The sequence below is a fragment of the Calidris pugnax genome, unplaced genomic scaffold, assembly GCF_001431845.1.
Source record: "Calidris pugnax isolate Ruff unplaced genomic scaffold, ASM143184v1 scaffold8, whole genome shotgun sequence".
In the NCBI taxonomy this organism is placed as follows: domain Eukaryota; kingdom Metazoa; phylum Chordata; class Aves; order Charadriiformes; family Scolopacidae; genus Calidris; species Calidris pugnax.
In genome coordinates this window covers 23,090,978-23,163,066 of record NW_015090830.1, presented here as the reverse complement: position 1 = coordinate 23,163,066, position 72,089 = coordinate 23,090,978, and the positions used below count along the sequence as shown (strand labels likewise).

The window sequence follows — 72,089 nt, the reverse complement described above, 5'->3', positions numbered from 1 at the left end:
AGGGATGGTGCCTCAACCACCTCCCTGGGCAGCCCATTCCAAGTGATAATAGGTGTTTTGAGGTTTTCACCCTTGATTTATGTGTCCCATCAGCTGTGAGTCAAGCGTGGCTCTGGTCCCCCGAGGTATTTACCCAGGCAGCTGTGGTGCAGGGGCTGTGGTGCAGGTCTGCCCTGCTCTTCAGCTCTGGTGTCACTGCTGGGCTGTGCTCAGCTCTGCTCCCAGCTCCCTCCCGGGGAGAAGACTCCGCGAGGCAGGCACCAGCAGACTTTTGGCTCCTTTGCAGAGCTTCCCCACAGCTTTTCATGCCTTCAGCTTTTTGCTTCCCTGCTCTCAGCCTCGGCGTTGCTCTAATACAGCTTCTGGACTGATTAGTTTTCAATCGGGTAAAGGAGATTCAAACAGCACTCTCACCCCACGTGGAACATGCATTCAGTCCAATTTTGCAAAAATGTACCTATGGGAAGTTTATTGATTTCATCTTCAGAATCACACGGAGCAGACACGTTGCCCTCCTAATGATGAAGATAAAAATCATCCATCACGTAAACTTTCTCAAGTAATCTATTTTTGTCTTTCCATTTCCTTACCCCAGAAATATAACACTATTGTAACTGCTATAAATGGAAGAAGCTCTGCTGTTCTTACATAGATATATGCTGATGTATTTTGTAACCTTATGGACTTCACGTCTATATTCAGTAACCGAGATTTCAAATTGCTTGCTGCTGTACATCCTGGTGTTAAACGGGCTCGAAGCTGCTTCTCAGAAAAGCTCAGCATCCAACGCCAAAATTATTGCAAACTAGGGGAGCAGAAGTGCTGTCTGACTGCTCCTTGGATCGCTCACAGCTTTCTAAGCAAATCCAGCCATGAAAGGATATCTGACACCCAACTATCTCTCAGCCGTGGTGAGCCTCAACTCAGACATTTGATTGTATTTACAATTTTTTTTGCCTGCAATTGTTCTTCTTTTGGAACGCAGGGCAACAGCAGTAGATTAAGCACGCACTGACAGGAGCAGTGGAATCTGTTATTTAATGAGGACGGTAATATTGCATGCATACATAAACCGGCTGCGCGTGACGTGCCATTCCTTAACCAAGAGACACACAGCTGCCACTTACTGCCGTTTGTAACAAGGACAAATCACAGCACAGGTACTTTTTCAGCAAGATGGTAGAGCAGTTTTCCAGGTTTAGTTAATATAGTTCAGGGTAGTACCTAGCCAGATTAAAAAAAAATAAATAAAAATCAAACCACCATATTCGGAGAGTTCCATATTTACCATTCTGACTTTTAAATTCTTCGAATTGACTTGCGAGTAATGCTGTCCAGTTGCCCATTTGGAAAGTCTACCCAGGGCTGGAGATCCTTCAGACGCCTCTCAGGCAGCACCACGCTCACTTGCATCTTCCCAGGATGGAGTAGGAGGACCTGGATGGAGCAGGACGACCTGGATTTCAGGCTGGATATTAGGAAAAAATTTTTCACTGAAAGGGTTATCAGGCATTGGAATGGGCTGCCCAGGGAGGTGGTTGAGGCACCATCCCTGGAGGTGTTCAAAAGACGGGTTGATGTAGTGCTGGGAGGTATGGTTTAGTGATGGTGTTGCTTTTTGTTTGTTGTGTGGGGGTCTATTTTTGTCAAAGTTAGGTTGATGGTTGGACAAGATGATCTTTAAGGTCCCTTCCAACCTAGAAGATTCTGTGATTCTGTGACCTCCTGCTGGTTCAGGGAGCAGTACCCACTGTCCTGCACCTGGAAACACCAGCCACTTGTCCACCGCCTCACAGCACTGCCTTGCCACAGAAGAGCAGGTGCTCATCAGGGGCTTCCCAGCCCCTCGGTCAAAACCAGGTTTTCTGCCCCAGGAGGGGGACTCAGCTGCCCTCCCCGGGGAGATGCCAGCCCCACAGCGATGTGGGGAGGGGGACAGCAGCTCTGGGGGGGGAGAAGGGGTGCAGCTGCTGCCTTTGGAGGGCTGGGGCACCAGGAGTTCTGCATGCCTTGGTCTGTGTGACAGCCCCACACCACTCTCCACACCCCCCCTCTGCTTCCCAGCCACTTGATGCCCGCTCATGAGTGGGCAAAGCCACATCTGAACACTGTGCATGAGATGAGCCTCCTCTTTTTGTGTGTGTGTGGTTTTTCTAGCCTAAAAATAAGGGGAACTGTTACTCAGGAGCTGTTGGCGACTCCCTCGAGGGGAAAAAAGTGGCTGCTGTAGCTGCTGCTGCTAACTTATATCGTATTTTTGTTCAAAACCATAGAAAGTCTTGCAAGGCCTTTGCAGTCCTGAAGACGATTTCATTACAGAGTGTTTTTCCTCTCTCTCTGCATCTGAAACATACCCATTTAGATGACTTGTTCTATCCACACTGGTGAGGCAGCGTCTCATTTTTCAACTTAATCCTCCTCCCTTTCAGAGCAGGAAAACACCGGGGCAAACTTTGCACAAACTAGAAAAAACAAATCCGCTGCATACAAGTTTTCCCTTATTATTTCCTCTATAATTTACCCAAGGCAAAAAAAACCCCTAACCCACCAGCAACAGTTACTCTGCATTTATCACAGTGACTAGTAGAAAGCATGTGATTCTTATGGTAAGCAGCAATTTACAGATGGCCAGGTGCAATCAACATATCTAATCTTATCACGCATTTGTTTTATTCGCAGCTGCAACAGTTGGTGTCAGTTAATAGGTTACCAACCATGAAGTATATTTATTTCCTTTTATCCTGCTTCGGGGCTACAGAAGTGATTTGTAAGCTGTCCTAGCTGTTGAATTTACATTTAATTTTTGTGTGCGTGGCTTTTTTTGTTATTTAGCTTGTGCCACTTAGAAAGAAAATGAAAATGTCTCTCAGAGAATCCATTTTGTTTTCACTTGATCCATTTATTTTCCTAGGGATTTAGAAACTTTAAAACCATGAGTTTGCTCTCTGGGTTTCTAATCTAAAGTAGAATACAAGTTATTTGTCAAGTATAAATTTTTGTGGTTATTTTTTTTTTTTTTTTAACGAATGATCTGTCATTGATGAGGGCTCAGTTTTGCCTCTTTGGTTCCATCAAGTCGTGTGGTGGATTCACTATCAGCCCTTCCAAATAATCGAACACAATCTGTATAAGCTGAATTTTAAATAGCAGCCATGCAAAAATTAGTATTAAATTATCCTCTTAGCTTTACAGCTCACAGTGTGGACACTGGGATGTGTAGACGTATACGCAGCAGTAAACCAACCACATAACCTCCAGAGCTCTCCATATTCTGATGCAAAATTTAAAAGCCTGTTTAAAATAAATGTATTTAATCCTTACCAATGAGTCTTTTCCAATTTTTGTAATGGAGTGACAGTCTCGGTTGTGTAATTTTTTTGCTTTTGCTTACATCAAGACAATTGCGTTAGGTAAAGAGTGATACAGTAATAAATCCTCTAAAACTTAAATGCTTATATATATTTTGCTGACACATATCTTCAAATCTGCTTCCTAACAAAAGGAGTTTTAGCAGTAAAGGGTACAGCTATTAGCACATCAGTGTGTCAAAGTCAGTTATTCTCAAAAGTAATGAAGCTGCACATATGAGTTTAAGAAAAAAGAGAAATAAAGAGAAAAGAATCTCAGATTTTGATCCTGATTATGGTTTTAAAATGCATGACCAGCAGTGTCTTATCATTGGCATAGAGCAGCCTATACGCATAGTAATTGGCAACCCTTAAATGTATGAATTTAATGGACCTGAACAAATAATTGCAGGGAATACTTTGCCTATTCAGATTAGCCCCTTTCTCTGCACACATTGTTTTGAAGTGGGTTGGCATTCCATCTGACTTTTTATTCTGAATTACATTTTCACTTTTTAACACAATTTTGTTGCTCTGATACTTAACCCTAGCACTATATTTGCACTACTGTATAAAACACTGAAAATAAGATCTTTGTTTAAAAAGCCTCTTATTAGTTCTTCAGAGATTAGAAAAATAAGATCTTTGTTTAAAAAGCCTCTTAGTAGTTCTTCATAGATTAAGGAATCTAAGATGAAGGCTTTAAAACATTTTGTAATTTGACACAAATAATGACTGGATGTATGTCAATATTTTGCACAAACTGGCCTTTTTTCTCCACTGGCCTGACTTTGAAGGCTTTGGAGTAAATCCTCCTTCTTATTGCTCATCATATTCTTGTAGGTGGGAAGACTTCTCCTGGTAAGGCTAAAATCTTTCCAGGTATATCTACATCAGCTACGCTGTCACTGGGGCTGGAGACAGGATTATCCAGCTGGAGTAATACATTGTAAAAATGTATGAACTTACAGTTAGGCAAATAAGGCCATAATTCTCCAGCATTGGAATGGGCTGCCCAGGGAAGTAGTTGAGGCACCATCCCTGGTGTTATTCAAAAGACGGGTTGACATGGTCCTCAAGAATATGGTTTAGTGATTTATTTTTTTTTTATTGCTTATTTCTTATTTATTTTTTGTCAGAGTTAGGTTGATGGTTGGACCAGATGATCTTTAAGGTCCCTTCCAACCTAGATGATTCTATGATTCTATGATTCTATAATAGGAATTTTTAAGCTTCCAGCTTAAGGAGCATTTGTTGTTGGAAGGTGAAGCTGCTGCCTCACCTGATTTACTTGCTGAATCTGAGCTGAACCTTCAGAGACTGAATCTTTGAATAGTTGACTGCTGGTGCTCGGTTACACACGCTTATTCCAGTCTAAAGCAGAAGAAGCTAATGCATGTAATGCACATCTACCCGTTGTAATGCTTCGTACTGCACAACAAGTGTGGGGACGGGGCTGCGTGTGGCCTCATGCCGCTGGCGTGGGGCTTGATGCCTGGGTAGCCTGCCAGGGTGTAGTCCTGATGGTTTTAAGGAAAACTCTGAAAAACTGGGGGGAAAAAACCCTGAATCTTCCCTTTAGCAAAGCCTGCTCTTATCAGCAGCGAGGGCTAGAACGCACTGTTCTTATCTCCAGCTCTATCTCCAGTGCCCATCGGTGTGATTTCAGTGTTGATACTAATAATGGTTTTACTGCTGAGCAAAGCAAAGAAGAAGGAAGCACGGGAGCAGCCTCCCACTTTGGTGCTGTGGCAGGAGGACCTTGAGGCACATGCTGCCGTTCTCTGCCCCAGGTCAGTCTGTGGAGCAGCACATCCCAGGGAGAAGCTGAGGGCACCAGAGGTTTCCATCACCCACGCACCAAAGGGAAACCAGGTGCAAGAGTGCAGGAGCACTACAACTCCCAGCCAGGCTGGTCCCAACTGGAGATCCACCCTTCTCTTGGGGCCGGGGTGAGATGTTGGGGTCTCCCAATTCTCATGACACCTGCTGCTGACTGAGGCACACATCTCACCATCTTTAACACTCAGGTCATTTCACCTTTTTTTTTTCTTTTTCTCACAAAGCAAGGAGAGCAAGAATCTCTTGGCAGTTTGTTAAGCAAATGCTGAGCTTCAGGTGCCATCACAGGTTTCTGGGAACTGGGATTCTACGCTCTTGCTTATTATATTACTATTTTTGACCTCAGTGGTCCGAAGACAAGGAAGGAAGAAGGGAGGGAAGGAAGGAAGGAAGGAAAAAGGGAGGGAGAGAGGAAGGAAAGGAAGGAAGGATGGATTTAGTCTTAGGAAGTGCAGAATTCCTACAATTTTCTTAAGAAACATAGGTGAGTGCACAGCTGAAATGGGCACAACGTTGGAGAGAAGTGCTGCTCTCTCTCTCCCCGTGCTCATTCTGAGGGCAGAACAAACCACCAGGTACTAAAGTGTTTATCTTCCCCTTCGTGTCTATCAACTCGACTACTACTCGAACGCGGGCAGTTCTCTAATGTGAGACAATACTTCATAAGAGTGCCTAATCTGATGTATTCTCTAGGGAGTGTTACATTTTCTTTCCCTTTCGTAGTGCTGACTCCTAGTATCACCCAGTCAATCCTCAAAGCCTGTACTCCATTGTAATGGTAGCAGTGACCTTGAGCTCACCTTGTTTTCCTGTGCCATGAGACGTTGGTCTTTTGCCCTTTTACCATAGGTACACAGGTGTTTTGTTACCCAAAACTTGAAATGGAACTGGATTAATGTGTCTTTTAAATGACTAAGCACACTATTATTTTAATAGAATCATAGAATCGTCTAGGTTGGAAGGGACCTTAAAGATCATCTAGTCCAACCATCAACCTAACTCTGACAAAAAAACCAAACCAAAACAAAAAAAAAACCCACACACACCATTAAATCATATTCCTGAGGACCAATAATGACAGTTCAGGCACCCAAGTAGTGATTTTTCCTGACAGTCCACAGGTGGGCATACCCAGCTCAGAACACATTACTAAACACATGTTCTGGCAAACGTCAGAACAAGCAAACACAGACTTTTTTTCACACTCACAGAATATTATTTTTTACTACGGACTAAGAGATGATCTTCTGTCTTTTGACTTGGTGGGGAGGTTTATGAGGAGGGGTAAGTAAAGATCTTTCCTTCCTTAATCTATTAAGAGGCATTTAGATTTTGAGCCTTAAGAAGAATGTTACCAGTCTCAGGTGCTGCCTCTCAACCAAATGGCCATGAACTTAGGCACGTAAGAGAAAATGTGGCTCTCACTGTCCTATAAAACATAACACCTATCCCGCAGCAGGGACTATTCTGTTTGTGCTCCAGATTTCAGATTCCATATTGTCAGCAAAAGTCCTCTGCTGGAAATAGGCTCAGGCAGGGAAAGACAAGATGAGCCACTGGAGCCAGGAAACAACCTTCAGTTTTGGCACTGAACAGGTCTAAACTCGTGACACACTGAAGGGACTGATGATACCATCGGTACCTTTGTCACTGTTAACAATAACAGAGTTTTCTGAACAAAATTAGATTAGAGTAGTAAAAAGAAATGTCTTTGATCCTCATCAGTTCAGGCAGCGTAATGCACAGATGGAGGTAAATGGTAGATGAGACTAATACACTCTTGGCTTTACAAAAGGTGCATTGTGACCGAGTAACTCAAATGCTGGATTAGATAAGATAAAAAATTGTCTAGAAAAACAAGAAGTATTTAGAGGTCAGCTAAGTATTTGATTTAGTGCTGCACAGGAAATCATTAATTTACTGGAATAGATGGGAACTTTACAGTGTTGGTGAGGTTAGTGAGGCACAGGGTCAGGGAGATCAGTTCTGGGGGCTGCTGGAAAGGGGAGGTTTGGGCCAGAGGGAAGCTCATAGTGAAGTCATGCAAGGATTTGTCTTGGTCTTGTTTTTATTTAGTATTTTCATTAATGATTTGGAAGCACATTAAGGAAATCTGCTCATAACACAAAGAGGCACTGCTAATAAAGAGGAGGATTGGGATAACATACAAGGAGAACTGGATTACCGCATGAATGGGGCAGCAGAAATGGGATAAGGAAGTGCAAAGTGCAAGTCCAAGCTGGTACAAATTAGCAGTAATCACAGTTACCGTGGGATAAGTGTGCAGTGCTTATAAACAGTAAAGGCAGATGGAGCAGTCTGGCTATACAAGTCTGTCACAACAAGATTATCATCTATCAAGGTGCTGCAGCCTCAGAAAGCCATAAATCATAGTGATTCTAAGAACAATTTAGGTTTTTATTCAACAGAGATTGTGGAAACCATTATGCAAGGACCTGTGAAAAACATGGGATATTAGCAATCCATTTTTCCAGAAAGATCATAGAATTGCCTAGGTTGGAAGGAATCTTTAAGATCATCTAGTCCAACCATCAACCTAACTCTGATAAAAAAAAGAAACCAACCATCACTAAACCATGTCACTGATGAATTCAGACTAGTATAGGTCTGCAGAACAGCTACTCTCCAAGGGAGTGGAGAAATCTGATGTATGTATGGAGGCTAAAAAAGATTGGCTTCTTTATTTTGGCAGACTAAAGGTGGCGAGGGGATTGGACTTCTGCCTAATTAAAATAAACAGCAATTAGGGAAAACAGCTCTAAAACAGCTAAGCTAGGAATAAAGTTATCAAAAGATTAAATGGCTATAAACCAGCTATGAGCAAATTGAGAAGTAATAAATCCAAAGTTCCATACGATGAAATTATGTGGAGAGAACAGGATTATTTAAAACATAATTTAAAATATAGGCCCAGCAGTCTTTAGATTATATTAGTAAAGCATTTTTTTTTTTATTTTAACCTTAAGCTTGGCATTCTTTAAAAACACTTTTTGCACACGTTTACTTAAAATATACTTTTTAAATATATAAGGAAAAAGATTTTTCCTTGCCACATAGTATGACGCTGTTCTCGGTATGGCAGCAGCCTTCAATGGTCAAGAAGTGCAAGTACAGGGAAACGCTGTAGCCCCAGGCTAGATGGTGCTTCCTTGGCACGTCGTGAGCGTTGGCCATCCACGTACCCAAACCTGCAAGAGAACAAAACACCATCAGCCACTCTGGAGGTGGAACAGGCAGAGCCTGGTGGGCAGCTCCTAATTTTCCAAAACATTGAACGCCAGGCCTTCAACCCCAAACACATATGAACTTCAATACTTCAGAAATTAATAACTTGGTCATGTTACAGCAAATTTTCAGATTTCCAGTCCGTGCCTCAACAAATCAGCTTCCCAGTGGAGCTGCTTGTAAAACATGGTGGTGCTGCTAACGTGGACAAGGCATGTTCTTCCTTGGTCACGATATCAAAACAGACTTAAGCAAACCTTTTCACTAAAATGCCAGCCTTAGCTAGTTTCATGTGTGCCATGAAACATTTCAGCCTAAGTAGTTCTAGGTTTTGCAACATTACATTCAGAAAAACAGTATCTCACAGTAGGAAAGGACTTGTTCATTCATAAGTTTTAGAATCACTCATTTTTACACAGATTAAGATTAATTTCATAATATCATTTGGAGGCATTGGTATCACATTTTGATAAGGATTACGATTAATGTCATAGTATGGTAAATATACACAGTTTTGTTCATACTTTCACAGATGCACATCAAACTAGAAAACAACAACAAAAAAACCTGTTCCATTTTCAAATGTACAAAGTCTCACATCAGCAACCCCTGCCTCTCTGGGACCCCCGGTCTCTGCGGACGTGCCAGCCCGCATGGGGCTGGGGACACAGTTGTAACTGTCGTGTTTCAGCCATTGGGGAATGAGGCCATTGATGGCAGAAACTAGATCATATGGTTTATGAATAATAAGATGGAGAAACGCAAGAAGACTTTCAGGAAAAGGGTTAACAGAGATCAGGGAAACCTCTTTCCAGAAAAGTGTTTTAAAACACATTTTAAGCATAGGTTTGAACTTGTTAAAAGGATTTTTAAAAAAAAAAAAACATTGTGAATTGAGGCTTCTGTTACTTTTGAAGCCATTTAGTTCAGTTTTTAAATTATTCCAGAAAAGAAAAGGGGATAAATTCAAGATGAATGTTAATTGCATCTAACAGCTCAACTAGAAGAACTGGTTGAGCTTCATTTGCTGATTTTTTAAAAAAATCATTCATTATATTGTTGTTTAGCATAACAGCACTTTATAGTTTCAGATAAGATCAGAGATACACTGCATTTTCTGTTGTGTCAAAGACACACAGAAACACAATTCCCATCCTCTGATTGTAGAGCAAAGGAAATATTGCACATAAAATCCTGGCCCTGTTAACTCAATGGGAAAAGATATCATTCTATTTAGGTTTCCAAACAAAACAGCGCATTTTTATTTCCCCTAAAAAGAGATTTAAATTCTGTTTTCTTTTGGATGGAACTAGACTTGATTTACAGATAGAAGGAGAAACAAGTAATTTTCAAGGGCAGTATAAAACTACAGAAATCAAATCGAAAGATATTCAAAATTTAAAGCAAAGAAGTCCACAGGCTGTGTGTCACTGTGGAGCACTTTCACACGGCCCGTGAAAGAGCAGTGGATTTAAATGCACATCTGTTAAGTGATATGTGCTTGCTGTGTACTTTATATAATTGTGTTAGAGTTCCTCTGAGTGGGTGAGAGTCCATCAGGCAGGGTTTCCTATTTCCCAACAGCAGATGCCCATGAAAAACAAGAAACTGGGTAAGTCTGGGGTGGTATTTCCACAGACGTACCCACCCCAGCATTGAGGGGGGTGCGTTGCTGACAGAAATGTCAATGTGGCTAACTCCCACCAAAAAAAAGGTGGAAGGTTCCTGGGTGAAGAATGAAGTAGAGACTGAAGGTCATTGTGTGTGTGTACCTACACAACAGCCTGAACTTGTTTGCACGTGTACAGTTACCCATGCATGGGACGGGCCTATCAAAAGTCCACATACACCTCTGGAAGATGGTCCTCCAGACATTACCTTCTGGTGCACTTGCACAAAAGACCTTTAAGGTTTATAACAGTTTGATTGTGCTCTTCTTCTAAGCTACTGCATTGATAGATATAACCATTACACAAAAGACAACAGTTAAATTGTCACTACGCAGCACTGAATATTTATATTAGCAATTGATTGACCTCTCTTCAAAGCAGGTTTGCCTGAGCGTTGGGAAAATGTTTATTCCTTTATACAGGATCTTATGCATACCACCTTCTCTGAAGCATAGGCAATTAGAAAACTAAATCATAGTGGTTGCCTTCAGCAGCTATATTGAAACCAGTTTTCATGATCTTATTAATTCTGAGCAATAATACTTTATTCTACAGGTAACTCCACAGCTTCAGAAGAGTGAAATACGCTGTAGGTCGCATAAAAGTGGTATACAAGTGTAAGTGCTCCTACAGTTCAACAGTAAACCAAGTTACAAATCTGAATGTAAAATGGTTTCCATTAAGATAGTGAACAAACTGATGAGTTGGTTAATTCTAACTAAGTGACTGCATTGCCACAGCTTCACAGATCCCAGCAGACCAAACGTGAAACCCACATTACATTGTGATTTATTGCCCTACTTATTCCAGAATGTCAGAAAGATTATTTGCAGAGAAAGCTTGCTAGAGCTCATTAAAAATACATGTTTTAGTGTTAGGAAAGCTAACCTGACATCCAGAGTATGGGAAGCCTTGTGTCTGGAGAGGAGGATTGTGCAGGAGGCTCTAATAGGTTCGCCTGAAGCCAAGCCTAGCTCTCAGGACATTTTCCTTAGACTCTTCGGTCTGTTCCTCAGAGGAGATGTGGATTAGCTCCTGCCTCGCAGGTAGGTGCTTCTTTTGATGCTCTGCAAGGCAGGGTATTTAGACCTTGCACTGCATACATGTAGACGAACTTCAAGCTGGGACTTGCCAAATCAACACACCTGGATGGGTGGGACACGAAGCTGAGCTCTTGCCCCTCCAGGTAGGAGAGGTCAGACCAAGTTGCCGTTGCACCTGAGAACAAGAAAGTGAAACAGGCCATGTGGGTGCTGGAGTTGTGGCACAAGGAGGGGAAAAGTAAGAAATATGCAAGTTAAAATGAGAAGAAATACAATCACTTCTTAAGTGCATATTTAATAACTGAATGGGAACAGAAAGAAATTAAGTAACTGGGTTAATTGATTATTTAGTTGTGTTACGCTAACCCATGCAATATTATCCAAATATTCTTATGCAATTTTTTTAAAAATTAATTTAATACCAAACCCCAGATGCTGATATTATTTTGGGTATTGGATCCAACATTAAGCAGTTTTGTATCGCACAGGGCCTGATTGTGGGCACACTGCTGATGAGGGCTGGCATGGGAGTAGAGGTCAGAGCAGCAGTGGCTGTTTCATCGAAATAGTTCGGTTTTACAACTGACCATAAGATGGGAGGAGAGTCTTTTTCCATACCATAGTGCTCTACTATCACTTCAGCTTGGATCAAGAGGGTACTTTTGAAGCACGTCTTTCAGTGGTTTCCATTTACACTGTTGACGTTCACACCGAGGAGCCTTTCTGCAGCACACACGCTGGCTTTCATCTCAATCCAGCAGTGTGCCCAGGTGGCCAAGAAAGCTAATGGCATCCTGGCTTGTATTAGAAATACCGTGACCAGCAGAAGTAGGGAGGTGATTGTGCCCCTGTACTCAGCACTGGTGAGGCCACACCTCGAGTATTGCGTCCAGTTTTGGGCACCTCAATACAAGAGAGATATGGAGGGGCTGGAGCGAGTGCAGAGGAGGGCAACGAAGCTGGTGAAGGGCCTGGAGAATAAATCTTATGAACAATTGAAGGAGCTGGGACTGTTTAGCTTGACGAAGAGGAGGCTGAGGGGAGACCTCATTACTCTCTACAACTACTTAAAAGGACACTGTAGAGAGGTTGGTGCTGGTCTCTTCTCACAGGTCATTAGTGATAGAACAAGAGGGAACAGCTTCAAGCTGCAACAGGGTAGGTTTAGACCGCACATCAGGAAAAAATTCTTCACAGAAAGAGTGGTCAGACACTGGAATAGGCTGCCCAGGGAGGTGGTTGAGTCACCATCCCTGGATGTGTTTAAGAGTCCTTTAGATGTGGTGTTGAGGGATATGGTGCAGGGGAGAACTTTGTAGAGTGGGGTTGATGGTTGGACTCGATGACCCCAAGGGTCTTTTCCAACCTGAATGATTCTATGATTCAATTACACTGACCTGGAAGACATTCTCCAAAGGCACACCTAACATCCACCTACTCCCGTGGGGCCAGACCAGTCCTAGTATCAAGTAAAGCCCCATAAATTTATACAGGGCCAATACCGGGTGCTTGGCATCAAGTGTTTTGCTCTGTCACCCAGCTGCTGGTGGGCTGGTTCACTCCCTAATGCCTGAGAGCCCAGCCTTTGCTCAGCACAGCCCGTGTGTCGTACGCTGCCCCCATAAGCCTAGCAAATTCCATCCTGAGGGATAATAGGCGTTTTTTTAGCCCAAGTTGTTCTGACTGCGAGCCTCTTCCAGACTCCCTCTGCTCCACTGATTAGGAACACTCCACCACCATTTCAGGAGCCTGCTTCCTTAGGGATAGATTTTGAAACTTAGTGCAGAGCGTGTAGAAAATTAAGTCAGTACCTCTGTTTCTTCCCATTTTTAAGTGAGTGAAAATAGAAGTCTGGAATGGCTCTAAAGAAAACCAGTAGTAACAGCCATAAGTCCGTGACCACCCAGTAATGGAAGGGGGGGGTGTGTAAGTGTGGGGAGGCTGTTTAAATCTGGAACTGATTGCCTTCACTTTAGCACTTCCCTGCCTGTTTGTTTCTATTTGCAACGTTAAATTCCAATTTTTATTTTTAGCTGGGTGGATTTTAATGGCTTAAATGAACAAATTGATTTATTTTCTAATTGCCAGCAATAACGATCATTAAAACTGCATCTATTAGGAGCACAGCAATTTTAAATAAATTCATCACATATCCAATGCACAAAAATACACAACCACGTGAACACGGATGAGAGCTTGGGGTTCTGGATATAGGTGTGAATTGTTTTGATTAGAGGATTAAGGTCCTTAAAGTTTGGGCAGAATTTCAGGTTCCTGGGTGGGCTGTAGCAGATTGATAGCTTTTTATCTGCAGACTGCTGCATTTGGCCTATATGTTCAGCGTACTCACTCAGTTTTGTCCTTTTATAGAGGCTCCCCTACTTTATGCCATATTTTTTGCTCTCTATTTCTCTCCAGGATTGTTTCCTCATTCATCCCTGGCACTACTGGAGTCTCTCTCAGCAAAGAGAAATACCAACCGAAGCACAAACAAAAGCTGAAAACAACAGAGGCCCCAAATGGATAATCATCTCATAGATTATTCCATGATTAATTATCCCAGATTTATCAAATGCCACATCCAAATAAGGTCATACATGTAATTGCAATCTTCCTCAAGACACGCAACCGCCCCTTTGCCCAACACAAACAAAAGCTGAAAACAACAGAGGCCCCGAATGGATAATCTCATAGATTATTCCATGATTAATTATCCCAGATTTATCAAATGCCACATCCAAATAAGGTCATACATGTAATTGCAATCTTCCTCAAGACACGCAACCGCCCCTTTGCCCAACCCTTGGTTTCTATCACAGAAAGTTTAAACCGGCTTCCATTAATAATAACAGAAAAAAGAAGTAATGTTGATCCATTCTGAGCTATGTACTCCACATGTCAAGGAGATCATTAGTGACTGACACCAACGATGTGCCACAGACACCAAGATGTCTCTTGTGTGCCTGTCCTTTACTGACATTCCTGTCGCATCCTATTCGCCAACCTCATGGAGGAACCCTCTCGCACTTTGGATCAAAAAATTTCCATGTTATTGTTAGTGGTTTATGTGTATCACCATTTTGTTCCGTTTTTCACTGTTAATTTTGTTTGTATTTTAACCACTTGAAGGAAAAAGGTTATTGACAGCAGAACAATCAGTACTGCAATATAAAATTTCCATGTTATTGTTAGTGGTTTATGCCTATCGCCATCTTGTTCTGTTTTTCACTGTTAGTTTTGTTTGTATTTTAATCACTTGAATGAAAGAGGTTATTGACAGCAGAACAATCGGTACTGCAATATATATATATATTTATTTATTCATTTATCTGTACCTGGTTGAATATCATCTTTTTAATAGTTTATAAGACCTAAATCCCAGAGGGAGACTCGCAAATTCACTTCATTTCCCTGATTTCACATTTAGGTCTCCACATTAGCTATAAATGTGTAAAACCACACGGAGGTAGTTCCTATTTACTCCAGGGCTGAGGAGGCACTCGGCTCTTTTTTCTTTCACCATATGGCTGAAGTAACTCGCACACAAGCAATTTGCTCTGATTCAGCTGTTTCAGCAGGAAGGATTTGCAGAAGCAGGATTGGGAAATACACAGGATTGTCTTTCACTTCTGTGACAAGAGTTATATTTTTAATTAGCCCCACTGTTAGCCTTCCGAGGGTAGCTTGTAAAAGTTTAATTCTCTATCTCAAGTTTGAGTCCTACTTGATAAGGCCGTTTTTATGTGTATTTAGGGCCCAGTTCTGAAAGCATTTTTAGGTTTTTAGAAAAGTCAGTTCCTTGATTGATAAGGCCGTTTTTATGTGTATTTAGGGACCAGTTCTGAAAGCATTTTTTTGGTTTTTAGAAAAGTCAGTTCCTTGGCAAATTCTGTTGACGAAAAGTAAGAACTTTGGATTTGCTTTTCTCCCAGTAGACTCTATCTCAAGTTTGAGTCCTACTTGATAAGGCCGTTTTTATGTGTATTTAGGGCCCAGTTCTGAAAGCATTTTTAGGTTTTTAGAAAAGTCAGTTCCTTGACAAATTCTGTTGACGAAAAGTAAGAACTTTGGATTGGCTTTTCTCCCAGTAGACTAAACTTACATGAAGCTTATTGAAGATACCAGGAGCAGGAGGTGGTGGTCAATACGCTCTTTCACTAAAATCTTACGAGAACCACCTGTTGGGAAGATCTTATACAATATGTGTATATTATTTATAAATACCTGAAGGCCCAAAGTTTGTGCATTGGGAAAGAATAAAAAACTAGGTCGACTAATAGTGGACAGGAAAAACCTGTAGATTAATGTATTCCCTCTCACTTGTTTACACAATAGTGTTATTAAAATCAAAGCAATTGGATTATCTGGCAAGTAGAAAGAAAAAACTGAAAAGGTGCATTTGAAATAAGTATTAGTAAATTAAAAAAATAGCATTTAAGTATAAGCATTGACTGAAAACTATAACCAACATAAGAAACAGAGAAAAAGCGTAGAACATAGACCAGCCTTATTAATTTGCAGTGACGCTCTGAGATTTTAAAATAACATCAGCTGAATGAATAGGGTGTTGCACATGTTTAGGAAGGGGGAATACAGCATCCAAATGACTTGTAAAATGTTTTGAGTTTGTAATTTAACATAATACAGGGGATAGATTTGGTGATGCCTTAAAAATTCAGCTCTAATACAGCATCCTGTCAGCAGTGCTACTGTTAATAGCCTGTGAGAGAACGTCCCTTTAATGTCATTGGCCCTTCAGCTTTCAGTTTAATATTTAAGCTGTTTCTAATTGTGTTCAGCTAAAACTTGGCATACAGCTTATGGACATGGATGTAATTTTAATTTCAATGAAAAAGGGGAGAAAAGAGGCAAAATTTTAATCTGTTCCATTGCCAGAGTTGTTAAGTGGTAAACGAGGTAAAAGTTTTCAATATTTCACTTTTCCCAAATTTGTCCACGTGCTGATTTCTTCCCCTAAACACAATTCTCATGCAGCGTAAGATGATACATACACGTGCATACATAGCCAAGAACTAATCAAAACACTCACAACAGACCAAGGAGACCAAATTAGGATCTTGTTCACGGGGGGAGGTGTGTGTGTGCATGTTAACGATGAGAAAAGGAGCTCTGCGCACGTTTCAGGAAATTGCATGAGCTTTCATCAACGCCAGAAAAACTAAAAGCGCAAAGTCGATCTGGAAACTAAACCCTAATGTGGGTTTTAGGAAAGCTCCTGAACTGCTGTCAGTGGATATGCCTCCTCCTGCCTTTCACACATCACTGACCCCCCTGGGCATCTCCACCGCAGCCAGCTGGCCTTCCTCCCTCACCCTCTTCCTAGCAAAGGTTGCAAGATGTATGCTCCAGCCTTGGGGGCTTTAGGGGAATAAAACACCTCCGCCTATCTCCAAAGAGACGACGGGATGACAGGGAAAAAACCCAACTTGGGAGAACCTTTCGTGTTGTGATTGTTATAGCCACAGCTGGCCCCACGGAGCTGGAGGTTGGGGGAGAGGAGAGAAATGCACCCTCCTGTCCTCTCCCCTCCCACGGCTGTAATGGCTGCTGGGAACACATCTTCTGCCATCTACAGACCATCTTTGCCTTAGGAAGGGGCTGCTGCTTGAAAGATCCCCGTTGGAGGAACCAGCTCATCTTGAGGCCAGAAAGTGAGGCCATAAAGAGGAGCTCAGCAGAAAACTGGACTTCATTAGCACCGCCAAGACAACCCTAGTCATCCAGCAAATCCTTGAAGGCAGGAAAACTGGCATCCTTGGCTTCCTGGAGTTTGCCTAGACTTCATGCTTCTGCCTAGTTCGTATCAGAGGTCCCAGGACAGCAAATGAAAAGATATTTTTGAATATCAAGTGTATGGGGCCGTGGAGGCACAGCCTGTAATCGAGGAGTATGGTGGGTTGGTTGTATGGCGGGGGGAGGAGGCATCTCCCCGCTAGTCGTCTGTGCTGATTTTGCTGATTGCAGGAACAGTGGCCTGAGGGGCATTTAATAAAAAATGATTAAGGAAGAGACAGGACTGGGGCTATATTACCCGTCCATTAACCAGCTATGCACGAGAAGAGACATTTCTCCCCCTGGAGCAGCGTAGCAAGGGACACACAGCCTCTGCATGGGTGCTCTGTCTATGCACGAGAAGAGACATTTCTCCCCCTGGAGCAGCGTAGCAAGGGACACACAGCCACACAGCCTCTGCATGGGTGCTCTGCGCTTTGTGTTGTCTGAGAGAATTGCACCTTAAAGATACAGCACAGCTTTTACCAGTTTTATGGCTTTACTACGGTTTGTTTGGGTTTTGGTGCAAATTGCCGTGTTATAAGACAATTCTGTATCATGGCCACTTTAAGGCCAATGTAATTTAGCATGAGCTGAGTTACTGCAGGGAATACCAAGTTGGTGTACGATACCTGCTTGCTTACTTGACTGTTGCTAAATGTCAGGGTAAGACTTTCTGGATAGTTTACAATGAATTTATAATGCATCTCACTGAAATGCACAGCCTATGGTAGCAACTGTGAGAGCCAATTTAGTTCTGGCCTGAGCAAGTACTGTATGACCATTGAGATGAGCAGAAGCTGATCTGTCCTAGGACGAGGTTAGCCCTATATAACATAAATTGTTTTAGTAAGTGATTGGCAAGTTGATTTATGGCAATTTCTGATGGAGCTGCTCTATCTTTAGGTATAATTAAAGTAGATAGACACATGGTGAAGTTTTTCAACACCGCACCTGACGTTCCCCAAGGGAACTTTCAAAGTCCCAGGTGGTGGTGGTGGGACACTTGACTCCTGTCGACTCCAAACTTTAATCAGTTCCCGTATTTGCCAGCTGTAACTTTACAGTTCTCCCCTCGGATTTCCCAGAGGCGTGAGCAACCAAATGTTCCCAGTGAATTTAGCTGGGAGCTACAGAGAACCGTGAAAATCAGTCTAGGCAGTCAGATGCCTTGATGAGAACTGAGAAACACGCTCTCACCAATTGGGACTTGCCTTTCAGGGGTGCTCACCCCATTACCTTCTCTGGCCTGGAGCACATCCATAGTCACGGGGAGGAGAGGAGTTAACCAGAACCCACTAGGTTTTCTTGTAGAAATGTGGTTTACAAGCAATACTTTTTTACCTAACCACTGTTATCACGGTAACCATTGTCATCAGCGGCACATGACCATATTGACTATTTCGTGATGGAAGGAAAACTGCTCAATAAATGACAAGTTCTGCTTTGTAAAGAAGAAAGAGAGGAGGAAGGGAAAAGAGACCACTAAAGACCTGCGGGCTCCTGACGATAATGCTATACATCACCCCAAAATCGCTCGCAGGTGTACACGAGTCCCGCCGCTGCTCCTAGCCCGATTTTTGTATGCAAGGTCATCCTCCTGGTGCTACCTTAGAAACTGGCCTTATTCTATAGAGGACATTGAATGATAACACTGCGAGTCAGCTGACTGCTGTGTCACAGAGCTGCTGCTTTCTACATTATCGCAACTGCCAGAGCTCTTACTGCTGCAGTTTTCTAGTCGCAGTGCGGCAAAGCAGACGCATAGAACCAGGCACAAAGCAGCATAGGGGTTTTTTTTAATTCTTCTCTTTTTCATACGAGGGAGATTTTCCTGGTGTTAGCGTAGGAGCAGACACGCAGCCTGGATGTGTTGGCTTCAGCCTGGCAGCGTTTTCAGCTGAGCAGGGAACTGCGCGGAGCTCTGTACCCAAACTGCCTCTGCGGAAGAACGCCCTAAGATGGGGTTTGGTTTTGTTTTTGGTTTTTTTTTTTAATGCCACGGTGATATACCTGCAGCAATAGGACAAAGGAGATGGTACTTGTCACTGTCTGTCCGACTGGGGCCTTTGCAGGCGCTGCGTCGCCGAAGCCGTGCCGGCGTTCCCAGGGTCGTATAGATTTGGTAATACAGATTTGGCTGCGATTTCTTACATCACTTAGAGCAAAGCTCAAACGAGAAACCCAGACTCTCTGACCTAAATCAATCCCAGTCCTTCTGGATACAGGGGCAGCAGTCGACTAGCGATGACACAACCAGCCATCAAGTGGAGAGTCTCTGGGATTGCAATCCGTATCGGTTGGAGTCTGAGAGAATGAAACCCTTTCGCTTATCCAGTCGCTTCTCCTTCTTCTAATACTACGATTACAACAACTACTACTTCTGGTTTTCTTGCCTGTAAGAAGCTATTAATCGTGCTTCGTCTCTGAGCGTATATCTGCGTGGATTAGTCTGTCTATAAACACAGCCCTTATCTGCTCCTGCTGGAAATCAGGGCACGAAGTCAGCCTGCTTTAACAGTTGTTTCTTTCTGCGTGATGCTATGCAACTAGAATGGGTTACACTGACAACAAAGGAACAAGCACAAAGCACCACTTTCTTTGCTGGACTGTTACAGGAACATAACTCTTCTTCGATATGACGCCCTGGTCTCTTTGCTAGCTTTTTTTTTTTTTTTTATTCCCTCCTTTCTTTAATTCATCTAATCGAAGAGCCTAACAGACACCATCGTGGATGTGGTTTTTAATGATTTGGAAAAGACAGCCTGTGGAGACTGCGATTTGAGACAGCAACACATTTAGGTTATTGCCAATTTGAAATACTTGGTTTGTGAAGCACAGCCCTAAGGGACGAGCTCAGAAACTGAGAGAGAGATTGTAGATAAAGAAATAAAAATGACAAGCGTAATGGAGGCTCTGCAAAAGAGACTGTCAGAGAATCAGTTCATGGATGGCAATTTCACCAGTCTGAATCTGAATAATTCATAGATTGAAATTACCCTGCTTTCACCTTTCCATTTAAACCGGCATGATCTGAATCTCTAATAAATTTTCAAGATAAAGTAAAATGCCAATTTGAATCTGAAGAGCTTTTAAAACCAGATGCTACACCCTGAATCTTTCGATACCTTTCACAATTATCCTGTGAGAACCGCACTTCATCACGAAGCACCATTACCAGTGAAAATTACTGTGATTACAATAGCAACAATAGAATACCATCAAATGATCTCTAATTTACCTAATTTACCAAGGCTGACTGTGTGCCCATTGTGTTTCACTACGTCTGGCATCGGATCAATATCACAGTGGAACAAAAATGCCTTAGTGTGTGCTTCCTTTTGGTACCTTTGACTTTGACAGCGCAGAAGGGGAAAAAAAAATTAAAAAAAAATAATCTATCTACCGTTAAATGTTTTTACAGCCGATCTCCGTGCCTGCTGTAGGATCTGATTGATTCGCCATGATTTTCTGTAGTTCCTGGGTATCGGATGTCATTGTGTTACTGATGTGTTTATAAGGTAGAGTCATGCACAAAGGCTGCAGCAGGCGGGTGCCAGCAGAGAGACCCTGCACTGCTGCAGCAGCAGCGCTCTCGCAGGGGAAGCCAAAACCAGTTCGGTGCCTTAATGTGAATAATTCCTCCTGGCTGAGTTACTAAATGCTTCCTGGCATCACCGGGCTCGGTGGTACCGCATGAAAAATGTATGCAAAAAGCCATGGTCAAGGAAAAAAAAAAACCAAAACAAAAAAACCGATGGTGTGTAATACTAACAAGATTCTTTTCCCCCCCTCACCCCCTCGTTCAGCAATTAGCGTGTGGTTGTGAGAGACAGGCTGCGGCTCCTGCTGTAGATGTGTGTATGTAGGTGCACATACATAAATGTACAGATACTGTGCTTGGTGAATGTGTGCCGACCACTGAAAGGCACAACTTTTTTTTTTCCTGACGAGCCAGGCGCAGTGTTTTGCCACAATCTGCTCCGGTTGTAACAAAATCCCTCTTTTGGAGGTGTAAATTTCCTATAGGATGATGCACGGCTGCTGGAACAGTAAGTACCATTTAAACCATGTGTTGGTGCCTATAGCTACGGTACAGAGCGCTATTTTAAGCATAGTTTGAGTCCTTGTAGCATAACTACAACGTGGAGAAGTGAGAAACACATACAGAAGGCTAGAAACAGGCATTCTTCATGGAGACGACTGTATGTGCTGTCTGTGAGTTGTACACTTCAGGCTTGTTTTTCATTTTATAACCAGATTTACTCTGCCTTCAGGGAATAGTTTCTAAGGGAGGAAGGTAAGCAGTATTTCTCCTTATTTATATGCCTGTGTTGTGTTTCTTTTAGGGAAAATGCATGTTTACAGCACACAGTTATGTAATATAGCATGATCTCGTGTCATCTCTTTAAGTGCTTCAGTTATTTGTTCACGTTAAAACTGGAGAAGCACATTTAAAATATGGCTTTTTATTCAAAATACACTTATAGAAATGCTGCGCAAAAGAAGAATTTAAAGACTGGGTTTGCATTCAGCTTTGACTCTTTAATATTATTCAATAAGAGCCTATTCTACCTAAATAATAATGTTCTTGAAACCTTTGGATTTTAGGTATTTTGTCTTCTTTAAACACGATTTACTGTACTTCTAAATTTCCTGTATATGAGTGGAGGCTATTCTCTAGAGGGAGAAGAGGCAGAAGATTTTACAGCTTGAGCTGTGATAACAAAGGAATTTGAAAGGGTACAAAATATGATTATACGAAAATCTTGGATTTTGAATTACTCAGTAACATGATTTAGCAAACTGTTTTTCTTAGAGAACATACTCTTGAGTTACTACACTATCTGGAATTAATTAGTTCATTCAGTGCTATATTTATATTCTTCATTTTCACATGGTATTCAAAACTTAACAAAGAAAAATCATTCTACAGAGCAAAGACTGAAAGTCTGGTGAAAGTATAAAACCTACATTCTGTTATTGTGGTAATAAAATCAAGAGATTCAGATCAAACTTTTCTAGAGAGAATTAGATGTTTTGGGTTAAATGCTTTACAATGAGCATTTTATGGTTTTGTGTAAACAAATACAGCGTATACTGATATAACCACTATACTGCCAGGATCATGCAAATAGGAACATGAATATTTTGCAAAATACCATACAAACACCTGCTAGCATTTACATTATTACCACCATAATCTTCTAGTATCATATACTGTTTTGACATCATGGTCTGTTAACCATTTTGATTCTGTAGAGTACTTGAAGTCAATTTTTTTAACCAGCATTATCTGCCACAACAGCCTGTCGGGGGTGGCTGGCCATGGGGTGTAGGTGTCCTCATTATCAACTAACTACAGAGCAGATCTAATAGGGTGTTTAAATGCTCTTGGTGGTTTCATCTAAGGGCCCCATCCAAATCATACTACGGATCCACTCTGGTGTCCCCTAACTTACTTTGTGTTTGTATTGATGAATTTTTAATGTGCCACTGGCTTTCTCCCACTGCTCCACGTTGGCCTCACATTTCAAAATATGCAATGCTGGTCAGGCCTAATGCTTTCTCTCCAAGTAAGTCACTTCAGTAGTTGCCAGAGGATGTTATGACAGTGCCCTCAGGAGGTGAGGTTATCTGCCTGTGAGACTCTGCTATAAAGTACTCTGAGAAAGTTTTAAAACCTCAGGAAGTAAACTCTGCCTTTTGGCTGGTGTCTGTTTCAAAGGCGGCAGGATTGCAGTCTGCCAGCAGGATGGATTGCATGAGCAAACGGGGGGGAAAAGCATTAAAACCTTTTCAGCCACACGATCAGAAAGTGAATATTAACAGTATTATCTCATAAGAAGCATTAAAATACAGTCAGCTGTATCATCAATGTATTTTTTGATATGGTTATAGCTAATCAGGTACAGCTACAGCTGAACTCTTTAAGCTGTATACTCGTATACAAATAAACAAATGGCAGACTATGAAATATTTAATTTCTACCATAAAGCCACTAATTTTAGCAACAGCGATTCAACAGTTAATCTACACTGTATTACAAGATGTATTAGTCTGTTTTTGTGCCTGTGTTTCACCGTGTTACACCTGTCTACAAATGAATCTGCAATGGCAAAATAAGGGTCAAAGAACTTCTTTCCATGAGCTCCCAGTTAAAGGGAATTATTCACTTGAGTAAAACTCCCTGTATGCATTTGATGGACACATGCCCTCACCTGCAGCCAGACAGTGATCTTCACGCAGTTGCACATGTGAAAAACATGCTGGAGTCCATTCTACTACCATTGAAGGTAATAGCAAGACTCCCTGTGCCATCAGCAGTAAAAGATGGATTAATTAATTTCCTTCCATTACAGCCCTCCTGGGAAAGTCATTCCTGTTTTGTTCAGTTTGGGTTGTTTTTTTTTCTTTCTTGATTGTAAGAGTCCAGTATAGTCAACATAACATTGAACAGAAGATGCTTTCTGAGCATGACCTGAGCTAAACATACACTGAAACCAGCAACTCAGGGTAGGTTTATTTGCAAACTGAAGGGACCTTCTTGACTGCAGTTTTGTTGATAGCACTTGTGCTCACCAGCTTGACAATTCTGCATTCTTATCAGCTGCTATAAAACACACAAGTTCTGATCTGTAATGGTTGCATCTCTTTGGACAAGAGCCCTGAGGATAAGAGGGTTTGTTGTGGGTTTGGGGTTTGGTTTTTTTTTTTCACCTTACATTTGCTTTGAATTAATTGTAACTGACTATGGAAATATGATCCCCTAAGCATGTAGAGAAATGCATTATTGATAAGTATGTATGAAGTACCTCTAGATTCCTCTGCACTCTGGCTGCTATGAATTTCACACCATTATTCCCAGACAAAAACGTTAGGAGGAAAGTAAGACTGAAGTAACATGAAAGGATACCAGCAGCATTTCCAAACCGACCCTTTCAATGCAGGAAATTCAGAGTTAAACAGAGGAAAATCCAAATGGGTTCATAGATACAATTAAAATACCTAAACAGCTCACTCCCTTTTTGATGCCTTGTGATAACTGCAGGATGTGATAGAGGTAAACAATTTTGCCATTTCAGTTTATGTTATACAGATACGATCAAAAAACACCTCTGGCTTTAGAAGTATTTGCATCGCATTTCACAGTATCGGCGCAATTTCTTTCTGGACTATAAATGTACATCTGCTCTGTGCTTTGAGCTGCACAACTGCAATGTAACCAAAAGTTATATTACAACTGAATGATTTCTGACTGACCGAAAGGGGGAAATGAATTCTGAAATGGGAACTGCAGTGCAGGCAATGAGTTTCCCAGGTCTCATGCCAACAGAGCTTTTTGTTGTGGGTTTTCTAGATCAGGTTAAACTCCTCATTGAGTTAGAACTTGTCTTAACAAAGTTCAAAATGAGTGATAATTCAAAATACGGCCCTATTTGTGCTTGAAAACTTGTCCTTTTTTAAAAACTACATTTGATACTGTTTCTGCCACAGCCCCTGTCTCAAAGTTTACCAGGGAATTATATCCAATAGCACACTTGCAACAGCATAGCTCATCCATAGCTAATCATGCACAGCCTAGCACACACAATGAATTAACACCTGTGAGAAACACTAAATTGAGAAATGCTGTTAAAATGGAAAAAAAAAAAAAAAGAAAAAGAAATTGGCAGACTGGATTTGCCATAGACTGATTGGCATTGAACTGTTCACTCACACTCAGCATTTCACAAAGATTGTGCAGAAGCAATTCTAGTCGGTTATACTCAGCAAAACATTCAATAGGAAAGTCTGTTCTCATACTCACTCGTTTCTGTTTCTTCTGTCCCCTCTGTTCATTCAAAAACTCTCCAATGGCACAGCAGTCACAGCAACTGGCCACTCCTCTGACCTGCAGGTAGTAAGTGATGGTAAGAAGCTCCACCAAGAATGAGAAGCTGATGAGATCCTACATTCTCTGCTCCTAAAGGCAATTCCCTGGCTGGTGGGGCTGGGGGAGAGGGAAATATGCAGAGGGACCTTGAGGGTGGGAGACTATTTATATACAACATTCTTCTGTCTCCTGTGCTAAAGCACAAGTGGAAAAATGTCATTATAAAGTAATTAGAGGAGTAGGAACATCTTCAGTTTCCATGTTTTCACAGGCAGCTCAGCTTTTCTGTAAACTTGTCATATTTATACCTAGCATGAGCACCATGTCTCCAAACTCCAAGTCACCCAGAAAATTTAACTTGTCAATCAATATTGTGACTGAGGAAAAGCCAACACACTACAATAATGTTTATTCATATACATAGTCCCAGCATTACTCTTCAAAAACAGCTTTAAGGCCTTCTTGTTTGCATGTAAATGTAGCTCTATATACCATTGCACCTGTGATATCTATAAGTTGGTCATATTAGCTTAAGCAGCTACATCCCATTTAAATAGCATTTTGGTAATGGGGTTTTTTTGGGTCTTTCTTTTGAGTGATATAGCATAGCCTGTATTATGCATAGAATTAGCATGGATTATTGTAATTCCTTTTCTAAAAAGGAATTATTTTCTTCAAATCTTTTCTGTACTGAACTTATCACCTACCTTTTCATGAGGGGCAGCCTCTGTCTTTGGCAAGCTGATGAGCTCGATCTGGGTAAGAACTGCTTACAGCTTCAGCTTTTTTGGCATTCTGTGCTTGTTTTATTATATTTAGGAGGTGGAGTGCATCCTTTCCTCTGCCACAGAACTTCATGCTATGCAATTACTTCAAACAAGCTTTTTAATGATGTGGCCTTCATCTTCAGAATGCCCAACAGTTGTGCATGACTTGCTCAATTACTGAGCTCCCACGACAGTATCTGGTCCATGGGAGTATGCGTAGGATGGATTTCTCTGTAAAGGAATAAAAAAATGTAACTTTCTGGTGCTTCAGATTGTTTGCCCCAATTTAGACAAAACTTCTGACCTTAATCTCTGGGTCTTTATTTTATCTTTTTAAATAAGACTCTCTAAACACAATTCTTTCACCTTATAGTGCACTTTATGAAAATAATTTCATTAGCAAATGTGAGTCAGATAATGAACTGATAAGTGTCAGGGGGAAATCCTGCTGGAAATTAGTGCTCCCATCATCCGTGCTGTGTGTGGTAAATTAGCAGCAGGCTCTTCAGGAAACGAGGAGAAAAAGACTGAATTGCTGCTCACTGAGAATTTGTCTTGAGCACAGAATGAGTGTTTCACCCAATACTGTTGGTTCTTGTGTTCATCCCAGCATCTTCCCATTTTGGAAAGCACCCATCTTGTCATGATCTCTCTGCCCACTCAAGCCACCTTTCCCCAGGCTTCCTACTCTTTTCCTAACAGCTTTGCTTCCCCACCCTAGGTCCCCCTCTTTGATAGTCAATCCTAATCCTCTCCAAATAGACCTTCCTTTGCTGTCTCACTTTACACTTCCCTTCCTGCCCTCCAGTTGAGCTTTTTTTTCCAGTTGCTGGGCATCAGACAGGTTCTTTATGGTTCCAGCCTGTCCTTCAAAGTACAGGCAGGTCCAAGCACCCAAATGTGGGTGGACTTCCACAGAGAGAGCAATAGGCACATCTCTCAGGGAGAACGCCTCCTTTGTCGTTCTCCATCTCTGCTGAGTTCTCCAAGGCACAAGAACAGTTCGTGTATTTTTAAACAGGGGTAAGGCCAAAAGCTTACATTCAATGCAATAACAATACACAATAATCAATAACAACAACAGAAACAAGGAGGAAAAAAAATCTTCTGATGCAAATGCCCCATCTGGAAAATACCAACTGAATGGTTAAAGCCGGGCAGGATGGTAAGCATCAGAGACATCAGGGTCACATAAATAACTGCTGAGAAGCTTTAAGAGAGTTACCTGCATATACTTTCTATGCTACCTGCAGATTTCCATGTGTATACCTTCATATATTTGGGAATAGAATGACTTCATTATGCGTATTGCTTCTTCAGCGCAGTAAGAACGTCCCGATTCTGTATTTGGGAAATATATGTATATACAACTTGGGGGAATTTTAATCACTATATGATACACAAAGGTTATAAAATTGACTACTCCAAAGAATTTTAAGTTTTGGTGGTACTTCGGCAATTCCAAGAGCAAAAATATAATATAGTTGTCAAAGGCTATCATGAAAGTGCGAAAAAGACTGGGTACCTAACCACAATAATAATTTTTGTTTATCTATAAAGCATTAAAATGCTGTCTTCATTTGGTAATGAAAAATTCCCAACCTTTCTTCTGTATTGGCAGAGATTCTTTCATTTTCCACTTCAGCAGTGGTCCAGAGACTCCTGGCAGCTGTATACTTCCAAACAGATAGTTTATCTTCTCTGTAGACGAGTAGTCCACATTCTTCTACAATTTCTGTGTGTTCATAACAATAGGCTGGAAAATATTTGCGTTACTATATATTTAGTCACAATACCTATCAAGAAAAATCAATGTCATTGTGCAAAGCACTGTCTGAAGGGAAAAGAAAAGATCTACATTTTGGAGTTCATTTTTATGGGACTGAAGAACAGTCACTAGCCATCTGAGAAAGCAGTATGCCATTTTGAGATATTGAGAGCAGACAATTTTTAGAAAACACACACACACACGAAAAATAAAGCTATAAACTACAAGCTGAAAGATTCACATTATATATGCAACTCAGTTTTTTTGAACGACCTCATTGCAATTCTCTTATCTATTTTTATCAAAAATGCAAATGTACTTGTAGTGGTGAATAGATAATTGCATTTAAAAGAAACTGTGACTCCCCCCCTCCCCAGATAAATAACTGTGGTTTCAGGCCTTGATTAGGTGTCAGAAAAATTAAAGATTTAAATAATAATAATAAAAACCCCCTAACCAGTCACTCTGGGAGCATTCATAAATTTACATGTAGCAGAATGCAATTTAATTTACACGTAAGTCTTGTACAGATTCCCATCTGCCAGCACCAGTTTTCAAAGCTTGTTGTGTCTTCTGCAAAGATTAAGAATTTATCAGGCTTGGGTTAGAGTGACTTCTAGAAATATTCTCTATATTTATCAGTGGTCACTTAAGTATAATGCAAACAGATATTTTACCTTCATGTAAGAACCTACCATGTAGACAGAGAAGTTTCTGGAATTTCATTTGAACAACTCAAAGTAAGTTGCTCATTTTCATTACCCACAAACAGAACACTGCATTTTTAAGAGGCAAACTCGAACTAAGGAAATCTAGAAAATAAACTAAGGTATCCTGGAATATCGTAAGTAGAGAAACTTGTTGGTGTAGACAGACCATAAGAATTTGTGGATATTCCTATTATGTGTGTTTGGTTTTTTTTTAATTATTATAACTGTAAAGGTTGGGCTGGTTTCTTGTTTGGTTTGGGTTTTGGTTTTTTTTTCTTCTTAAATGTGATGATGAACTGTATCAGGGCTGTAAGCTCATTTAAATTGCTTCACAACCCATGTTTATTCAATCAATATTGCTCTATCTGCATGAGAAAACTGGTTAAATGAGTGAGCTGAAACTGAAGTTAGATGAAGGAACAATGGTGGCTTTTGCACAACTAGGAATGCAATTTTCATTGATGATGGATAAATATATAGTTATTTTAGAGCCTGTCACTGAGTTTCTTAATAATATTATACATTTACTCTTTTCCCCATCTTTAAAGATTTATTGCCATTTGCAAAGTACTTTCATTTAATATTCTTCCCTACTATCAAAGAGGTTTATCCAGTTTTCTGACAACTAATCTGTACAGACACTACAGAGGCTATTGAAACTGTATTTAATAGCTTCTCAAATATTAAATTTTCCTGTTGGGTTAAAATGTAGTCTGTTGGGAAAACTTACTTCAAAAATCAGCACATCCAACTGGCAGAGACAGAAGAGGGACCTGCCAGAAATTCAAACTAGTCTGACACAAACATAAATCAGAAATCATGGGTTATTGCCTCTTTTTCATGCTATTTTCAGTGTTGACGACCACTAGAGCCTTCCTACTGATTAATTTCATTCTTTGAAGCTCAGTTTGCTAGTTAAATCATTAATCCTTTCAGGGTTGGAAAACTACCTGAAGCATAACTTCGGATCTTGCTCCCTTTGCATGACAGCAGAGACTTGAAAGGTCTCAAGCAAAACCTGGAGATTATAGATTTAGATAAAATCTAACTATAGTAAAGAGAACACTAGGAGTGGAGCATGGGATGCAGGACTGAGATGTGAGGCAGAAATTTGAAGGGATGGGACTAAAATCTGATCTTCATGGATTGTTAAGAATAATCTCTAGCAGGTTAGTCTACCCAGTATAAGTCAAATCATCTCTTTGAATCCCTGACAATCTCCGAGTTTCTGTTCATGACTTCTTTGCCATCAAGAAAGGTGTAAAACGTTAACTGAGAGACACCTTTGCTTTCATCTACCTGAGCTCTTCTGAGCACTGATTGTACCTAATGTGTTAAATTTCTTCCCATGTTGTAGCTGCCTTTTCATTGTGCACAACCTTCAGAAACACACAATAACCTGGCACTTCGAGTAGTTTTTTCTTTGTTTCTCCTCCCTGGAAATTGTACTTTCGCTTTCAAAAAGTGAAATCAAGAGCTATTCATTTACAAGCGATAGTAAAACTTTATGAAGTCCCACCTGCTGACTGGGTGCTATTGGGATGGGCAGACCAGACTTCACAGAGGGGAAGCACATTCCTCAGCAGTCCCTTGTCAACAGCCAAGTCGTGGTGTCCTCCTACGAGCTACCTACGGGGAGAAATAACAACTCCTCATCAGAAATGTGTCCTTCTAGATCAGACCATAACACTATCAAAAAACTCACTTGTACTCCCCAAACAGAAGTTAAAAAAAAAAGAAAAAAAACAAGTAAAACTTGGCAGCTGTCTTGTAAGTGTCACGGTTGGTATCTGAGCAGCAACCTCAGATGTAAAGAATTTGAAACTGTATTATTAATGATGTGAGTTGCTTTTATTCTTAAAATCTTGCTGAGGCCTTCAGGCTTGTAGGTTCAGTTAGCTGTTAAATGCAAAAGCTGCTGAATACAGTAGCTAGTAACTACAAGTAAGAAGGGGTTAAAAAGGAAGAAGAGAAAAAACAGCTTCATACAAAGGTGTATTAAAGTGAACCGAAAACTGAATTTCCTACTTTTGACTATTTTGCATTAGTTTTACTACACCTTTGCATAACTTGATTCCGGTCAGCAACAAAACTGGAAATATATGGAAATGGCCATGCTTGCTTGTTTATCTAAATTTCTCTAATTTGGTTCTGTGGCCATTGGGACTCATATTTTTCAGCAAATGGAGTGAGGTCTGTTGCAGCCAGCCCACACACTGGTGCTTCTCCTTGATGAGCAAGGTGGGGAGGTTGTATGTGCCCTTTTCTTCTATGTGGCACAGCCAGATTCCTCCCGTATCTGGTCAAGAACACTTACCTATGTAATTTCTCATATATTATTATGTTTTGATGCATTATCCTAATATTTGATGAGCAAGTACCAACTATAAGCTATGCATACTGCAGTTGATAATATAGTTTCTTGCATAATAAATCTTTTATAAGTGGCCTTACAAAGAATATAAATGCTAAATAGAAAGATAAAAAAGACATTTATAATTATATACATATGTGTGCACATACACTTGCAAATAAGAATTTTTAACATGACTTAAAACCACGCATATGCAATCATTTCACTTTGTTTTCAACAGGGTTCTGTCACTTGTTTGTGTTTTGACACCCATGGGGGAACACCTCTGTTTTGCCTTTGTAATGTTTTGTTTTTCTTTCTATTGCTTGGCTTTGCTGATGAGAGAATGTAGATTATTTTTTAAATAACTGCAATTTTCCAGATGGCATATTGGTGTACCGCAGATCTGAATTTCAAGAGCCACTACAGTGTTGGGTGAACCATATTTATTAGCTATTAATGGTGAAACTATTACAAACATCAGAGACTGCACAAGAAAACCTTAAGAAGTGCTTTAATGTTGAGTCTCTAGGCTAAACTCCTGACTGCAATCTCAGCAAATTCCTTCTGTGTTTGTGGAAATTAGTTTCATAACATTTTCCTTATTTTCTTTGGACACTCTTCCTGAATTTTAAGTTATTCTTCTAACTCAAATATGTTTATTTTATGTTTGCTTCTTTCTCTCTGATATCCAGATTCCATCTTTCCACTGTGATCATCAGTTTTTTTGCTTTTCCTGATGCTGTTTTAGATGAACAGCAAATGCTCATCTGAGGAATCCAGTAGCCAAATTTGGCTGGACTGGTATAAATAAATAGGCAGACATTACTTTCCAGCTGTCTCCCGTTGCTGTCCACACACACTGATAAAACTGTTGTCTAGAGCTTTAAAGACTAAAAGAAAACAACAAGGCAAAACAAAAGTGGTAGAAAGATACGCTATAAACCTCAAGAAAATTAGCATGTGACAAATTGCATCTTTCCGTTAGAAAGAATTAGCTTCCAACCACTGAAGTACAATGCGAAACCTATTTATCAAGTTAAATTGTTCTCTTGTTGCAAAGCACAAACTTAATTACAGAGATCATTTACTTATGGATGACATTTGCTTAAGCAATACTTCTAATACTGTATGCCTAACCATGATTTAATTTCAATTTCTTTTTTTTTTTTAACCCATGCTTTTAGAAAACAGGCAAACATAATGCTGGAAACTGTCTCCTGGATGACCAAAATGCAGTCCTTTACTTACACAGGGAAATGTGCCTGTAGCATTTTCCATGAACCTAACAATCCTCACCATTAAACAGCTTGAACTGTTATTTTTTTTGTCCCTGCTATTTGTATTAAAAAACTACTCTAGAACCTCATCACTTTTATGGTCAGAAACCTTCTAATTTCCAGCCTAAATTTATTCATGGCCAAATTACACCCATTTGTTCTCGTGCCAACATTGTCTGCTAGAGTAAATAGTTCTTTTCCTTGCCTACTGTTTACCACTCTATTGTGTTTTTAGAGAATAATTATTTCCTGTATCAGCTTTTGTTTCTGCTAGACTAAACAAGAAAAAAATCTGCAGCCTTGCTCTTAAAATGAATCTCTCTGTTAATCTCAGCAGCCCTTTTCTTTACCTATTTCACCTTCCATGAATATGAGCAAAAAAATCTGTGGGAGATCTCTCAGGTGCCTTAAGCAATAGCACAGATATTTTCATTTTCTCTGCTAAGAAACAGTTTAACTGTTTAACTGCCTTTGGATAGCACTTGCTTTTTCATGGCTGGAACCCACTGGCAACTTAATAATGTTGCAGTCAGCTAATATGCATACCTTGACCCAGCTCCTATGTTGTTTACAACTGATAGAAGATATTTTTATTAATCCTCAAGTGCATGTCTCTACTGCCAACGCTACACATTTAAAAATGAGTTTAGCAGTGTGTATTTTAATGTGCTTTTTCCAAAGGTAACAAATGTTTTGGATAAGTTAATGCCAAAGATAATAGAATCAAACAAAAAGGAATAATGTTGAGAGACAAAGGGAAGTACTCAGCACACCGATAGCACCAGCTGCGATGTATTAAGGAATAAGAAATTTTCACAAGTGCTTCAGTGTAACATAATAGCATGTAATGGTTTGAGTGCTGTATGGTGTGTACAGCACCTCGAGAACTTCTTATTTGGTCTTATGTACTGATAGCTCCCCTAAATATTGCATTTAAGTTGGGGAAAATGTTTCTTGGATGCATTAGAGCAGGAGCTCCCAAAAGCACCTGTGGAATCTTTCAAGGTGGCCTGACAGGAGCACGGGGAACATGTAACTCATCACCTCCTCCCCAGAGAAGCTGGGGAAAAGGCCTCTGGATTGCACATGTTGTCCAAGCAATTGAATGTCTTTTCTGGTGTGTACCTAAAGCTCGGCCCACAGCTGGCAGCTACTGCTTCCACCACAGTAATAGAAAAGAAATTGATGGTGGCATCAAAAGCAAATTAATTTGGAGAATCTCTGTAGTCGTAATATCACTCACAAGCCATTTCTTAGAAATCACGCCATTACAGATCTGTCTTTTAACTTGGTTTTGCTTATTTTTTGAAGTTAGCATAACAATCAATGACTTGAGACTTTATAGAGTCTGTATCTTTGATGTAGAAGTGCAATATTCTCTTTACATGAGTGTTTCAAAATAATGAGGACTGTTACATCAATACTTCTGGAGTTGTTCACAGTAAAAAAACTTTGATACTACCTGGTGGTAAAGGTTCCATCTTAAGGGCCATACACTTTGGAATGAAGAATATAAATGCATCTATTAGGTTGCAAAAGACATTGAGATTTTCAGAAGCATCTTAAAGATTTTGGACTGCAAGTTCCAATAGCTAGGAATTTGGAAACTTTGAATCCTTTAAGAAAGGATTTAAATTTCCTTATTTTGTCAGGGAAGCCAGCAATTTATAAACCACCTTAAGCTGTATAATTATAGAGAGCAGACTAATTATAGTAAGTATTCTCACACTTACTAGCAAGACCTTCACCATTTATTAGAAAGATGAACTAGGTTTTTGAGGGATTTTTTTAGAGGGAGAAACATTATTCTTTTCAAAATCATGTGATAGATTTTATTTTAATTATTTTATTCTGCATAAGTGCTGGAATAAGAAAAAATATTCAAGAAAGTTATCTGTTAGGACATGCAGCTTTATAGAATTCTTGAAAAATCATTTTATCATGTGATGGGAATGTGATGGGAATCTACTTATTGGGAGGGGAATCGGTATCTATTCAGGATTATTTTATTAAGTTATTAAAAGGTAGTTTCATTTAACATGCCCTCCTTGACTGTTGCTATATAATACTTTCTTTGATGTTGAAGTGGTTACTAACTTCTTGCCACATTATTAGTAATATTTAATGTGTTGTATTCTGTTTAGGGGATCCCTGTGGAGCTGATAGCTGTGGACTACTGACTGGCACACTAAACAGGTAAGCTCTAAACGTCTTTCAATGGTAACATAATGACTTTCATCAAAGGAGGAAGAAGTCTTGATATTTTTTAATTTTCTTAAGCTGAGCTTGGAAGGCTTTGATTTTATAAATCCCAAGATCTGCGACTTAAGTAAACTTAGCATATGCAAATAGTGGCTTCAAAAACTAAATGAAATTATATTTGTCAGAAGTTTATTTCTCTTGACCCATAACTCACTATCTTTTTAGAAACAGCTGAGACAAGTTCAGACATTAGAAACTTGCAGGCCTCTGCTGCAGTGGGATGCAACCAAATGATCATTCTGACTTGACAAGATTAATTTTAAAGCAGTTCTTTCCCCTAACTCGCCTCTTTCTCTTTTGCTAGTTGTAGTTAGTATAAGTATTTGTCAAACTGGGACAAAGCTTTGCCATTAGTCCCTTTTCTTTAGACAATGACAGACTGATTATGTTGCTAAAGGAAAGGGATTTGCAAAGTACCTTACCAAAGGAAATGTCACAGAAAGTAAAACATGTAGTGGATGATAATGCTATCCCACCGATTTTCATCTGGTAGACGTGTTAGGCTAATTAAGAAAGAACTAACTACATATGACAGATAGCAGACACATTGCTTAATATACTGCTGGAGGATACATAGAACCACAGAAGTGATGAAAGCATTGCAAGAACGTATATAGAAGAGAAATAAAATACAGTTGCTGCATGCAAGTATAGTGCATTTTGCAGGTAAACATGGTGTGCCTGTTTGAAAAGATGTTAATTTACACAGTATAATTTCGCCATTAATATAGATTCTATATAGAAACTCTTTGTTGCTACTTAAAATAGCTTGAGGGGGTGGCCAGAGAAGAGCAGGGAATCACCCCTCAACAGTTATTTATATGGAAATGTTTGCATTATTCTCTTGATATAAGGTAATAATTTTTCCTTTTGTGACATACCTTCTGGTGCCATTTTAAAATGAAAACCAATATAATTTTTCCAAGCTAAGAAAATTTATGTTTCTACAAGAATCATTAAGTTAATATAAAATACTGTTTGGCATCTACATGAAGAAGCATTCAGAAAATATTTTCTATGCAAAATGGAAAGAGAGTTGTTTTTTTTTTTTTTTTCTCAGTTATTTTGTCTCCTTTTCTTGTTTTGGGTTTCTTTTGATTAGATTTTTTGGAGCTCTGACTCAGGGTGATATAGGTCCATTGTTTCCTACAAGAAGACTTATTAGTATGGAGACATAGAGAAAAAGTTGTGTTTAGGCATACAAATTTTTGGTCATCTTCTGCATATTTTTATACTGTTTCCATTTCTTTATGCACTCAAGGCACATAAATCTGTTAGACCACCTAATTAGATACCTCAGTATCATGACATCGGTGAGATTACTCTGTTTTACGAGAAGAGGGCTAAGGTTTATGTACAGCAGAAAGATACGACAAGTTTCAATTTCACATTATAAGGAGCTCCATATTGATTCAAGAGCAAAAGTGGAAAAAATTGATTAATGCCTACAAGTATCTCAAGGGCGGGCTGAGGGAGGAGGGAACCAGACTCTTTTCAGTAGTTGCCAGTGAGAGGACAAGGGGCAATGGGCACAAGTTGGAACATAAAGGGTTCCACTTGAATATGAGGAAGAACTTTTTCACGGTGAGGGTGACGGAGCCCTGGAACAGGCTGCCCAGGGAGGGTGTGGAGTCCCCTTCTTTGGAGATTTTCAAGACCCTCCTGGATGCAGTCCTGAGTAACGTGCTCTGACAAGCTCTGGGTGGTCCTGCTTTAGCAGGGGAGTTGGACTAGATGATCTCTATGGTCCCTTCCGACTCTAAAAATTCAGTGAAATTCAGTGAAAAAAAAATCCACTCTGGGAATTAGGGGCTGTGCATCATCAGGGATGCTGCTGTGCTACACAGGCTAACGCAGGCACGTGGCAACCAGTGGGACAGCCCCCCTGCACCTTGCCCCAGCTTCTGCTTCCCCTTCGGTCTGAGATGGGAGTGGTTTAAAATTATAAGGCTTTTGGCAATTTGTTCTCGCTTCAAAGTAGTTTAATGCTTAGCACAACTCTAGAGCTGGTGAGGATTTTCCTGTCTTTCAGGTAACTCCTTGAAATCAGGTGTTCCAGGGCATATCTTGACTTGTGGAGACGACTGGAGTGTTGCACGCCATTAGTTGTTGACTTGCTGAAGACAAGGCAGTGTGTGTATTGTGCACGGACCATGGACGTGACCATTGAAATGACACAGCAGATCACAAATATGCTCCCACGTCCACTACCGACACGTTTCCTGCTTTTTTGCATGCAGAACTCCAAGAGGCAGGGCTGGTTTAGGAGGCTGTTCAGGATCTTAACAGAGCAAGTAGTCCCAGGTGGAGCAGGGAAGTGAAGGAAGCTCTACCAACTGTGAGCCAAAGAGCAGTAATGCAGGAGCTGTGGGGAAATGCTGCAGCTCATGAAGGTTTATAATACCATAGGTCATTGTAATTACTGAAGAAACAGGAAATAAAGAAGCAATTCCTCCCTTGCAAGCACTTTATATAAGCACACAAGACATCAGCAAAATGGTGGAGTTGGAAGGGAGATAAGGATGTTCCCGCTCCGCACTCAAGCTGGATGTGGGTTACTCCCTTTCAGGTGTGTGGTCTAAGCTTCAGGTGATGGGAGTGGCTCCATCTTTTTTTTTGAAGTTTTACTTTTTCTTCTTTTTTCATCTTCCTCCTGGTGTATCTCTCTGCTTTCTCATGAAGGGTGTCACTAGGAAAGCAACCACCAGCTGGCTCAGCAGGGCTGTTTTCATTTTGCTACCACAGAACACACTTACCCTGGCTCACCATGCTTGCTTTCATGTTATGTTTTCCCTGCTCTCTGAGCTCCAGCTGAACTGTCTGTTCACCTTAAAAACAATACCCAAAACAAGAGAGAAGAAAAAACTTACCCTTACCAATCACTTGCAAGTCCACCTCCAAATTGGAAGTCGCTGCCTCTTTCTTTCAATCCTGCCACTCTGTTTTCAGCTTTGTTGAGTCTCTGCAAGCTGTGTGTCACTTCCAGAGTCCAGGAAAGTGGATTGCTATAAATAAGAATAGACTCGTAGAGGCTTTCAGTGTGAGTATCCAGGTTGAAAGTCCTTTAAATGAATTTAATCAGTTTAATTTAGAAAAAAAGAATCTTCACACCATTCTGCCTTTAGTAGCAGCACAAAACCCCCCAGGTGCTCAAACAAAAGGAAAACAGCAAAACCACTTATTACTTAAAAGCATAAAATGTTAACAGAAAGGGTACTTTTTAAGTAGTATGTGTGAGTATTAAACACACAAAAGTTGAATACACATTCCCTTAAAATCATCTAGTAAGGAATTAAAACATCCATTTGCATTTTACTCTTGCATGTAGGTTTATTAAGATAATATATGTATCTTTTTGTGTGCTGAGCCATTGCTTTGCCTCTGCCTCAGCCTGTCCAAGGTGTATGAATATTGACTGTTTAATGTACACCCCGTGGTGTATTATTGCTTACTTAAAGCATAATACTGCATGACCTTGTTTTTTCTGTTAATTATATTTTTCCCTTGTAGGAAAGTAAGTTTACTCATTCTGAATCGTGCCAAACCGCATAATCTGGAAAGGAATATTGTGGCTCTACTTGGAAAGTACTAATTGGGCTTCAGCCATCACTGGGAAAGCTGTATAGTCTTTTATTATTTTAACTGGCCAAATGCCCTTTGTTACCACATTAACAGCCTCCCTATGGTGCCTGTAACTTCGATATTATTTTCACTTTTACGCTAAATTTGACCAGATGAAAGACACAAACCCTCCAATTTTGAAATAAAAGAATACCATGTTTTGTTAATCCTGTATTTCAGAGGGAAAGCCTGTGAAAATGATAACCTATGTCTGCTGGCCAAAGTTTTTGTTCAGTAAACCAACCTTGCCAGCTGTTCCCATTGGCAAGAGGAAAGATAATATTTTGGTATCTTTAATTTCTCCATTTTAGAGCAGAAGTTTTGCTTGTGTCATCATTTAAATCATGCATGTTAACATCAGCCTGGCAAACAATACTGTGCTTTATAAAGACCTCAGTTTGGATGGTATCACTGCAATGTTGCAATAAAGCTGTTTTAGGCTATTAAATACAGCTTAAGTCTCTCACTGACTACGAATCACTGCAGGTGCTCTGGGCTGTGCTGCTGAAGAAGTGCTTTGAAAGTCCTAAAAAAGAGACTAAAGCAGATATGTAGGTGCATTTTAGTCCAATGTTACTGAGAGCTAAAGATGCAAATTACCTCAAAAGACTGTGCTCTCATGTGCCTGTGGTCCTCATCTCACGAGGCAGAGTGGACAAGGATCAAGAAATGGCAACACAAGTCCTGCTCTTAGCAAATGAGGAGAGATGGCCTCTGGCAGGAGACAGGGAGACATTGGCATGTCTAAGAGACAAAAAGCTGTCACCTAAAGCTCTAGGCTTAGCCAGACACATTTCCTGCACTGAGAATATCTGATTCAAAATGTGCAGAGGGAATGTTCTTTCTCCACCTTGATCTCTGACAGCAAGGTTTAATTTCTGCTGAAACAGAAAAGGTGTTTTCGTCATGTTTAAGAACATTTAAAGAAAGTCTTTCTCAATTTCCAGGTAACCTGAAGCTTGAGTGGTTCCAGGCGTATTGGATCCCACACCCTGGCAGAGGATTATTTCTGCGTATGTTCCGGGACAGCTCAACGCTGAAGCCTTACAAGGAAAAAAAATCCAAACATCTTGATTCTGCAACAATTAGTTTGGATCCCTTGAAGGTTTCAAGGATTTCTTAAAGTCCCTAAGGGGCAAGACAAGCAAACTGATCAGGATAAAGCTAGGTTTCAAGTCCTTGCTTGCCTAGACGTAAAGCCTCTTTCACTAAAATGGAGCATGGGGGAAGACAAGGAAGTCTTTTAAAACAAGAATTTCATTCATTTGTGCGTTACTGGAATGATACTACTGTCTTAAATGCTCTGAGGATGATGGTACTTGTGACCTTCCCAGTAAGTTTTGTCAGGGGGACTGTATAACCTTGCACTGCCCCAAAACAGAACCGAGCCCTTCCATCCATTAAAGCTGTATTCAACTCAGTGAACACTGTAACGGCTCCTTTATAACCCTCTACTTGTACTTGATAGTGGAGGGCACATTTCAAGGAAAATGGGGAAAGTTCCTATGTTTTGCCTACTTACTGCTGTTGTAACAGCTTGATGTAAAACTGGATAACAAAATAGATGGCCCAGCCCAACAACCCCACTAATGATACTGTAATTATACCAGGGATGCAAGTTTGGTTTTCAATACATTTCTCCTGGCATCTCCAATATGTGAATTTAGAAAAAAAAAGTATTTTTTCAAGTTTTAATTTCCTCCAGAAGCATAAAATAATTCACTGCCTTTTTCTCTCCTTCAGGTTAGCTCTCATCGCTGCAGACACAGCTACAAGTACACAACTTCTGGCTGAAGTTTTGTTGCCTGCTGAACCCCAGTTAGCTCTCATCGCTGCACACACAGCTACAAGTACACAACTTTTGGCTGAAGTCTTGTTGCCTGCTGAACCCCCAGAGCCTTTCAGGTTACATTTCAGGTAAGATAAATCCATTAATCAAGTACAAAGCACTAGGGAAATATATTTTAAAATGACAAATACATTTTGGTAGCACTCTCACAAGCTACTTCCCTGAATTTGGCTTATTTTTTTTTGCAGTTAGCACACCTCATGCCACAGCCTGCCCAGTTCCCGTATGTCTCTAGGTCATTATTAATGCGTGCTGCAGTTTCACAAAGGAGTTCTGGATAGTTTTTCTCCCAGAGAATTTGGTCAGAGGGAAACTGTAAACCCTGGCCTCTCTGAAAGGCCAGCATTCCTAAGCTCCAGCTCCAAAATGTTGCAGCGGGTGACCGAGCACCCCATCCAACCTCATCCCACGCAGCACGGCAGCTGGTGGGGCATCACCAGGTGATGCACAACCCTCTGCCCTGTGGATTACATTACTGGCACTCGCCAGCTGCTACTTGTGTTGGAAGAACTTGAACGCCTTCCTCTCATCTTAAAAAAGAGACAAATATTGTGAATCGTAACAATGACACCTATAAGCAAGGTTAATGCATTCAAAGAAACATATTCTGCTTTTAAACTTTGTTTAGAACAACTTGAAAAACATAGACAATCACATCATCTTAAATTAAAGGAAAAATAATTGGGCAAAAAAACATCCACAGTATTTCAAACAGGCCAGGGGAGCCACCTGACCTGTCATTTGAGTCCCGTATCAAACAGCTACATTAACAGTCACCGTAATGAAATTAGACTAATTATGCATACATGAGCAATAAAAAACCTAAACAAACAAGAAATCCACTATGGCAGTGATCAAGTTTAAGAAAAAGAAAGTGGAAGCTTGTAAAAGATGTATCAAAAGTGACAGCCCCCAGGGGAAGATAATTCCCAGAAGCTTGAAGTCTCAACTGTAAAAAAAGCTGCCATGGTTAAACAGAGGAAGTTTATTAAAAAAGATTACACCCTTCAGGAAGTTGAAGGTTAAAATGGGACATAAAATACAAACACATGATATGCCCCAAAAGACACTGATGGCCATCAAAAACTTGCAGTTAATCCTTTTCTGTAGCAAGCAGGACATCTGTTGAAGAGTTAGCAGGAGGAGTAGATTGCTAAGATATAAAAGGAGCACGCAGGAGAGATAAAGCCATGGCACTGAACTGCAAGAATTCTCTGCGTCCCTGTTTGCTATAAACTCAACTGTTGCTATAAACTTCCAAACCCTTGTTGGAAGCCTTCTTTATGTAGCGCTGTCCTGGTTTCAGCTGGGATAGAGTTAATTTTCTTTCTAGTGGATGTTGTCTTTCAGGTTTGGTATGAAAGGAGTGTCAATAAAGCATATTGGTTTAGTTGTTGCCAAGTGATATTTATAGCATTCAAAGACTTTTTCAACTTCCCATAAAAGCTGAGAGGGAGCACAGAGAGGACAAGCTGACCAAAGGAATATTCCATACCATAGACATCATGCTCAGTATATAGAAAAGGGTTTGCCCGGGGGGCAGGGATCCCCAATCACTGCTTGGGAAGGGCTGGGCAACCAATTCATCAGGTGGTGAAAGTGACTTGTGTTGTGTTATTTTATCTTATATATTCTTTTCTTATCCTTATCCTATTTTTATTTTCATTTTCTGCTATTGTTCTATTAAACAGCCTTTATCTCAACCCATGCGCTTTTTTTTCCCCTTTTCCCTCTTTTTCTCCCTCTTTTCCCTACCCTATTTGGGGATGGGGAAGGAGAGAATTGAGTGAGCAGCTGCTTGGTCCTAGCTGCTGGCTGGGATTAAACCACGACAAGCACAAACTGGGGACATCAGTGAAAATAATATACCAGTAGGTTTCTAAGAAATAGAGAAATTAAGCAGTAACAATTTCAAAGAACAAACAAACTAGGATTAGTGTGCATGGAAAAATGAAGATAAAGAGAGCTCTCTAAAATCATGAGTAGCAAAGACAGGTGAAATAGGGAATGGAAGTTTTGGTATCATGGAAGGCAGTGAACAAGGATGCATCAAATCATTTACTTGGTTCAAAACAAATAAACCAGAAGTATTTACTCATATAGCATATTGGTAACTTTGAATTTCCTGGCCACAAAATGCTGTGGTTTTCAGAATTTGACATGAGTCAAAGATCTGTTGGAAAAACTCATCCATCGGGACCTATTAAACAGAAAGACTCTACCTCTGACTTTGGAAGTCATATCACTAGAAGCTGGGAATGTAAGGCAGGTAGCTATTCCTACATGCTTGCCATTTTATAATAATCTTTAGTAAACATCCTCTGTTTTTCACCACTTTTCATCACTTTTGGAGCCAGGATACTGAGCTAGATGGATCTTTTTTACCCTGAGCTGGGACAGCCCTTCTTACACCCTGCTTTTAAGTAGCTCCTGCAGTGGAGAACCTTCTGTGGATTCATTTAAGTCAACCTGAACAACAAGAGTCAGGTAAAGGACTCCAAACAGAATAAAGACTGAAAATACTGGAAAGAGGTAACTAAGAGAGCAGGATCAGCAAATAATGTAAAGAAAAGATAAAGCAGAATTAAACTTGCATGTAGTCTTTAACTCTTAAAGAGTGGCACCACACATGAGATGACAGAAAATAATTCTTCATCCTTGTAAAAGAAAAACATACTCTCTTCCTCCCAGCAGGTGAAATGACAAGAAAATTGCAATGTGTCCTTAAACTGAAAGAAGCTTAATTCTCAGATCAAATCTATATCAACACAATTTAAAAAAAAAAAAAAGAAAAAAAAGAAAGAGAAAGAGAGCTCTGCAAGTGGATGAATAAGTATGCATAGAAAATGAAGAATATATTAATACACAGAAGTGCAAAAATTATAGAAACTAAACATTATCTATTTTTATTTAAACTAACTGAAGTAATTCCATAGCTGCATAACTCATCTAAAAATGGTCTTGGTCATGTCAGTTCTCTGTCATGAAAAATGATTGCATCTAAAATGTTCCTTCATGTTCGTTCTATAAGTGAAATCTTCACATAATATGAATTGCTCAGGGTTCTCTCACTTCTACAGAGCTGTGACAAGTCACAGCAGCTGAGGACCTGCCCAGCGTGTACCATGTTGGATGACACAGCAAAGTCCATGTTGGAGGACACAGCAAAGTCGTAAATCCAGCCTTGACATAATCAGAATTTTCAATGAGCTCATTGCACATGAGACTGTTAATTGGCAATTTACTGAGATTCTCATGCACCAACCTCTACCAGCAGAAGGGGAGAAGAACAGAGAAGCAATGGCGCAGAGCCTGCAGATTCCCTTTCCTGCAGCCCTTTGCTCAAAGGGGGTCCTCCTAAGACCCACACAACAAAGCAATAAAGTAAGCCCGTGCAGCTCTGGGACCTGTAGCTTTCATACCCATGGCTAGTAGGACTAGCCATGAGTCCTTCAGTCCCCACTGTCTTGGGGCTGAAGTAACCCAAAGCCTCTCTGAACCTAGGCTAGGAAGGGAGGAGTTTCTCCCACTACCAGCACCTATGAATGAACATCGTAAAGCCCAGTTGTCAGCCTCTTCCTTAGTGAAATGCTGGAAGATTTATTCACAGTTAAATCCAGATGTTTTCTAAATTGACCATCATCATAAAATTATCTCAGCCAACAGCAAAGATAGGCTGAGCTGCTGTCCAGTGACTTTCCCTCTCAACTACCTTCAGAGGTTCTTCCACCTGACACATTGCTCCAGTGACAGGATCTTCTCATGAGATTCATCATTTGCTTTGAAGTAACCAGACCTCAGGCCCATCGCAATTTTAGAGGCCTCTAAGAAATTTATCCTCTAATTATCATTCGCAGTTTCTCTAAGGATTTGCAACTTCTGTATGAATTCCTTGGCCAAATGCAGTAATCTTGTTAATCTCAACCCCCATATTTCTGTTTCTTTCAACTCCTGCTAGCAAAAATTCTTGCAGTGCTTTCCCAAGAAGGACAGAAACCTTCTGTTCCCTTTTTCCCATACGCTTCAGAAAATATCCCTGATATTTTCTTTTACAATGTTCTGTAATGCTTCTTTTACATTTCTTCCCAGTGAAACCCCTGAGACTTAAATAACTCACCTCCTGTTTTCCACCTAAATTTTCCTTCATTCTAATTTCTAGGTTAAATAACTGCATAAAATAATTTCAACTTTGTAATTTATAGGAAGAGTTTTCCTTTAAAATAAAACTTTTGCATTTTCAACCACTGAAGCAGAATTGGAGGCAATTAGCAGACATCCTAACTTGAAGTTAAACAGTATTTTTTTCAGGACATACAGCTGGAGAGAAATTTTCAGTTGTAATGCAATTCCCTAATGAACCATAGTGAACATACTAGGTTGCTTTCTCTGCAATCTTGAAAAAATTACAAAAGGTATTTCATTATGCTATGAAAGAGATATATAAACATGCAAATGTTTCCTGTTGCTATAAGTTTTGAGGAATGACTTCTGCAAGCATTTATCTATAGCATATCTAAATTAAATAGCCCCGCTAGAAGGAAGAGAAAACATTTTGTATTCATTTAGTCATTAAACAGAATCAGGAGCAATTGCTAAAATAATGGATCCCGATTATTCATTACCATTATGCTTTACTGGCTGGAATAGATACCTGATAAGAATCGTATCAGAACTATAGCTGCTAATGAATGATTAAAGGCTAGGGAGCAGATGTGAAGGGAAAGTACAACAATACCTCATTTGTTTTTTTCTGAGGATGCTTCATTCTATTCTACTGAGTTTTCCTTTCTACAGGATATCTACAACGTAATGGACTGAACTAGGACCATATTTGGACTCTTATCCACCTCTCTTTCTTGAACTGTGACAAAAAAAAAATCAAAACCTTGACAAAGTTTATGAACTAAAAATAATAATAATGTCCAAAATGTCAATGGAAATATTTTGTTTAGGTGATTTTAAAATATTTGGATTATAATAGAATTAGCTTGTGTTTTGTAGCTAAAATCATTTTACAGAAAACCAAAATCTCTAAATCGAAGCATCAAAACTATGTTTTATCAAATTTATATTTCAGGGTTTTGAAATCTGATTTGATTTATTTCCTACAAAGTTTTGGCTTAGACAAATAGAGGCTTTGGTTTTTTGGATGAAACTAATTTCGTCAAAAAGCTCCAAGCTGGCTTTGCTGTTCATGTACATGTAGTCCATACAAATATCACAGGAAACTTCTGGTATATGCAACGGCTTAATCAGCTGAAACTTGAATAACACGCAGACACGTATCTAACTGATCCCCAGATGACTAGGAAATCTGTGTCCCATATGCTGTTTAAAAAGGGAGGTCTTAAAATTTAATCAGACAGGAGAAAGAAACAGAGCTTGCTTTTTTTTAAATTATAATTCAATTTTTTCACTTTATATATGTATTTAAGCCCCATCTATTCATCTGATCCACAGATTGATCTGCAACTGCTTACAAGGTTTGTCACATATTACCTAAATTCACCCAGAATTCTATTTTATTGGCATCCCAAAAATTCAGATCAACTTGAGAACCCATAAGATGAGTAAAACCATCATGGACAAACACACATGCTTGCCTGCGTGGGAAATTAGCACTTAGTCATCTCCAGCACAGAAGTGTACTTCACTAAACCACTACCTCTCAGTCTGTATCAGTCTGCAGGCTCCTGGTTTTCTTTTTCTTCCCAGTGGAAGTACAGAGCTTTATGAAGCAAATCAAAGCTGCCTGACTCTTCATAGGTTAATTTTCACACACGCCTTACAAAAAGCTCACAGACCTCCAGGATCCATGGACTACATGGGGAAAGCAACAGCAGCACCAGTGCTCAAGACTTGTTCCCACATAGAAACTCTTTGTAGTGCACAGAGACTGGGAAGTACCTTTGCACTGCTTTGAGAAAACCCATCTTTTTCAAGTTCAACTAATTTCCAGTTACAAACACAGCCATGTGTATAAAACAGAAATGTTACTACATTTCTTGAGCATAATGAAGTGCTCTTGGCACCAGCAGAGACTCGGACTTTATACATAAGCCTTATTAAGACTTAGTTACCTTTTAAGGTGGTAGGAAAGCATAGACCATGAAGAGCTCTGCCAGAGCAGCTTTATCAAACTTTCCAGTGGCAGTTCAGGGGATTACCAGCCACAACAGTCTGCCTTCTGCAGGGGGAGATGCCAGCCCTCAGCTGCTCCCGTGGCTCTCCCGACTGCAGAGCGTGTACAAACGCAGCTGGGTCTCCTTGTGACACCTGCAAATAAAAAACAAGAGGAAAATTCAGTGTCTGGAGAAGATCACCTCCCTGACTGCAGGGCACAGAGAGTTAGTTGTCCTCCAGCAAAGCTAGCCACAGCCGAACCAGTTGTGAGGGTCAGTTCAGGTTAAAAATAACCAGAGCTTTTTTGGGGGTGTGGAGGAGCAGGCTCTGCATCCAGGTTGTTGCAAGGCCCCACGAACAATTTTACAAGAACAACTGAAGGAGAGCATAGGCTGGGAATGAGCAGCTGGGGGCTGTTAGGATGGCATTGTCAGCGAATGGCACCGCTTCCCCAAATTTTCACTAAAACAGAGCTTGAGCACTCAGATAATCAGCCACGACATCTGAGATAGGGGAGTGGTACTGAGCAGATGGGCCAATACCTGCTTAAAGTGCTCCAGCTCCAGTCACTGAAAAGGACATCTGTCCCTGCTCTCAGCCCGGGTGCCTCAGTGACCCCGCTGCAGCTGGGCAGCAAGAACTCTTCTCTGTGTTTATGAAAGGGTATTTTTCAGAAGCTGGTACTCTGAGTGGTATTTCAAATGAATTTTCACATGGAGGCCAAAAAAACTCCCGCTGTCAGATGTATGGAATATCAAGTCCTTGTTGCAACACACAGAGGTACCACAGCTCCTCAGCTGAACAGTTGCAAATATATTTTTAAGATCCCCAAACCAGCAAGCTTTCCCTCAGCCCTGTCCAACAAAATATTCTTATCTGAAACTTTTCACTCTGAGGCACACAATAGTTTTGGAGATTTCAGCCCCCAAAATGAAAGTTTAGCAAGTGAATGGCATCTGAAAGTTGAATTCCTGAAGGCAAACGATGAACACCTGTGGCTACACTATACTTTACGCTAAAAAGTACCATGTACTCTAAAAAGTTACCATGTCTCTCCTTCCCTCTATTCATGTATTAAACCCCAGACCATCATATTTTTCCCAGTAACACTCGGGCCAACATACAACGCTAAAAGCGTATAGAAATGACTAATATGAACGGGCTGAATATAAGGCATTTAAAAAATAAAACAGAAATAAATCATTACTTAAGAATAACTGTTTTGTTTGCTTGTCATTAGACATCTGTTCATAGACACTGCAAACGTTCCACTTTGTGTCTGGGTTTAATAGTAACAACTTTGCAGGGATGCCTTCTTCTTCCTCCTCATTGTTTTCACTTGGTTTCTAGGGCAAACAAAACCTCTTTTTTTTCAGCCCTTTAATAAATTAAAGCTGCTGCAGAGTTAGAAGTAAATAACTGCATACTATGGAAACTTAAATCCAGCAAGCCTCAGAATGTATCAGAGGTCACTATATGCACAGTATCAAACTCTTTCTCACTCCCTTCACCCCTTGGTAACACCCAGGACCTCTCTGCAGTAACCGAGTAGAATTCAGGGCAGAAATTGACCTGAAAAATGTAGAGTTAGACCTCCTCTTCCTCCCCTCTCCCTGTCATCTGCTAACATTTCCAGACAACAAATAGCATACTGAATCTAAACTGTTTTGCTGGAAATGCCATCTGCGTGGTGGCAGCTGGGGTGGGAGGGAAGGCACATAGACGAATGAACAGCAATAAATATAGAGAGCAGACAAAATTAGAGAAGTTTTGCTGCTTTCCAGTGCTCTGGATCTTTGCATGCTTCTCTTAAGTGGATACAGCTCTTCTTAAACTGGTGTTTGAACATCTGGGTTACTTAGCAAGACAGCAAATTCAGAACATTTGAACAGAGATGTCAAACAAGCCAGTTTGGGCAAAATGCTAAGACTACTGAAAATGCTGAAGTCATTTATGGTTATATTCCATTTTTAACATATTGCAGTGTGCTGTAACTAGCAAGGGGGAAAAAAAAAGAAGATGAGAGTAAGTATTGTCAAAAGGAATAAATATGTCATAAACCATCCAAAATTAAAAATCAGTGAAGATCTGGAGAGAATGTTTCTTGCAGACCAAACATAAAATCAATGTCCAGATCATTGACAACTGAACCTCAATTCTACAAAAGAATTTCTGGCATAACATTTTAATTTCCCATTGCTATTCAAAAGGACCACTCACATTTGAATCATCCCTTTTTGCTGTATTGCAGAAAGGATAATTCAGTAATTAAAACCCCATCTTAAAGAATTCAGTTCTGTAAATAAGATGACATCAGAGAAAATCTTAGAGATTGAAATTTTGCTCATATCTCTTCACTAGCAGATTGCTAACAACATCTTGTCTACACAGAACCACAGAAGGGCTGAGGTGGGAAGGGACATCTGGAGATCATCAGGTACAACCTTCAAGCAGGGTCCACAAGGCAGCAGGTTGCACAGGGCTATGTCCAGTTGCATTTTGAATTATCTCCAAAAATTAACTCCACAACCCCTCTGGGCAACCTGTTCCAGGGTCTCACCAACCTCATGGGTAAAAAGTTTGTTCTTCTGTTTATACAGAATTTCCTCTGTTTCCTTTTGTGCCCATTGCCTCTTGTCCCTTCTCTGGATACCAGTGAGAAAAGACCGGCTCTGTCTTAGAGAAAAGACCGTCTTCTTTGGTCCCTTCTGTCAGGTATTTATATATATGCATAAGATTCCCCCTAAGTCTTCTCTTCTCGAGGATAATATGTTAGTAAATATTAGTAAAACATTTGCAAAATATTTAAAAATATATGTTTACTTACCTTGGAAGCACCTCAGAAGTTTCTTCCCTGATCTGTCCATGGTTTCCACATTGAATACGGCTCCCAAGATACTTTTTAGGGTAAGTGCTGCTGTTGTTAGGAGTTTCATCGACTGCAGCAGGAGACCTTACTTCAGCAACGTTGCATACTTTCAAACTATACCGAGGTAAGTCATTCGGTAAGACATTCTCCTCTTCCCTTAAGTGTTTAATTAGAATAGACACATTTCAACCTGTGTTAACTCACTCTTGAGGTTCCTCTAAAGTTCATGAAATTTAAGAGCAATCAATAACAATGAGTGAGCTCAGTCCTTGAGCAAGTCTACAGCTGCACTACACCTGAAGGAACTAAACCACACAGAAGCCTTTTAATGCACTTTAATTTATGGAAGTTGGACTTGCATCCCTAACTTGATTTGCCTTCACTTTCTTGACTGTCCTTATTTAGAAATGCCTGGAAATAAAGACTTTCTGTTCTGTGCCGCAGTTCTCCTTGCGTAAGACAAAGAAAGGACATATCATATTGGTAAATAAATTTAGCCAATCAACATCCACTTTAACAAAATCTATGTAATGAAAAGTGTAAAACTACATACACATGTCAGTTATAATAAGCTCATTACTCTATCTTCTCTTCAGATTTCCTAAAATGCAGTTCTATCTTGCAGTAATATTTGCCTGTAGTGCAAGATACGACTTTATCTGTCGTGATAATGCCATCATAAGATGTCATGATAAAGACATCTTACATTTTCATTTAAGCATTAAATCTTTCAAAGCTGATACCCGATGCTGATAAGCAAGTTTCTCAACAGGCAGCATGCAATTCATATTACCAGCACCAGATACCTAAGCTGGGTGTGGAAAACCACACAGTAGCTACCCCTACAAGGCTGCAGTTCCATGTCCCCCATCAGGTGACTTAACCACGAGGTGACAAGCCAGCTCCCTCCTCCCCACTGGTAGAGTTGTCCCACCTTCATCTTTTTCCCCACCTTCGCTGCTCACCATCAAGACATTTCTGCATGGCTGCCTACCAGAAAACCACCATCTCTCTCTCTGCTGGGTCAGATTCCTGCTGGCTTAGCACACCGAAACGGTTCAGTGACCCGTGTCAGCCAGCACCCAGCCAAGCCGCAATGGCAAGACCCAACCGTCACCACCCTCTGAATATTCCAGGGGCGTTGGGAAAGTGAGGAGGACGTGCCTTGGCTCAAAAATGGGTCCCAAATGCCTGGAAAGCCAGCTGAAACAAGGGGATGGCATGTTAACAAACTGGTAAATTGTAAACATTGGTCAGTTTATAAACACTCCGCAGCGCTAGAGCAATTTCAAAGGATCTGTTTATTTGAAATACAAGCCACATATAGATTTTTATATAAGTTTTGGAGCCTCATTTCTGAAAGGAAATAATGTTTGCAGAATATCCCAAATATCTACTGTTATGCATAATTCTCCTCTACATGATGGATGAGTAAACAAATGGGACCTAACACACATTACATGAAAATGAAGAATAACCAACACTGCCCTCTTCTATGGGAGATATATTACAGCCATTCAGCTAATTCCTGTGGGCTCAATTTCTGGCCATAGTGCAGCAATTCTCTTTGTCCTTTGCAGTTTACCTTAAAATCTTCCAATTAACAACTTTTTAAATTTTCTCTTGAGGAAGAACCGGGAATCACAGGTCACCTACAATAAAATGGAAAAAAGTTTTTCATCAGCTGCAGTGAGTGGTTCACAGAACAGCAAATAAAGCACAAGCAGGCTGTTATGATACCTTACAACATTGAATCGCCTTGTTTTGCATAAATTTTCACAGAAATTCTTAAGGTCTTGAGTAAGAACCTGAACTCCATTTAAATAAAATTAACCTGAAGAAACTCAACTGTGTTCTTAGTCTCATAATCTTTCGGATACCTTAAGATTTAAGACCCGCACCACTACTGAAAAGTTCAAAATACATTCATAAAAATTTGAACTTTATTGTCCCATTTGAGGTTATGTAAGAAAATGGAGAAGATACACGACTCCTGATGTGTAACTAAGGGAGAGCCATTTGTGTGAACTGGTTCTTATTCTTCAACAGTGCACACAGTTCACATACTCCCAACAATGAAAATGGGGCCGACGCAGTGCATGAGGATCAGATTTTGATAAAGACCATTTACATCAGATCAGAGATCTTCAGCAGGCATTACACAAGCTCCACAGTCACCTTCAACACTGTAATTTCAAATTTGCAGCAGAGGACCTAGGAGAAAGCAAGAGTACTACGTGTACCCTTGTTTTCTTGAACTCCTTTCTGACACAAAAGCTTTGGTCCTCAGCAAACACTTTCACATATCCTGGTGTTTGTAGATATTATTTTTTTTTTAGGTCACAGGTACTATACATCTGTTTTGCTCTTAATTTTTGCCAGAAATGGAGCAATGGTTGAGCTGGGTAGCTAGTTTAATAAATGAACGGATTTGGTAACAAAGCAAGTTACTGAAATGGCCACAGATTTTTGTGGAGGTCCCAATGGACTTTGGAAGTGCCTCCTATTCTGCGATAACCTCTGGTGAATGGTCCAATTTCCACCTAAACCATCTAAAGTTATTTACTTCTATGTAAAATGCTGTATGTGGTCGTTAACTGGGAGAATAATAACCTTAAAAAGAGGCAAATTGCAATTTTGAACCTACTTTGGAACTTTTTTGGGGGGATAGTATAGCACTGCTGCTTACACAGCGTTCCCTCCTCACCAGAATTTTCTGTGCTGGAGGAAAATAAAGCAGCATTTGTTTTGTGTTCTAGACAGAGATCTTTTAAAAGAAAAAAAAGAAAAGGACAAAAACCCAAACCAAACCAAAACATCAGCCATTCTTGAAACCAGAAAGATCTTGGTGACAATATCATTTTCCTGGAAGAAAATCTACAATAGCTCAGGATTTCCAGAAGTATTTTGGATTCCTGGGAAAGAGGGAGAAAAGTTGTTGAAAGTGTGTGTTATCACAGAATCATGGAATTGTAGGGTTTGGAAGGGGCCTCCAGAGATCATCTAGTCCAACCGCCCTGCCAAAGCAGGTTCACCTAGAGCAGGCTGGACAGGAATGCATCCAGCCATTGAGTATGTCCAGAGAAGGAGACTCCACAGCCTCTCTGGGCAGTCTGTTCCAGTGCTCTGGCACCCTAAGAGTAAAGAAGATTTTCCACATGTTCAGATGGAACTTCTTGTGTTCCATCTTGTGCCCATTGCCCCTTGTCCTGCCACCAGGCACCACTGAGAAGAGCCTGACCCCATCCTCTTGACATCCACCCTTGAGATATTTACAAGCATCGATGAGATCCCCTCTCAGTCTTCTCTTCTCCAGGCTAAACAGACCCAGGTCTCTCAGCCTTTCCTCCTAAGAGAGGTGCTTTCCCTTGATCATCCTTGTAGGCTTCCACTGGACTCTTTCCAGTAGCTCCCTCTCCTTCTTGAACTAGGGGGACCAAAACCCAGAGCAGGAATGCTAATTCCTTAACACCCCTCTTTAAATGCAGGAGAATATTCCCTCCCGTACACTTGCAGGGAAGACAGAGAGTAAGAAATGGGATGACAGCCTGTCCCCCCTTTGCTAGTGGTGCTTGAGAAGCACCCACGGAGGACAGACATGTCTCCTGGGATGGGGTACAGAGGTACACAGCACAGCAGAAAAAAACCTGAGTACATCTACAACCGAATGCCTCAGCCAGGCTCTTCCTGCCCTTCCCGGCTCTGAACCGTGTGCGTGAAGCACAGCCCTATAGGCACCTCCATATAAAGCAGTTTTTCGAATTAAGGGAATCCATTAGAGGCAGATTTCAACTTTCATTCATCCTCCCACCACTGATGAGCACTGTAATTGCCAGGCACAGGCAACACAGTCCACTTGTCTCCATTTTCTTCCTTCATAAGTCGCAAAGTGCATATAATGTGCTAGTAGTAGTCTAAAAGTGGTCAGATTGGTGAATGAATAAGCTTTTAATGCAATGAATAAGCCATCATCCAAAGACTGATTTTTAAAAAGTATCCCTTTCCACTACTCAGTGAGCCTTGATAAACAGGCATACCAGAAACTAGCTTAGGCTAGAAATTACTTCCAACCTGAATTTACGACTTCACCAGGGGGTTACAGTTTACAGAGAAAGCAGATAAATAGGTTGAAAGAGAAAAGATGGCAGTATGAACGACAACAGTGGAAAAACCAACAACTACGAAACATAAATTCTGTATTTCAAATTAATTACTCTGTTCTCTTGGAGGAACAGTCATTGAACCTGGGCAGAGATGCCTTTGGTTTGCCCGCTAAACATCTTCTGAAGCTTCCCCTCTAGCAGGTGGAGAGGAACAGAGTCCTCGGAGAGGCAGTGAGAGCAGAAGCTGGGTAGGTGTGACGAACACCGCCTGGAGGAACCTTCCTCTTCACACACCGTTGAAAATTAGGATGCTGCCTGGCTGAGCGAAGTACTTCATGTTGGGTGTTCCACATTAAAAAGATTCGTTAGCATTTTAAAAGGGGAGATATCAGTGTTACCTGAGAATAATTATTACAGAATCCTGGAAATTCAAATTCTTGTTTTTACACATATTCATTCATGCAAATGCAGAACCTGACCCAGAAATTTTATTCAGGTGAGTAATCTGCCTTTGACTTCAACAGGATTCTACTATATATGAACAAAGCAATCAGGTCAGGTTTTGCATTTGCACAGTACCCTCCATTTGACTTCAAGTGGGACTGTTATGTTGTAAAAACTCCCAAATCATGCCAGTTTGTCCAGACAAGATTTTAAATCACCTTTTGAATATTCAGCTTCAGCAATATGGAAAGCAACACTGCCAAATATTCCATAACCATTCTTTTGCAATTACTCACATTTTGATTAGAAAATTCTCATAAATACCATTTCTCAGGGATGTTGTCACCTGCCTTGTGTTAGATACATCATCTCCTCTCTGTAATTAGTCACACAAACATTGAAAAATGAGTTTATGACCCGGAATGGAGTTGTGACAAACCCTTCTGAAGGCATACCTGAAACACAGCCCACGAGAATCCTCAACAGATATAAATGATTTATGCATATACCAGCAACACACAGCCTCCAAACAAGCTAGAGACCTGCCAGGAGGAGCAGTAATTCAGTATCTGCTTTAAAAGGAAGAATGTAAAAGTGACCACAACTGAGGAATGAGGCACTCAGTCCTCCAACTGGAGAAAGGTAAGGAGAACACTAATAATTTGGGGGATTTACATCACCCCTGTACTTTCTGATGTGCAAAAAGGCGAGGAAGGCGCACAGAACAAGAATGGTTTGGACAACAGATGTGGAAAGCTGCACATCGACAGTGTCCTTATTTTGGTAATTAATGATTGGTCTTCTGAGCCACTGGTTCCACTTGCCCACCACGTGAGCTACACTACTATGAAAACAGTGACCATGACACATTCCCTTTCTTCTACACAGGCTGTCTGCCGACTGCTACCTTGCTTGCACCTGGATGACCACTACCACTTTGCTTGGGGCCAACACTGGTTCTCCTGTGGCTGAGGTTGTGGCTTCAAATTGCAGCAAAAGTGAGAGAGCAACCAGCTGCCACAAAAAGGGGTGTCCCCACACGTCCCCTTCTTGCATGTCATCATCACCTCCCTAGAGCCAGCGGTGGTCCAGTGAACTGGTTCAGGGAGAAGGACACAAAACAAGCCACCCCTCCCCGAAGAGGCTGTTCTCAGAGTGGTGCCACCTTAGCCAAGGCAGTCCTTAGAGAGCAGCAAGCACAAGCAATTGCTAAAAGCTATCTGTGAGGTTTTTTCCACATGTGGGCTCGAAAAGAAAGAGGCTGTGGTATTGCTGTAGGAACCAGGAGACCCCAAATACCCAGGCCGGCGAGCACCATTCTGAAAACATTATATTTTCTTATTCCTTGGAGCAAATCATTGGGTGCCTCACACCGAAAAAGAAATATACTAAACAAACAAAAACAGTAGGTTAGGAGCTGGAAAACAAAACCAGCTAAACATAAATAAATCACGGACGTCTAGCAACATACTAAAATTCTTGGGCATTGTCATCTGTTGCTTATTACAGTTTCATTTACATTGGAATTTTCTTTGTTTCCCTGCAACTTTTGTGTATCCAAATAATTACAGTTGTATTACTGTATTATTTTTAAATCTAGTCAGTAGAGTGAATAGAGGAGCCTATCTCTGCATTATTCTGGCCAATATTACATTCTATTACATAAGAAATGGGAATTAAATCAATTTTAATGCACCACTTTAATAAGACGACAACCACAGTTCTAGATTGCAATTATGGAGATAATTACAATTTCATTGGTACTGCTTAAGATTAAGAATACAAAATTTACCTTGGATGAACAGTTCATTATCTAAGATGAACCCAAGCTATTTTTCTTCTAAATCATATCTTGGCTTGTTTTATTTCTTAACTTTTCCTGTTTAATAAAGGCATAAAGAATTTTACAGGTAGAGTATATCAAAACAGGCTAGCTGGTTCAATGTCAAATTCCTGTACAGTGATCTGAGAAAAAAAACATTAATTTTGAAACAGCTCTGCAGGCTGAGCATAAAGATTATTAAACATAAGTTTTATATATGCAGAAAAATTGCTTTTGCATGAATTCACTTTTAAAATGTTAATATATGCATAAGAAAATTGTGTTTCTTAATCTCTGAAGAAACACTTATCACTAGGAACCGCTTAATTCTTTTCCTGTGCTTGATTTATTAGCTTATGAAATTATGCTAATAGTTTGCATGTTAATGGTTTTGGGGCTCAAATGACCTGATTTTAATAATGAAGTAATTTATGCAGTAAATGTAATCAGCATCCATGAATCTCACTTAAAAGAACATATCAGTGATTACCAGTGCTAAAAAACAAATGATTGTCAGCATGATATACACTATATGTTACGACAGGGAACAGGGATGTGTTCAGCTCAGCATGCTTTTTAGGCTGGCTGAGTCCCACCTTGACAAACCACACTAAAGTCTGCAATTCCAACAACTGCTTACAGACCTTCAATCGCAGGCTGGCTTCCTCACAGGGTCATCTTCTACGGCAAGAGACATGAGGAGGAGATGGACAGCACATGAACCGACATCTAACCCGGAGCCAGTAGGAATTGCTCCATGAGTAGACCTCTGTGGCACAGAGAGCTCACAGACCTGGACAAAGGAGATTGCAGGAAGAAGGGAAAGCATGAGTTTGGGGAAGAAGTTGTAAATTTTACAGATTACAGGAAAAATGGCACTTATATTAAGGATGTGACCTGCATGGCATATAAAAGATGCAATGCCCTGCAACATTTGGGAAGAAGAGATCCTTCACAAAGATTATTTCCTAAACCAGCTGTATTTACAGACCTGCTCACTGTCAGGATGTATTTGAACCATGCCTCTGTTCTCCTGCATCATTTGCTGTGCTGTTCCCCAAGACGAGAAGAAATTCAAGACTGGGCTTTGAGAAGTAAACCGCAAAGCTTTCTTTGCAGTAACGTCAGCTTGTGTTTTGGTAACCTGCTGAATGCTGATATTCACTCTGGTATAAAAAAAAAAAAATCTCAAAAATATATTACTAGCTGCCAAAGATGATCTAACTGTTCAAACACCCAGACAGAAGCTGAGGGAGGTCAGGCTGGACATTAGCCAAAATGTATAAAGTCAATGGAAGAAACCCCATTGATTCAGCAGAGCTGGATCATTTCTTCCCCAAAGAAATGCCTAAAGGCTAGAAGTCCTCTCCCCTTTAAAAGACCAGGACTGAACAACTATATTTTGTAATTAATAAATACCTTGCTTGCAGCATCTCAAGCACATGATACAACAACTGGCTTCAAACACCACTTCCAGAGCTGTTCATTTCACAAAGCAAAAAGGTGATGTGTTCTGGAGCGTGGCTAATGCTCTTTACTGCAGAATTCAGACTATCAGCTTCATGCAATTTATTTCATTTCTTAAAGAGGAAAACCAACAGGCGTACCAGATACTTCAGCATGTTTTATGTTTTATCCCAGTCATAAACAGACTCCACGTCAGCCCAAGGCGTGTATGGACCATGCAAAAATAACTCAGCAGAAGCTATTCAAACTTTGCTCTTCAAACCTGGCTCTTTCCACAGACCATGGAGGCCTCGCTGCATGTTCAGGTGCACACAGAGTTAGGCTCTGAGACCCTTGTTAAGGGGGTTGTGGCAGAGAAGGCAACCTAAAGCCCAGGCTGCTGTCTGCACATAGCTTCAGGCAACTGCTGGAGAGGGTACATCAGAGGGCTACAGAGATGACTAGGGGCCTGTAGCATCTCTCTTATGAGGAAAGGCTGAGGGAGTCAGCCTCCTGAGGGAGTCTCTTTTTAGTCTGGAGAAGAGAAGGCTGAGGGGGGATCTGATCAATGCTTATAAATACTTAAAGGGAGGGTGCCAAGAGGATGGGGCCAGTCTTTTTTCAGTGGTGCCCAGTGACAGGACAAGAGGAAATGGGCACAGACTTGAATATAAGAAGTTCCACCTAAACATGAGGAGGAACTTCTTCACTTTGAGGGTGGAAAAGCACTGAAACAGGCTGCCCAGGGAGGTGGTGGAGTCTCCGTCTCTGGAGACATTCAAAACTCACCTGGACATGTTCCTGTGCAACCTGCTCTGGGTGGACCTGCTTTGGCAGAGGGGTTGGACTAGATGACCTCCAAAGGTCCCTTCCAACCCCATATCATTCTGTGATCCTCCTCATTAGCCCTGGACAGGGGCTGGGCACAGCAACAAGAAACCTGGTGAAAGCATCCCTGTAGAGGCAGAGACAGGGCTCGTTCTGTGAGCTGCAAAGTCCCCAGCTTCCGAGAAGCCCAGGCTGGGCTGAACCCCACTGCTGTAATAAGAGCAAACTTGATCAAAGCCTGTGCTTTTGCTTTAGATGTGGATGCCATACACGTTGTTACCATAGAGCCGTGACAGCTTAACGAGCTATCACCCGTCAACCCAGTCGCTGTTACTACAGGCCTACCTACCCTGCCCCTTCTCTCCAGAGAAATGATCTTCCGTCTCAGGGAGCGTCTCTCAGAGCTGAGTCCCAGCTGCATGGAGCTGCCTGCCCTGCTGCCGTCCCTCTCCCAGACCCAGACATCCTTGTCTTGCCAAACAGGATTTCTGGAGGTGAGAACTTCCCCTCCTCCATTTCCCTGCGTTGCGCCTGGAGGACGCTCCCCTGACGAGAGGGACCTGCTGCCGGCGGAGGCAGGGTCGGGGAAGGCAGAAAATAAAAGGAGAGTTTTCAAAGTTCAGACAGTTTTCTTGGCAACCTCGTAACAGCTCAAAGGGGTAAGTATCTGTCTGCTGTTTACTTGGAAATCTGACAAGAACAACAACTCACCGCTGACAAACCAGGCTCACAAATGCCACAAGCCCAAGCTGCAGAGCCCTGAGCTTCTGGCTCATGCGTCCCACCAGACACAGACAGAGACACCCGGATGGACAGCCGGCATCCCCGTTTCACAAGCAAACAGGAAAGTTCCTGGCAGGCTCTCTCTTCTCCACTTGTGGGATTCACAGAATCAAAGAATGGGAAGAGGCTTCCAAAGATCATCTAGTCCGACCTCCCCGCAGTCAGCAGGGACACCCCCAACTAGACCAGGTTGCCCAGGGCCTCGTCGAGCCTCTCCTTGAATATCTCCAGGGATGGGACCTCAACCACCTCCCTGGGCAACCTGTTCCAGTGCTCCACCACCCTCACAGTGAAGAACCCTCTCCTAATCTCCAATCTAAATCTGCCCCCCTCCAGCTTAAAGCCATTGCCCCTCATCCTGTCACTGCAGGCCTCTGTAAACAGGCTCTCCCCAGCCTTCCTGCAAATCTCAGCCTCCCTGGCCGGGTGAGGACCTAGGGCCCTGCGGTTTCTCCAGCTGTGAGAGGAAAGGGAGCACTGCCATAGCCCTGCTCCCAGGCCAGGCCAGGGCTGGGCACTGGAGAGATGATGGCTGTGGTTGCCCTCACCTGCCCACCTCTGGCTCTCTGGCAAGGTGAAGATGCCATCCCAGCCCCTTCTGCAGAAGCACCGAGGTGGTCCTTGGCATGAAGAGATGGATGTTTGTCTTGCTGTGCTGCACTCACTCTGGCTGAGAGCTTTCTGTAAGGGGGCGGGTGTGAATGGAGACGCATGCTCGGTGAGGGAAGAGCATGGGGTCCATAGGGAAGAGCCAGGAGGGACCTGTGCTGCTTCCTCACCTGCTGTGGTTTGGGAAGGGAGGCGCAAGGAGGGGGTGTGTAACTGTGGCTGCTTCACTGTAGCATGGAGAGGAGCTTCCTATGGGCCATTTTGGACCTTTCACTCAAGGTCCAACAAAAAATAATCATTGACACACTGAAACACAGTATTTACAACTAATCAGCCCTAGGTATCACTCAGACACTGCAGTTCCAGAAATCAGTTTGGTAGAAACCACTCCTGTATTTACTTACCCACCTTAAAGCAGAACAGAAACATATCACAACACGTACAAAATGTTAGATGATTCTGAAGCTATCAGACTGTTCATTAGCTAGCTTAAATAACAGCAGACTGTTAGCACAGCCCTCTTCATTTCATGCTGCTCTTGTCTCTTACATTGTGTCTTGATTTAATATTAGGCTTTAAATACTTCTTGGGTAAGGATTTGTTTCCCTATATACTTGTTCTACCCCTAGTAAATAGGCCCACGTTCCAACTAATGCCTGCAGTTTCTAAAACACAATCAGCAGTAATATTTATTGCTTTTTTATGTGCCCATCCAGAAAAAGAAAATTGTTACCAGAATAACACTCAGAACAATAACAGGATGCAAATGTGCACCCTATTCTTCCAGCTCGCATGCTTTACTCCAGAATCATGCCAGTTCGTGTGGAAGTCAGCGGGAAACCTGACCAAATGAGGACTTCTGATTTGTGTCCTAGGCATCTTTTTGCTGGATTCGTCACAGTTAAGGCCCTTTTGTTTGTCTCTCTTCATATTCTAGGAATGCAAGTAGCCCACAATGGCAAATCTGCACATTTGGTCAAAAAAGTTGCTGTGATTTCAAAAATAGGTGTGAAAAACACCACGTTGCAAGCTGAGAGGTGAATAAAAATATGGGATTCGGTGTGTTCATGACTTTTAGGAACAAAAAAGAGAAAAAAAGCCCAATCGTGGAGCCTTTCCTGAGTCTTGTCACTCTTAATTGCAATTTTAATTTCTGGAATATCAACAGCCCAATATTCCTGGATCAGCCTGCACTGCTACAGAAGACCCTCATCCTGCCTAGGAGTGGTTAGCCACAGGGATACAGGGTTTTGCACATCCTCTCCCTCTTTCTCTCCTCCTGAATCAAACCTCTCCTACCTCCCTCAGCATCGCTTCATGGCTCTTCCACTCCTCTCCTCCGCCTGTGGCCTGCCTCTTGGAGCATCTTTGGTGCTCCCCCCATCCCCAGCAGAGCAGCCCCAGGCCAGGGTGACCTTTCCCTCTGGATTTTTTGTCTGGTGGGCTCTGAGGGCGCGGAGTGACAGCCAGCAGCATCCCCACCCCAGCGCCTCCCTAATCAAGCAGCACTCCCACCCCTCACGCGCCCGCCCGCAGGCTTCTCTCTTTAATGTGACATTGATCATCGTGACATAAAATGGTCACGGATATCGCTTCCTAAAACTCAGGAATGTGACAGCTAGAGACAGAATCGCTAGTCTGTGGCCTGAAGACTATATGGATTATTCAGGTCAGGATAAATCAGGATGGATATTTGCCCTACTTCCATATTCTAGCTATTAATAACCAAAAGCACGCCAGATTGTGGCTTGTTCTGTGCGACTGCACAAGGGAGCAACACTCCCTCCCCCACGCCTCCACATACACATGCACAGACTAATATTTTTGGCTAAGGTTTGAAAGCCATTCGCAAACCCAGCCTCTGAGCTTGGAGTCAAGCCCCAAGCATGTGGAGGCCCTCCTTCACCAGGCAAGAAAGGGAAGCCAAGGCAGGCTGTAAAAAGATATGGGAGACCTCTCCTGGTCTACTGCCCCAGAAACCCTAAAGAATACAAGCTGCTGCTCTCCCCTGTTTTCTTCAAGCCCTAGCACAGCTCAATCCGTCAGGGCTCACCCCCCTTTGCCAAGCACAGTGCCAGAAAATGAATGTCCTTCTGGCAAGCCCTGGTAGAGAAGATGCTGAACACCTACCCAGAGAAGCCCAGCCACACTGCTCCTGGAAACCTTTCTGGCCACCATGCCTCTACAGGATTTCAGTATGAAGAAGCCACACTTCCCCCCCAGTTCTGAAAGAGAGAGATGATTCAGTTACAGAATTAAATGGAGTTGCACCTTCCCCAGCTTTAAAATAGCGAGTGAATTATCCTCCATATCAAGTCAGCACTCACCTTTGAGAAGGATGCAAGACAGAAATTGTACAGTGTCTCTTTGCAGAATACTAGCTTTTATGAGCCGTCATTAACATTTTTGGAAGATTAAGCCCTCAGAAGCCTGAAGCTCTTCCACTTTTAAAATAGTCTTTCAAAAGCCAGCTTTTGCTTTCAGTTGCAAAGGGAAAAATACAAATATTTTTTCAGACCACTGACATGGAAGAACTACCCTGACAGCTGAGACAGCCTCCCTGAATAGAATCCCTCTGCTCTTGGGAGATGGAAAGCTATTCTCTGCCATCCCTTTTGGGTCACTTATGCAATCTGCTCTAGCAACTGGTGCCCGTTCAGTCCAGCCACAGACCAGACATTCTCTGGACTGTCTAAATGCCATTCCCTGGATTTCCCCAGGAATAAAGCCTTTATACTTCCCTCCACCACCATATTCATGGCCTATTACTGTAAAGCATTACTGCTCCTCCCAGTCCATAAAATGCCACTGGTTCCCATTTTAATTCCAAAAGGATAGCTCTTATGCAGCAACTGCACCACACCGCAGTCGGCAGTAGTTGAGTTCTCTTCTCTCTGTGTTTCTAGACGCAACTCCATATTTTATTTATCAGCTAAAAGCCAAGCAAAGTAACCATAATGAGAGCAGGTCGAGTGCCAGGAGCAGCCTACGAGCCTCTACAACACTCGTCCCCCCTCTCCTGCTTCTCCCACACTGCTCTATCCACCATTGACTCTGATCCTACTTAGTTGACACGAGGCCTCAGTGGCTGCAGTTCATAATCCCCGTATCTTTTGTCCTCTGCCCAGCACAGCACTAGTGTTTCTAAGCAGTTTCAAACAGGGTCTTCCTGCTCAGCTCATTTAATAACTAGATTTGCTAGATCTCTCGCCATTATTTGGCAGAGGGCATAATATGTACTTGCCAAGTCCTATCTTGAGTTACTCTTCCAGAGATTCTTTAGGCTGGGGAAATAAAAAGCGTCCTTCACTTTGTTTCAGCAAGAAACCCCTTTTTTTGTTCCCCCCGCCCCAGCTTTCTTTGTTTCTAACCATAATATTATCTTGGACAGAGACATCTTGAAATAAATAGTGGTTGGAGGTTTCCTGAGGACCTAACTAGAGAGCATGTTAATAAAATAACCAAAAGCTCATTCAACTCTCCCCCCCCTGCATTGGATTGTCCAGCTAAAGTAACTGTTCTTTTGCTTACAAAGGCACAAGTTGGACCAAATTGTCCACAGAAGTCCAGGAATCTGGATGTGGAGATAATTGTTCAGAGTCACATTCTGATTAACACGGGTACCTCCATTTCCAGGGACTACTGGAGCCTCCCTGCTGAAAACAAGAAGAAAATTTCACAGGTTTGTTACATTAAAAGGTTAGCAAGGAAATGACAGGCAACACGGGGAAAGGAAAATCATAGCAGTCCCACATTAAAAACATCATTTTAAATGGACTTTCAAGGAGGTAAGAGAACGAAAACATGAATATTTCTTTCTCTTTGCATCCAAGCTAATAAGATAAACAACAATCGGGGTTGCTGGCCCTTCTAAAGTCAGGGACTAAAATACAGCATTAAGGATGGCAGAGGGAACAGCCCCTCAGAGGAAGTACAGAGAAGAGGCATAGGCAGCCTCTAAGTAAACTCAGGTAAGTTTCAGACCTAGCCTATGTGAGTTAAGAATGACTGCTGGCCTCACAGCTGCAACTGTAACTGGGAGTCAAACATTTGGGAGTGAGAATAAAGGAAAATGGGATTGTGTCCACCTAGAAGTGAGATTCAAACATGGAAAGAGCTTACTCTTGAGCTACAGTCAGCCTCTACTCACTGTAGATGCTTATTGCTGTATTGGGTCCCACATTGTAATTAGCAAATGAAGCATCAAATGATGAACATCTGATTTCGTTTGCAAACATATATATACACAAGATGATGTCTCGTCAATGCATAATACAAAGGCTTAACAAATTGTGTAATTATACATTTCCTGCAGATTTTCTGTTACTTTTCATGTAATATTTGAACATTGTTTGCCATGTTATCAATAGCTTTTAATTATTTAAATATTTAAGCAGCTGATTACCATATTTCTGCATTACACAGCTATGAAATTTGGTGCTCTCATATAGAAGGTACAAATCTAAAATTGACTTTGTAAGCAAGGGTCTTTTCTTCAAATATAACACTGGCTTTGTGGATAACAAAAACATATATAAAATGTGTTTCTTTATAAGTACTACTTCTTTTTATTATTCCCTATATTATATAACATGTGATAATATTTAGGGAGGCCTGCTGGAGCTCTTACGGAGTTTTTCCTATCTGACTTTACCAGTCTTATTTTCCTGTATATATACTTAAGAGAAGTACTAGTCCAATAAAACTTTACTTCCTAAGGGGAATTCCCTTGCAGAACACTGTCAGCAAGAAGTGATAGCAGACAAACAGGAGGAAGACACATCGGAGTCAGCTTCCCAAACAAATCTAAACTCACCCTCATGTTCCTCTACTTAATAAGGCAACAGCTCTGAGCCTGAGCAATGTGCACAAGAGATGCAAATAAACCAACACATTTCCTGGAACGCTACTGGGAGACAAACAACAAATTTGCAGCAGCACACTATAGACATACCAAATATATGCACATATTTATTACAGTAATATTAAAAGGACAGACTGCTTTTTTCACATGTCTGTGCAGCTTGTGCACAATGGGAGCCTCTTTCTGTTCAGTGTCTCTGGACATACTCCTTAATCCAAAAAAAAAAAAAAGAAGCAACAGCCTCTCCCTCTTTCTCGCCTCCCATGAGTATTTGAGATTCACATGGTTTTGTTTGCTTCACTGAGAAATGGAAAAAAGACTAAAAGGAGGGTCAGACACTCACAACAGCCTGGTGTTTTGTTTTTGTTTTGTTTTTTTTTTATGAAAGGGTGATATTTACCTTTCTAAAATCATCTTATTTACTCACATAGCAGAAGGTAGGAAGGACTTTGGAGGCAGAACATAAAATTAAATCTGGTTTTGCAGAGGTAATCAAGAAGGGCTCTCAGAAGATAATTCTGAGAGATCAAAAGTCTTGGACACAACTTGGGTGTTCTTACTGCCAAACCTTGTCACGTAATTCCTAGGAGGATTTCATCACTGTTACAAAGGGACAGCAATAATCCCACTTAAAATGCCTGCTACAAAAAGACTTTTTTTCACCAAGGAATTGATTCCCTAGGGAAGTCTCATTTCTCTAACCAGCACCAAAAATCCAAGCTCATGCTCGTCTCTGGTATATGCCTATAAAAGATATATATGTGACAAGTACATGCATAGACTTATTAGTTGTAGCTGTTCATATATGCTAATCCAAGAACAATTTATGTTTCTATTGGACCAAACAGGAAATCTATGTTAACCCTGGTAGATGGACACTATGTGGTATGCCACGTGCTAAGGGTGAAAAGCCTCTTTCTGAGAAAAACGAGCTTTATTTTCAAAACAGTGGTTTGGAGGTTAACCCACGCAGGAGTGAAATCATCAAACCAAGGTCAATGATGTCATTCGGGACAGCCCCAGACCACAAAGCCCAGGCATGACTAGCTTCTCTTAAAGTTTAGGAGTGCCTGGAAGTGCTTGTTGCCCAAGCTGGTGCTTAGACTTTCTTCTAGTGGTAAATTTCAACCACAGACGTGAAAATGATCGAGGGTCAAACACACAGTGAAATGGATATTCTGGAAAGGGAAGGGAAGAAGGAGCAAAAGACAAAAATACTATTACCATACTGCACAGCAAGGAGAGAGGACACCAAAGAAAGCACACAAGGTGGGACAGAGGGCCTGCATCACTTTAAGCCCTGAAGTTGGGCATCCCAGGAAGGCCTGGATGTCTCACCCATGTCTGGTACTCTGAGCTAAAATCTATAGCAATGGGAAAAAAAATGGAAACCCAAACTCTTAATTCTGAACTGCACTTCTCTTAAATTTGGCTCAGGATATTTAAAGGGGCAGGAGCCAAACTTTTCTATTTTTAGGCTTTTTTCACCTGGAGCATGAAAGCTGGCCAATGTTTTTGGTGGTTGTGCAACAGATTGCACCACCCCACGTGCCACAAAACATCTGGTGAGCTGCAGTGCAGTTTGCAGCATCTATCCTGCAGACAGCCAGGTTAGAAACAGCGCAGGATGCTGGATGATGGCAATAGATGTCTCTTAGGAATAGCAAAGGAGGTGTAGGTACCATCTGCCTCTTCTTGTATTAAGTTCAACCCAGATACTATTAGTTCATCAGGATTATAAATCTTCGTTACACCCACCCAAAAAACCCAAGGAATTAAAAAAAAGGAGGGGAAAAATTCTCTCTTGTTCACTGAAGATGGAACAAGAGGAAGCCTGGTACAAACATTTCAGTCAAATAAACAGGGGAATTCATCAGATGCCAAGAAATGTATATTAAAGAGTCTCTCTTAGATTGTAACAGCCTGCCTAGTAGGCTTCAGCATAGTATTTTCTTACGACATACTAACAACAACAACCGATGAAATGTCACATTGTTCACAGTGAAAAGAAAACATTAGTTCTTTTTCCACTGTCTTTGCTTTGGTTTAATCTTGCCCCAGTGTATTTTAACTTAAGCCAATTTGGGATGTTAACAGCATACAAATATGCTTTTCCTGTGAGCTGCCAGGGAAAGGTTTTTTTGAGCTGGAATTGTGTTAAGCTGATTACTTCTTTTAATTTCTTCTTAATAATAGAGCATTTTTAATTTTTTGAATCCTAACAGCTGATATAGCTGTTTAGAGAATCAGGGAATGCAAATGAAGACAGAAATTCCTTCAGTATAAAATCAGAACTCTTCTATGCCATGGCAACAGCAATTTTTCATCAAATTATAGATTCCTTAGGGTTGCTTTCTCCATATTGACAAGATCATTTCATAGGGAGAGGAGGTAAGGGAAAAGAGAGATCTTGCTGAAGAAAGGGAACTGTTATGGCGAGCAATTAACAACATACATCCCAGCATGTCACAGTGGGTCTTCTCCTTCCATTCTGTGAAATAGACCGATTATAAAAATCCTCCCTATTTTAGTGCCTCAACCCTAACACAGTTTGTATCAGGCTGCATTCTCCCTCAGGCTGAACAATGCTGACACGGACTGGAACACTGGATGTGTTGGACCTGCCATCACCAACCTGAAACACCTCTGTCCTCACTATTGCCCAGACCTTCTAGTGAAGTGCCTGCCAGCGAAGATGGGGCTAACCCAGTTCCACTAAGAACTCTGCTGTCCCACAGATTCACATTTTGCCGTTTCCCCCAAATACTCCCAGTTTGCATATGCTGGATTTTTAACATCATCTCTTCCCCTGAAAATCCGTGCAAACCAGCTACACCGAAACCAGCCCAGAAGCCTGCAGAACCACCTCCAATTCCACGGGAAGTTTAGGTAAATGACCTATAACGGGTGGCAATAACGTAAAGACACATTTAAATGACTACACTGTCTGCATTTGCAGATCACACCACAGGTGATATTGACAGAGCTGCGACAAAATGTGACACTAAGTTTTTGCTATCGCTTTTTTTCCTTATTTTCAGTGCTTACAGGAACCACTGTGTCTCCCCTTCTGAATACAAGGGTTCTTAACGGAAAACTAAATGAGTCCTTGTTTTTCCTCTCTCCTTTTCTGAAATTCCACTCCTGACCATAAAGAGTTATCCTTTATACCAATTAGTTAGAGTGTGAAGGTGTTTCTCTTTTAATCACATATCCCAGAGTAAGAAACGATACTGAGCACTAAATCGCAGCTCAGTAGTAGGCTTTCTAAAGGAGCTGTGACTAAACTGAATGTTAGCCAGTGTAACCCTGGAGTGCTAAATGGTGGCCCATGATCTGAATTTTAGCGACAAATCTGGGTACAGCTACAACTTGCACTACCGAGAGGTTTTAACTGAAGTAAAAAGTTTACACAGGGTCTACTCTATTACTGCTGAAGCTTCTGTCTGCACTGAAGTCCTCTGTCTAGACCTCACTTCCAGAAGGCTTTCCTGTGGGGAAACGGAAAAAATTAACACACATAGTTTTCGCTACTTCCAAACTCCTGGGGTATCTTCCACCTTTGAAATCATAGCTTCTTCACGGCAGTTTAAACAGCTGCATAACATTTGTACAAAAAAACAGAGTGCTGAAAGAAAATCTACCTCAGAGTTCTTCTCATTCTGATTTCTCTTCAAATTTTAGAAACATTTAAATGGCACAAACCTAGAAGTGTTACAGAAAGTAGTCACGGAAAGGAGAGCATAACCACTTGTTTTTTGGTCTAGAAAATCAATCCTATTTCCAAAATGAAAACTTTAACAAGACTTCATAGTTTATTTGACTTAGTATCTGAATACACTGAAATAAAACAGGCCATACTTCTGATGCTGTTGAGAACATGGTAAAAGAAAATCCACACATGACAACAATCGATGATGAATTATACTTTGCATATCAGGATTCCCAAAAACTAAAGGTGCTTAAGAGAAAGCAGAAAAATAGGATGGAAGGTGCAATTTGATTTTCTGTTTGTAGTGTTCAGATTCTAGTAATGAGCCTCAGTGACAGGGTGGTATTCAAGGCCTTCAACATCCCATGTAGAAATAGTACTGACAGCAAAACTAAGATTTCTGTTTCTCTCTTAAGATTATAATACAAAAATAGGCCCCACCTTCGAAAGACATCTATCACAGATTTGCCTATAAAAGCTGTATCTTCAAAAGTCACATTTGCACATACTGAAACGGTACCTCTTCTTGCACAGAAAGACACCTGTGAGCAATGGGCTCTCTAGCGTAAGCAAGTGCTGGCCTGAGATTACAACATATGCACACACACAGAGACATCAAGAGACAGTAAATCTGATGTTTCAAAATATTTAGACAGGAGTAAATTTAGCTTTGACCCTAGGTAGTCCTTTTTGGTACTACCCTACCCTGGTCTCCCGCACCTTTGAAGCCCCTGCTTACAAAATCTGATGGGGGATTTGCCCCCCCCAGTATTTTCACTCTAGCCCTTATCACATAGCAGACAGACTTCTTCCTCTCATAATTCTTGTGTGGGGCTGCTTGGGGTTTGTTGTTGTTGTTGAGTTTTGGTGGGTTTGGGGTTTTGTTTGTTTGGGGCTTTTCTAAGAGTCTGATCAGCCTGACCTCTTCAGAAACCTGTTAAAAATGCCAGAAAATGATAGCAGTGGTCTTGCCCCCACGTTTGCCAGCTTCATGACACATCTACTTCTTCTCCTGGGAGATGAGTAGCTGCTGCTAACCAGTCCTGCGCGGGCCAGGGCAGGGCATCAGAGGAAAGCACAGAATCACAGTTGGTTAGTGGTTAGCAAAACTCAATCTTCAGCTCCAATTTGGGGAAGAAGGGAGAAAGGACAATACTCTGCTGTAATTTTCCTACAAATTCCTACAAACTATGCATAGCAAGAAAAACAAAACAAAACAAAACCAAACCAGAAATAAACACTTGCAATGTGTTTTTCTCTTCCCTGTGCTTTCCAAATGCAGTCCTTCCACATTTTCTAACCAAGCATTCAACTAAAACCAGTTTACTAACAATGGAGGATTTACTGATCTGCTTGGGAAGTACACACTTGTCACAGAATGAATTCCTCTTTGTGTTTTATATCCAGTGGGTCAATTATTTTATTTGAAGGCTTGAATTGGCTTCGGGCAGAAGCACACAAGGGCACAACTTCAGATGAAGTAGTGGCTTTGCCTCATCTTATAGGTCAATCATCAAGTACTTCAGCCTAACACCTACTCAAAATGATCCATCTCATTTCTGCTTCAGGTTATATTTGCTCTGTTATTTCTACAGAGCCACCTACAAAGTTTCTGAAGGCACCAGGTTTGGTGGCTGTCTACTCTAACAGTATGTATATACGCAAATGAGCTGTTTAGCACATAAACTATTCTTAGGAAGATTCACTCAGTAGAGATGTAAGATAAGAGCAATAAAAAATAGCTATTATTTAGATAACAAAAATGGCAAGAGATCTTTGCAAAAGGGTCACTTCTAAAAACTGATTTCTAAGCATCCCACTTACCCAGATACAGGGAGTTTGGCTGCCTGTTGGCACTGAAGGTTGTATTTAATGCTTCAGAAAAATAAGGAAAGGAAAAGCACAAGCCTGTTCCCCTCTATGGATTTATTCATCATGGAGAAAAGCCACTGCAAACGGGGTGTGTTTTTCCCAGACTGTTTTACATTCAAAACAACAGCCCTCTCTGCACTGGAAAATTCCACAGTATGTGGAGACCTGGAGAGGGATTGAATGAAGGGACCTGGAGAAAAAGTTACATGTTTTAATTAGATTGAATAAGGGTAAATATGCTCACAATAAACCTCACTCAGACCTTCTGAAGCTCCTCCAGATAAAAAGCAAAAAAAAAAAGCCAGATTCTAATTTGTCTGATATTTCTAAAATTAATAATATCACTGACAAGCAAAAAAAATCCCACACACTTCTCCACCTGTCATTTACCTCTCTTCAGACATTCTTATATAAGAAAAACAAGTCTTAGAATGGATAAGTTGCATAGCTTTACACAATCTGTCGTGGTGGTCAGTGCTTTCAGTGAAAGTTAACTGTGCTCAACTCCCTACAAAAATCAGTGCCTGTGCTGAACATTATACACACACACACTTTACCAAAGATACAGATTCATCCTTGCCCTGTTCATCAGGTATTCATAAACTCTTCAGCCCTAGTTCAAGCTCCATTGCTGTGAAATCACAAGCAACTTGAGAAAGGTTTTTATATGAAGTATATGTGCATTCAGCACTCTAATGCTTTCGATAAAACACATTTAGCATAACACACACACACAAACACAAACTGTCCGTGCGGGAAACATATTCACTATAGTTATTCAGAAAACTCATTAAAAATTACAAGGCATGTACAACTGTATTTAAATCTTTGGTTTGTTCTTACAATTCAGATGCTAGCAGAGCTGGGAAAACACCCTGAGAGCTGGAAGAGCGTTCTGGGAACTAGACTGAAAGTTAAGCAGAGCTTCCACTTTGCTTCTAGAAGAGCCGTGTTATAAAAATTTTACTCTGAGTAAAAGAGCCTTTCCAGATGTAGCTTGATAATACTGAACTCTGTTTCCACTAAGAGCTTTAGGAACAGTATTAGCTCACATGGAAATAATTTTTTAACTAGCTGGGAGTGGTTCCCTAACAGTTCCTGAAGCTGTTCCCCCATGCTCATATCCCCTCCTCTCTGGCTCATTTTAGGAGCTACACCCAGTGTGCAAAATGACCTCTGCACCTAAAGAGGCACAAACTATTTCATGCATGGAAAGAAAGGAATATCGTGACTGACTAGCTAAAAACACCATAAAACCCAAAGCAGAGCTTTGTACAGTTTTTACCTGACAAAAGCCAACAAGATTAATCTGTCTTAATGATGCTGTGATGAAATACTTTAGCTTTACGGGGTCCCAGAACATCACGACAAATGCAGCTTCCCATATGATGACGCAAGAAGCTGAGAAGCTTGGTAAAACTAGACTTGTATTTTCTTGAAGTCTGTAAATTTGAAAGGTCCTCTTCATATAGTCTCAGGTCAGACAAACAGAGCATTATATAAAAATCAGTGACAGTAGAAGAAGAGTCAGTTGCATTTAGACATGACAGCAAAGATTCAGTGCTTTAGCCCATATATTCTGAACCAACAGGAGCACCTTGCAACTGATCTTTCTCTCACCTTGTCTCTTAGCAGATTCTTTGGCCTGTTCACTAAATTTTTTTTGTACTATCCATCTGGGTACATTTCTGAGATATTAGACCCCAAAGTATCACAGCAATCAGAACAGTTTATCCTGGGAATAGTTTACAAAGAATGAAATACATACGTGCAAAACGGGGACAGATCAAGAACTTCAAACTCAAGTGGAGGACAGCAGGTGGATGACAATCCCTATGCTGCAAAAAGAAAAGGAGAAGCAAGTAAGGGGATCAATCAGAAAGAATAATTTTCTACAGAATAGTAAATACACAGAATTATTTGCCAAGTAAAAGACTACTCAGGTAGATAATACTGATTGATCAGAAGAACAGAGTGAAGAAACACCTACAAGAAAGAAAGAAAATGGGACCACATTCTCTCTTCAGTTTAGAAATTTCTTAATCACTGTAAGACATGGATCCTCAGCCTGCCTGTCACACACTAACCCACTTCACTCATCTGTGAGCTCCAGGTTTTACTGCTCCAATGCAGTGGACCAAGCATCTTTCACCCTGCTTTGCCATGAAGTCCAGAAGGTGGAAGAGTCTTAGTAAGTGCTCCTGACTCCTATGTTGGTGTAGACTTCAATGGATGCCCAAAAGGACTGAACCTGCCCTAGTCACAAGCAGGAATGGGCATGCCAGAAGTGGAAGGCAGTTTTATCCACACTGTTCTCTACTTGGGATCTGGATCTTTATATGAAGTCCTATACCATGAGGAACCACTCCCACTTACCTTGCAAGCTCCCTTCTCTCTGCTCTCCACCACTAGAATGGAATTGGCGTTTCTACACTGGTGTTTTGTGCCAGATGTCTACGAAGGACCATCACTGTGTGGCCATGGTCTCCCACAACAGCTGCACTTTTGTTTCACTACAAAAACAAACCCATCACCAAACGTAGGACATGCAGCAGACAGAGCCTACACACACCCTGGGCTTGCCTTGTATTATTTATTAGTACTGTGACCAACGCCGAGCTGCTGCCACGGCACTGACTGACATGTATTTCTCCAGCATAGGTTCCCTTGAACACATTCTGTACACAAATAAAACTGACACAAATGAATGAAGTTATTCCTCCTACAGGCTGGAAAGGAAGAAAATAAGCCAGTTGCTACAACTCTTGTTAAACATTTAGGAGGAAGTCCCCCACTTTCAGGATGAATGAATGGACAGAGATATTCAGTCCAGTTATGCTATTAATAATTTACACTATCTTTCAAACTGCATTAAATCTGCCCAGTGCATAGCCTCTACTCAGAATTTAAAATGTCAAATTAGTTTATTGATTAACTTAATTTTCTGCTGGATACAGCTCCTGCTTTGCATTTCAGAATAAGGCTTCATTACATTTGTATCTTTGTTGTTTATCTCCCACCATGAAACCGACCCCAGAAATTTCATTATTCTGTAATAAAACATAGCTTTAACACCTATTTTAGTCACAATCCTCAGAATGCAAACGCAGGAGCTGACACGGTAATTTAATTGAATTTTACATGCCAGTTTGGAGTCACTTTCATTTAAATCCAACTTAGATGTGGC

General features: G+C 41.0%; 4 long non-coding RNA genes across 6 annotated transcripts; 2 read left to right on the top strand and 2 right to left on the bottom strand.

Annotated features, from left to right (window-relative positions):
• Positions 1-18,662: 18,662 nt before the first annotated feature.
• Positions 18,663-39,392, top strand: LOC106887453. Of its 3 annotated transcripts, XR_001411891.1 has the most exons (4): positions 18,663-21,241; positions 33,840-33,891; positions 38,526-38,911; positions 39,322-39,392. It is a non-coding gene; the product is annotated as an uncharacterized LOC106887453 (long non-coding RNA). The 3 variants fall into 3 exon arrangements; XR_001411890.1 differs by having other exon boundaries at positions 18,663-20,993; positions 38,526-39,390; XR_001411889.1 differs by having other exon boundaries at positions 38,526-39,390.
• Positions 36,792-48,509, bottom strand: LOC106887457. The gene is made up of 3 exons (XR_001411894.1): positions 48,378-48,509; positions 45,508-45,703; positions 36,792-36,962 (listed from the first exon to the last, which is right to left on the bottom strand). It is a non-coding gene; the product is annotated as an uncharacterized LOC106887457 (long non-coding RNA).
• LOC106887455 lies at positions 39,411-50,267 on the top strand. Its single transcript, XR_001411892.1, has 2 exons — positions 39,411-39,495; positions 39,616-50,267. It is a non-coding gene; the product is annotated as an uncharacterized LOC106887455 (long non-coding RNA).
• A 4,488-nt stretch (positions 50,268-54,755) lies between these two features.
• LOC106887456 lies at positions 54,756-62,099 on the bottom strand. Its single transcript, XR_001411893.1, has 4 exons — positions 61,986-62,099; positions 60,585-60,679; positions 55,433-55,581; positions 54,756-54,845 (listed from the first exon to the last, which is right to left on the bottom strand). It is a non-coding gene; the product is annotated as an uncharacterized LOC106887456 (long non-coding RNA).
• Positions 62,100-72,089: the final 9,990 nt, after the last annotated feature.